Source organism: Malaclemys terrapin, chromosome 5 (genome assembly GCF_027887155.1).
Source record: "Malaclemys terrapin pileata isolate rMalTer1 chromosome 5, rMalTer1.hap1, whole genome shotgun sequence".
Classification (NCBI taxonomy): domain Eukaryota; kingdom Metazoa; phylum Chordata; order Testudines; family Emydidae; genus Malaclemys; species Malaclemys terrapin.
The window spans coordinates 52,286,388-52,358,476 of NC_071509.1; the positions used below are offsets into that span (position 1 = coordinate 52,286,388).

Consider the following 72,089-nt stretch of genomic DNA (forward strand, 5'->3'; position numbering starts at 1 on the left):
ACTTTCAGCCGACTGCTTGGTTGAGGAGCCTCAGTCTTTAAGGCAGGGAGACAGGGGGACCCAGATCATCTCTCTCCACAGGCTTCAAGCCCCTAGCCCTGGGTGCATCGACCCTTGAACAGGGTGCGGGGGAGCAGCCTCCCAGAAAAGAGTCGAAATCTACTGCCCTGGGCTTCTTCCTACCACTGTCTCTTCAGTTCGGAGTGTGGCCCCTCTAGTCCAATTCGCTGGGTGTCTTGCTTCTCATAGTGCCCGCTCATGGATCTTGCCATCACCTTGCCACGGTCCAAGGCTCCTTCAAGCAGAGCAACCATGAGTTGGTGAGGCCGAACCCCACAATGTCTCTGGGCTTCTCTCACCAGTTCCTTGGGTGCAGGAGGCTCCTAGGTCTCCTCCTTGGCTAGGGAGACAATACTTACTCCCAGGTGGCTGCGTTGGCTGGCAAGCTAGTGACCTTCCTCTTAGGTGTGGAGGCAGCTAGCTCTTGCCTCTTTGCCATTCAGCACTGAGCCAGGTATTCTCCTTTTCTTCCCCCCTCCAGACCTGGCATTGGCTGCAGGTATAATGGGGCTGGGCTAGCTGGGCCCTTTAACCCCTGCTGTGCTGGCAGGCAGTTTCTCTGTTTCATCACAGTTGCCATGCCCTTTCCCAAGGGATTGAGTGCTGATTCTATGTATATTCTAGTGCAGGGGTGGCCAACCTGAGCCTGAGAAGGAGCGAGAATTTACCAATGTACATTGCCTAAGAGCCACAGAAATATGTCAGCAGCCCCCCATCAGCTTCCCTCTCCCCCCCCCCACCCACTCTCAGCACCTCCTGCCCACCGGCAGCCTCACCGATCAGCACCTCCCCCTCCCTCCCCGCACCTCCCGATCAGCTGTTTTGTGGCATGCAGGAGGCTCGGGGGTGGGGGGAGGAGCAAGGGCACTGCAGGCTCAGGGGAGGGGTGGAGTAGGGGCAGAGCCTGTGGCAGAGCCAGGGGTTGAGCAGTGAGCACCCCCCGGCACACTGGAAAGTTGGCACCTGTAGCTCCAGCCCTGGAGTCGGTGCCTATACAAGGAGCCACATAGTAACTTCTGAAGAGCCGCATGTGGCTCCATAGCCACAGGTTAGCCAGCCCTGTTCTAGTGGCTAGGCAGCTCTCAAGCACATGCAGGAAGAGTGACTAGTAGAGAAGAAGGTCCTACATATTATGGGGTTCTGGTGTAGCTTCCATTATATGTACTCAATTCTCTCTCCTGGCTGCAGGACTAGTAGGGGCTCTGTGACAGCTCCTTGCTTGAGATGACCATTCCTCTGTTTATTTATCTGTAAAATAGATACAGTACTCACCTCAAAGGGCAAGATAAAAGCTTAACTACTATTTGATGTTTAAAGCCTTTCGTTATGGCTATTTGCACTAGCCCATAATAAGAATAATTCTTGGTCTATATTATAATGTATATTGTATAGCTGTAGACAGTATAAGTACAAGTTAAATATATAGCTAGTACTAACTTCTTTTAACTGCCTTCTGGAATTTAAAAAGGAAGTTCCCTGTGTTCCCTTTTTTTTAAAAGAAAAAAATTTTATTCACTGCTCTTTGACAGATCTCAAAAATCCATGAGCCCTTTGGCAATCCCAAAATAAACTATGTACATGGAATAAGCAGTACATAAGCACTCTGGTGCACTACAAGTGCAAGTTTTAAAAGAAAGAGAATCCAATTGTTTTCTTTATTTCCTTTTTGGTGCAACATACCGACAAGTGAGGCACCTGTGATCTGTAAAACTGTATATGAAATGCACACAACTTATATTGGAAAAATTCATATTTGTTAAGACTACACTGTTTTTAAGCCTCTTAGCTGGGTTTAGTTCAAATTAAGCAACAATTATTGGGCTAATAAAATAATTAGTAAGCTTAAAAACAGCAAAATAGCTCGTCTAAATTATTTTGGGAAGGAATTGATCTAGTGACTAGAATGTGGACTAAGATTCAGGAGAGCTGGGGTCTCCTTCCTGGCTCTGCTACTGATGTCCTGTGTGCCCACAACTCACTTAACATCACTTGGCTTCAGCTAACCCAACAGTATATTGGGCATAACGGAGTTGAAGTGAGGCTTTATTCACATTTGTTGATGTTGTGAAGGCCAGGACTATAACAGGGTTCAAAAAAGAACTAGATAAATTCATGGCTATTAGCCAGGATGGGCAGGGATGGTGTCCCTAGCCTCTGTTTGCCAGAAACTAGAAATGGATCACTTTATGATTACCTCTTCTGTTCATTCCCTCTGAAGCACTTGGCATGAGCCACTGTCAGAAGTCTGGATACTGGGCTAGATGGACCTTTGGTCTAACCTACTATGGCCGTTCTTATGTTGTTAAGTGTTTTGACTTTCTTAAATGAAATCGCAAAATATTGTTCAATTATTACTAATTGGGAGGAGGGGGGATCTGTAAAGGAATTATCACAGTGCTACTGCTATACAACCACTGCAATTTCCATTCTTGAAACTGGGCTTTTTTCTTTGAATTGTGCAGAAAGACAAATAATTTTAAAAGCTTCTTGTGCTATAAGAGGTAGGGAAGAAGAAAAATGCTGTAACATCTACATACAGAATGCTGTAACATCTACTACTAAGCTTGGCTACTGGATTTCTTGCCTGCGCCTATTAATTCAGGAATGAAATGTGCTTGTTCCAAAAATGTTTTCACGTCAATAGTTGAAGATCTGATGCGTTAGTACCAAATCTTCAAAAGGAGGGGAAGTTTTATTTTTAATCTTTTCTATGGCCTTCTGGAAAGGTAGAATGCATGGAAATGGTATGGACTAGAGCTAAATTACCCTCTCTTTAACTATAGACACTTAGACACCATCAGTGCCATGGCTATCATCTCCTTCATAAGGAAGTGAAAGGTAATGAAGTCACTCAGCCAGCACATTATTTACTGCTTTATTGCATTTATTATATCGATAACGAGACAGATTGATATTCCCGGTGAAAATGCTCATTTTTTCAGCTTGTAAGACATCTAACACAATGTAAACAATTGTACATCTGAAAAAACGAGGACATTTTTCTAGCCTAGCATGAGCTGTTTGGCTGTAGCTGCTCACAGGGTATTGACTCTGGTTCTCTGATCTGATTGTATCAAACACCTTTGGACAGGGGGGTTAGCAGAAACAAGCACGGCTCATTTTCTCGGAAAGCGGCGTTACATTTTGTATCCTTCATTTGAACCCCCCCCCCTCAAAAAAAACAATAAAATAAACCAAAACCTAACTCGGAGCTTGAGCCCTGCGGTTTCCGTAGCAGAACAAACAGTTCGCCTGGTGAATGTTTACAAACGGAATTGGCTAATTAATTGCATTTTTGTACGAATTTCTTGGCAGGAGCAAGGGCAGTGAGCTACTCACTGCTGATAGCCCATAGTCCCCAAAAGACGAGCAAGCCAACTGTGTATATGATGGTCAAATATTTTTTAAGGGTCACATCGCTCCTCAGCTGTGCACATATAGGAAGGAGAAAAACAAACAAGTTGATGTGACGAGGGAAAAGGAAGGAAGTGAGCGCAAATGCCTGGAGACTTTACTAAACATCTATTTTCAGTCCTCTGGTTGCATCGGGGTAGAAACTGAGCTGACGGCTTAGATCCTGACGACAAATCTCTAGTGCTTATCTACCAATGCAGTGTTTACTGTGTGTTAGTTTTCACACGTGCCTGGTCCGCCTTTAGCAGTGCTGCCTGGCAGCACCACCGCCCCAACCAACCTAAGCGCCACCTACTCCCGCTTCGCCCAGCAGCGCTTTTAAAAATAACGATAAAGCTGAAGGGGGGCGGGGGAGAACCACCCTCTGTCCCTGATCTGACCAGGTCCTACCTTTGCAGCAATCCCCTACACCGTGCACTGATCCTGCTCGAAAAGGAACGAGTTGCGACCACCGTTTCTTTTCCAAAACCGACTCTCCTGGGGTTTTGATGGTTTGGTGCAAACGTTAAAGATCCCAGATGAGCACTTGCCTTCAAATTGCTCAAGCCTGTGACAAACCTCCTCTTGGGAGGAATGGGAACTGGTGGGGCCCTTCCTCAGCTCCTGATTTTGCAGGAGTCAGAGTAGCTATTTCACACTGGAGCTACTCTGTAGCACGGCTGCTGCAGTATGAGCCCTAGCCAGACCTCCAAACACGACACCCAGGCTGGCAAGATTGTGTCTTTTTGGTTACTTTGCTCTATTGAGTCAGCTCACTTGTTTGTTAGGCCCAGGACAGCGGGGTCTGGCTGGCCAGGGGGATCGGACGCGAATCCGTTTTCTAAAGGAAAGCATCGGCACACAGCGGTGACCGCTCTCCCCGCTTGCCTCCTGCCCTGGTATTCACAACAGTGATCATAAGGCCACAGCCAATCCTTTGGCCCCCACCCGAGAGCGAATTGACGCTGCCTAGCAGCATGGGGGGGGGGGGGGGGCAGTTCGCTGGGCTCCAGAAGGTCCCCGCAGCCCTTAACACCGAGGGGTCCGATGGGGAGGTCACACGCCAAGACAAATGCCCGAAGGCAGCGCGAAGGGTGTTTCCAGGAAAAGCCCGGGAAGCGCCGGGGGAGTAGAGCGGCCTGGCTGTGGGACCCCTAAGGGAAGTTCCAGCGCTGAGCGGTGGCACAGCCCTAGAGCCAGCCTGCCCCGGCCGGCAGAGCAGCGCTTTGTGCGCAGTGAGGTAATCCCCGGAGAGCAGCGAGTGGGTGGTCTTTGCGGAGGGAGGCGCTCGCTCTTCTCCCTCTGCCTCTGGCCTGAGCCAGTTCCTGCAGCTGGGCCGAAGGCGGCCCGCAGACTGCACTCGGCACATTTCTTCATTTCTCACTTGAGTGCCCTTCTTTAGTTCCCTTTCAACTGCCCACTTTATATCGGCTTCATTACACCACCGCTCCATTTGTAATGTAAATCGGGAAACTCGGGGAAGTTTTTCTTTTGGCCTTGTCTACGGAAGAATACCGAGAGGTATTCAAAACGTATTAACACAAATCAATGGCACCAATAAAAGCAAAATCTCCTTAGCAACATAATCTTGATTGCAAAGGGAGAACTGAGAGCATTTAGCAGAACAGTGGCCCACATGGAATACGCATTTGTCTAGAAGAATGCAGCACAAAGCCTAAAAGAGAGATGCTGAAAAAATCCAAAATTAACTCACACTGAACAGTTACTCTTTTTTTCAAAAGTACACAATTGGCTACATTAAATCTATCGTGCGCTTTTCTGCTCAGCAACATTGTATCATACCGCTTTGCAAGCTGAAATTACAACACCCTGCATGCTTCAGAATAGTTCCAGGGCGTTTTTTTAAATATATCTAAAAAGAGGCTGTTAGGGATTTCCTAAGCAGAGTAACCGAAGAGGGTAAAATGTTTCATACATAAAGAAATAAGTTGGCTGATTAAATTCAATGCTCTCCTCAAAGCACTGGATAGAAGTAGAGTTAATATTGCTTATTGCTTATTAAGGTTCGGTTTAAGGAACATTACTAGGTTTTGTAAGACAGTCTGGGAGATTTGCCTAATATGAAGTAATGAAACAATAATGATTCTTATGGGAATAAGCTGGTGACTTTGTCAACTGGATGGAAATTATATATTAACTGTGTAAGTAATATATAAAACAAAGTTGAAACACAGCCTTAACTATGGTGTTATTTACTCCACCATAATGGTAATATATATACCAAGTAATACCAATAGCACTCTGGTATGAAATACTTAAGAACTTAACCATAGAGTTAAATAAAAGCTAGTTTGAAAAATTCAGTGTAAGCAAGTCTATCCAGTTTGAATACTGCAGTTCTAGAGAGTTTATGAACAGTAAATCACTCAAAATTGATTTTTCATTCTCTCTAAATCAGATTTAAAGTATTAACTGATTTAAAACAGACCTGAAGAGGAGCTCTGTGTAAGAAGGAAAGCTTGTCTTTCACTGTCAGAAGTTGGTCCAATAAAAGCTCTTACCTCGCTCACCTTGTCTCTCAAGACTTAAAATAAGCTATTATGCCATAAAACAGCTTTCACATATTTTATAAAAGAAAATAAGCCTGATTAGATAGTGTCACAATTATTTTATTAGTTTGTAATACCTACAACTTAACTGCTTTAAAAAGGTTTTGTATTTGAATCCATTCCAATCCTGGGTCAGGCCAGAAAAAACTAACAGAAGGTTATTTAATGCATCAAAGTTGTAAAATTCAACAAGAGATTAACTTCAGTAATAGTAGCAGACGTGGTTAAATACTGTTAAATATGCGTAATTACAATTGTGCAGTTTTAAAACTATCCTCTCCTCACTCATTTCCTTTCCCTCCCCTCATCATTAACATAGTACTGGCCTTTAAGCTTTCAGTCACTCACCCTGGATTTAAAATATCTGAAGAGTAATGCTAATATAGTCAAGTCACAGCAATCCAATCCTTCTAATATTCTCAACTGTTTATTACCAGGATATCCTTAAGTGACATGATTACTTTTGAATTTAAGTATTTGGGATACTGCTACTAAATCTTAATGTAAAGTACATTTATTGCCCCCCCCCCTTTTTTTTTTAAACATAGACTGATGCAGTGTGGTTACTTTAACAAGTTTGTTTATTTGGCCAGTTTGACAGATCTCTTATGTCAATTTTAGGATTACTGATTTATAATGTGTTTCACAGGATTTTACTAACCATATACAGCCAAAGGTAACTCTCTGGAACTTCACTTAATCAGCTGAGTTACAGAGGGATTAATTTAGCCCATACAATCTACAGTAAATTGTCTTTATTTTAGTTGAACCTAGGTCAGCATTTTCACTGCAAAATTTAGGTCTTTTAAGGAAACCGAATAAGTTACACATTTTAATGCTGAACTACTCAACTACTCAAATTTCCTTGAAACAATTTACTCTCTGAAAAAAACCTTCTATTTTAAAATATATACAAAGCATATTCTGATGGATTAGACAGTGTGTTGCAACCATAACATAAGAGATCATAAACTAACTTTTAAAGCTTGTTAAGAAAGTTCCTCCATACGCAGACCCACCTTAAAGTATTTTAGGATTACACTGCACCACCATATTTTGATTTATAAAAGGCTGCTAAAGCATGGTCTATAAAATAGATCAACCACCCCATTTTTACAAAATAAAAATGATTGAAACAACATTTTTAGATTACAATGACGAATCCTAGTTTTTGACATTCGAGGCAAAGTAATTTTCAATATTTGTTACAGAGAGAAAAATAAACTGCAGGGACCATTAAAAATGTAATATCTGCCTCTTAAAGGTGAACATTTAACAGTTCCTTTTCAATAAAGACAACCAGCTACAAAATCTACTTATTTTACCTGAATTTAAGCTATCCTCACTGGATCCTAACTCTTGGGTTTTATATATGTTGTCACATGACAGAAGCTGTATGCACAAGTTAAGATTTTTCTTTTAAAACAATTAACCATGCATTACAGGCTCTAGCTTTGGAAAAGACTGGTGTGTAATTAAGGCTGCCCCGCTTTTATCCATGATTCCTTTTTGAGCTAGATATCTTAGTTTTAAACTAAAGTTACCCAGTTAACAGAAAGGTAGAAGATGCTTTATCCTTAAGGTGGAAGTGTTTCTCATAAGTAGCATAGCTGGAGAAATCTCTATCAATTAGGGCACAGCCAAAAAGGTTAATGAGGCACTTGCTGGAGACCCAAAATGTAGTGGGAATTAGAACACTGTCTACAAAAGCTCAGGAAAGGGATTCAATTAGCCTTGACATAACCTTCATCCTTCAATACCGTTTGATACAGAAAGAAACCCATTTTGAAGTACACTCAGAGTTCTGTTACCAAGCTCTATGTTCAGCCTTTTGCACCTTGCCTTCCTAACTAAAATTTATTACAATTACCTTGATTGCACCATTGCCTCATTGTAACTTTCACAAATGCTTGACTCCTGAGGGTAAATGGGAGAGTGTAACTTCATTTTCTCCAAGACAAGCTGATTTTAATGAAGCAATATAAAAGGAAATAAGCCTGGATGAACTTTTAAAAGAGCGTCTTCCAATTAAACAAAACAATCTAGGTTACAAAAAATCCATTTCATCCAGCTGTGATGTGGTGGGGATATACACTGACAAAATTAAATTTAATACACAGAACTCAGAGGATTCTTTTTTTAACAACCAGTCTCAAAACATAGCAAATCACACTGACTCTCATTTTTCTAGGAGATTCCAGGGGCAAAGAATTATGCTATATCAGTGGACAATAACAAAGTCCAAAGTTAGACACGCTGTTACTAACAAAGCTGAATATATTAATCTGGCGGCAAACTAGAGCACTGCATTAACTAAGGATATGGCACACGAGTCACATCACACAGTAGCAAGAGCATTTGCTTCCACTGCACTTTTTTCCACTGGCACTCACTGATTAAGTCTCCCAGCAAAAAGAACATTTGCATTTATCAATACCAGAAAATCCTGGCTCACCCAGTTTACACACATAACTGTCATAGAAAAGGGAAGCATATGGAAAGCATTTCAACGTAGAACTAGTCTTCCTTGGAAACATTCAGGTTCTGCATTTACAGCAAGGGAATTCATCTATCCTTATCTAGTGATCTAAAATGCTCATGTGTTTAACATCCTCACACCACACAGTGAAGTGGGCTGCCTTGGCCACAGGCTGATTATATTTTAAATAGTCATGCATACTAAAATCCAAGTAACCTTCTGGGAAGCAATTTGTAAAATAAGCCTTCATGGAGACAGGCCTATTCAGCCTATTAACTCTGTTATCTTTCCTATTAATGCCTCAGGAATTATATTTTCATCTAAGTGTGGCCAACAAAATCATTATATAGTGTACACTTAACAGGATGGGAAGGATGCTTTTGGGGAAAGAATCACAGAAATTGGAGCAAATTAGTAATGATGATGAATACAGATTTCTCTTCTGAAACACTGTCCTTTCAATAGCAAATTATCTAAGCAAGAACTCGATTTTAGTCATGGATCCAAAGCCAGCCAGCTGAAGGCCACTACCCATACTACTGGGCTGCTACAATAAATCCAAGACATCTTTTGAGACTAGGATGCATCCTTGCTTTATTTTAAGTATCCTTCACATTCAAAATTTTGACCTCAGATAAGGGAGAAAGCCCTTATCTACAAAAATGCAGTGCTTTGAAGTGTAGACTAGAGCCACTAATATTTATTTATTTATTTAGCTAAAGTCCTTACCATCACTGTTTTTTCCTGCAGGCACAGGTTATCAGACTTAAGAGGTACATGTCCCATATATGTATCTCTTTAAATTGTTCAGTATTAAGCTTTCTGGATCAGCAATCTGCAGGATTACCAACCTCAAGTATTCAAAAATCATGAGTCACTCCCCCTCAAAGACAGATTTGTTTAAAGGTCTCTTGATTTAAAAAAATAAATAAATTTGAGGTTCTTTTCCTTTTCCTTCTAGTTTCTGAGCCTTTAGGGTTCATATATTCAAACTTTTACCTGCAAATAGGAGGGCTAGAAATTTACTTAAAAAAAAAAAAAAAAAAAAAAGCTGAGATTCTAACCTAATCACCTGCCTCCAGGAGCTTGTGATAAAAATCATGAGTTAGCAACACTGAAATTGGTAACTATCTGGGGGAAAACAGTTTTTAACCCTTTCCTATGATATTTAGAATTCTACTACTGCAAGTCCTCAGAATCCACAGCATATGGTAATGAAAAGTTCTGTTATTCTGATGGGTGTAACGGACTCTTGGATTTACTTGTAAAATTTATTAAAAAGTACCCTTACCAAAGGGATTTTCAAATGCTTAATAGCTTTATGTAACTTTTATCTATAAAGATTCCCTCCTCTGATTAACAGCCCACTGCAAACTCTGCAAATTGCACTGGAAGCTTCAAACCTTAACCAATGGCCAACTGTTAAGGGTTCTTGCAGATGTATTATACCATCAGGACTTCTCACGTAGGGCCTGATCCAAAGCCCTCTGGAGTGGGAACCTTTTCCCCAATAACTACAGTGCATCTTTTGATGATGGAGACAACTCATTTTCTTTGCTTATACTATGGAAAGAAAGAGAAATCCTGGCCAAACCATTAAAGGCAACTGCATTTACAATCAACTATCTAAAATAACTTTCAAATACAGTCACTGATGCCCTTAGCACCAGTTTTTCACGCTAAAGGTTAAATAGGTATAACTAGATACTGTGTTAATTAAAAAGAATACAAATGAGAAATCTTAAGTGCATATCCAGCCTTCACAGTTCAAGCAAAGATAACTAGTTCAAGGGAATCAGAAAGGTTACTTTCTTTTGTAGGATATTTTCAGGCTATCCTTTATAATTGTAAAGCAGTTAACACACAGAGTAGTCTAGTGTGTTAATTGCTTTTCAATTATAAAAGGGCAGCCTGAAAATATCCTGCAAAAGAAAGTAGCATTTTGATTCCCTTTTCTCCTTACCATTGTCTTGTGGCCTGCCCAAACTATAAATTGTTTAATTTTGGTAGTTGGACTCATAGGAAATGAAATTATTGCTAGAGACACGTAAACCTACTGCAGGTTGGACAAAACACTAGAAATTATGTTAAAAAAAATCCCTATTGGCCGCTACGGAGATTAAATTGATGACTTTTTAAGGTCTTTACCATCTCCAATTTCTATTATTTTTTTTCAGGGGTTAAGGGTTTCGTGTAAAGAAGTTTTATAACTACTACTGGATGAATGGTCTACTTTGACAGGAGAAACCACGAAGATTTAAAAATCTTGGTCAGCCATAACTGCCTCAATGATCCCAAACTCCTGAGTCTCTCTGGAGGCCAACCCAAGTCAGAGACATCGAGTGTGATGAGAACTGCTTCTTAGAGCATTTCATATATTTTGACTTGTCCTTCATATCAAGGAATTTCCAAAGTTTTTGATCTCCAAAAGCTCTAATTTGGATTTCTACAACAGATATTCAAAGGGTGATACAGAAGTTTCAAAAATGAGCTGCAAAGTCTGATAAAATTAGACAGACATCCATTTGGTTAATACAAATTTGACACCTTGAGCAGTCATGGCTCTTGTGTTAACACAGGGTAGTACCACATATAAACTTTACAAGAGATATACCTCAAGTGAAAATCTTTCAGCCACTTCTTCATTAATGAAATACCAATGGAGAACTGGAAGGGATAACAGATACTCAACAATACGTCTATGAAAGAGCTATTTTATACAGTCCATTGAGAACTTTGATAACAGTAAAGCATACCTGCAGCTTACACAAAAAACATAAGAGCTCCTTTCTTCAATAGATAAAAGCTGAGTAATGGAAGATCTCTATTCTGGGGCATATATAGAGAACACAGATTAAGATAATTCAGAGAAAACCCTTGACCTTTCTAGACAGCTCCCAATATCAAACAATGAATACGACATTCGCTAGTGAAGATTTATAGAGAATAACTATTTTGAAGACGTATACAAAAATAGTTCATAACATCCAGGTACTTGTATATATTAATGAGAAATGAAACTTGTATTTAAAAGAGTAAAAAGAGAAAGGTATTCATGTAGTGATATCAACTTTTCATTCATATGAATATTATGCAGAGTATATTTGTTTGTCATAGTAATTCACATTATTGCTTGCTACCACAGATGTATGAGGAACAGTTTCTTAGCATACATTAATGTTCATGTATGGTAATTCCAGACATATAAAGAACAAACTAAAAAATAAGATTTCTGAGTAGCTATTAAAAACAAACATATATGAAGATATGTACAACCAAGTGAGATAAGTAACAGAATGAAACAGAACTGGCCTGACCCAAGCATACATCACATATCCAGTTTTTTTTTAAATCGTATTTGTGTAGAAAATAAACCTTGTAAACCTAAATGAGAAGAAATCAGGGTGCAATAAATATTTATCCAATACATTTCTTAAGTTCTCACTATTGTCCAGTGTACCCTGCTTTGACTAATTTTGTGATACATGGCATCCATCTGCATTTGTGTCTGGAACTGTATTTTTCAAGATTTCTCTCAAACAACTGCCTGTGTGAGGTTATAAATGCATTTTAAAAAAACCCTAAAAAACCCGAAAAATATTTTCTTGGGACAATAAATTTACTGAAACAAATATTTTTGCACCCATGTGTACAAGATCTGGTAAACAATAAGAAGTAAAGAGTAAAGCTGTTACATGGCATTAACCTGAATTAAGATATATACATTATAAGTTGCAATACTAATGTATTTTTGTGATCCTGAGCTCTAGTAATCATTAGATGCATGCAAACCTTTCCATTATTTTTCTAGTCTAAGTAAAATACTTTGAATTCTGGTTTATTAACCTTTAAGGTACAATTTCTTCAGAACCAGCTGATATATTTCTTCACAAAAGAGCACAGAGACTTCTAATGGTGCATTGACATTTGGGTTCCAAAATGGACAGTTTCAAACACGCATAGCTTATTATTCCAGTGGAGGTGGCTGGCTGATATTACCTTCGTTCCCCTACCCACCGCAAAAAAAGGGAAAATAAAAATATACAACTAGAATGTCACAGGCAAAATCTGGAGAGGGTCATAGAAGTTACTTAGGTATACAGGTTAAAGATTAAAAGAACTTGAACAATTTACAGTCAATTCATTATGCGTATTATGGGTTAAAAAAAGTCTGCTCGCTTGTAGGCTATTTTCATCTGTATATTTATGTTATGTATATATACACACACACACACATATAAAAGACTCTCTGAAAATCAAGATACATTAACAAACATAATAAGTACAAATAATAACTTAAGTAGTACTTAACATTTGCATGAAATGACTTTTGCAAATTTTGACAAAATGCACTTAGAACATGCTGTTATTAAAAAACAAAAAGAACAAAAAACACCACAATAATTTGTAGAACCAATGCTATATCACCACCAGGAGAGCACCAAGCAAGGCACCATTGGAAAGACAACATACTTGGATAAGTCTCTATAAATAAAGCAAATGCTAATCTGGTCGAAAAATCGGTGTCTTTGGTAAAAATTCTATCAGAATGACCTGTATAAAAAGAAAAACAAATTTAATGAAACTTGGCATCAGTCTTATCCATTAACTGAAATTCATCACAGCAACCACTCAAAAAATTTGTTTACAATTATCTAAAAATGTGGGGAGAGAGGGAGGAATGAACAATCAAGGGCCATGGTACCCTTTTTAGGTAAGGGACCACTAGGAAATGACATACACATCATGTGCCTATCTAAGGGCAGTAAACCTTAACAGCCAGAGTATCAGATGGGATAGAGAAAAGTATGGCTCACAGGTCATGTTAAAATAAGCCACCAGCTAATTATTCATTGACAAACTCAGCTAACTGGCTCAATTTTTTTCTAACAAAATGTAAAGTCATGAATGTTAAAAAGAGAAGATAACTACATGCAAGAATAACTTTATAACCAAACTATCAACAGTTGTTCTCAGTTCAGATCAGTTTTGCAACAACTGAAAATTAAAAAAAAATGTTTACAGTTTCAATGATTTTCCATAAAAAGTACTAATTACTATTCCACTAATCTTCTGTCTTACATATTTCAAGGCCATCTCCATATCAAACAAATTCTCAGGTAGGTAAAAAGAAACTTGACTTATGTTTCAACATGAATATTCAGACCTAGATTCTAATGTGTGAGTCATTTTGCTATAGGAGGCCATCAATATAACATATCTGAATATAATCTATCCCTTAGTGTGTGTTGAAGGGCATCTTAAGAAAAACTACCCTTTCAAAACTTTCCTCCTCCATAAAATTGTCCATAAAATTACTGACACATCAGTAAGATTGGGACTCCTAACACTCTACTCTGTTCAACAAAGGAATGTAATTGAATTTTATTGGTTTCTAACTGTGCAATTCAAAGCACACTGGTAAAAGGAGGTAGCCTTTCTTCTAATCAATTAAAATTGCATTCCTAAACGTTTCTGAACTAATACAATGTTTCATCATCAAAAACCTATCATATAAAAAGCCTATTACCTGAAACAGACAAAAAGTTGACACTCAGTAGGTACATTTGGGTGTATAGGAGAAAACTAGCTGGCTGTTTAAAGGATAAATGCCTCATCTGTCTTTTATAAAAAGGTGTGTATGAGTGTGTGGGGGGAGGGGGAGCGGATGTTTAATCCACGGATTTGATCACTGAGGCCAAGATTTTCAAAACCTTAAAGTTAGGCTTCTAAATATAAATGTAGGCACCTAAGTAAATAGTTTGATTTTCAAAAATGCTGAGCACCACTGCCCTCAATTGGGCTGCTGAGTGCTTTTGAAATTCAGGCCATGTTTCAAACTAGAATAAGCTGAAGCGGTGCAAGTCATTTTTTATACTGGTGGAGTGAAACAACTTGTACACTCTTTAGCATCAAAACCAACAGATAAAACCTTCTTGTAGACAAGCCCTATTTAGATACCTAAATATGGATATACCCTGTTTCCCCGAAAATAAGACAGTGTCTTATATTAATTTTTGCTCCCAAAGATGCGCTAGGTCTTATTTTCAGGGGATGTCTTATTTTTCAGAAATGAAAAATGCCTTATTATCGGTGGATGCCTTATTATCGGGGAGGTCTTATTATCGGGGGGATGCCTTATATTACAACGAGAGGCAAAACTGTAAGTAGGCCTTATTTTCGGAGGATGTCTTATTTTCGGGGAAACAGGGTAGGAGCCTCACTTTTGGCATTCATTTGTTAAAGTCTTAGCTTAATTTTTCCCCCCCAATTCTTTTTAAAGTTAACTTATAAATGGAAAATTCAAAACAGCTTTAATACGACCAGCATCTTAACTAGTTACAGATGAAAGAATAGAACACAAGTTCTGTGGAAAATCAATGTTGGATTAAAATAACGATATTAAATATTTCTACAGCTAACTTGTTAGAAGCTTTTAAAAATATTTCTCACTCTTAGATCTTGATCCTGCAAACACTTATGCACAAGCTTAACTTTACTCCTGTAAGTAGACCAATTGATTTAAAATCTTTAGTTAACAGAATGTCCACTATATAAAAAGTGACTATAATTTCATACAAGTTCACCTAATAAAAGGTGAACATTTGTTTAAACTCTAATAAGCCACCTTCCAAAATTAATAAAAAAGACCTGTAGCCTCTTATGCTTAGTTTCAGTTTAGTCTGTAAAGGATTTGAGGTGACAATGCTAACTACTTCTGTAGAAAAACAGAAGCATTCAGTGATGAAAAAGCAGGACATCGTCATATAGGTCAGCTCAAAACAGCTTACTGAAATTTTCTTTTTATAGTGAAATATCATGCATCTCATCATAAATTAACATGTTTTATATAATAGATAATGATACAAAAATCTACTTATTCAGTTTAGTGAATAGAGCTATTCTGTGAAAAGAGACATTAAAAATCTTTTATGTTTCAGGCTAGAAATAGGATTTAGTGTGAAAATGGAAAAAAGGGGAATGCTAGCAGTGAAAAGATGATTTTAAGATAATTTCTAATTATTTAAACACTATTTTATATGCTGTCTATGATGGCTTTATTGTTTCAAAGAATAGACAAAATATCACATAACAAAAGGCCATGCATATTTAAGAAGTGCTACCCTAAGTATTTCTCCCAGGTTAGTCTTTATTTTCAATAGTTAACCCCTTCCTGGCCCACTTGCTTCTCCTATTAAGGAAATCCTACATATTTCAATGATTTAATCAATTTAACAGACTCATCTCACCACACTCATTCGCCCTTGACTGCACTCAAAAGCTTTTGAAAACAGTAATAAAACAGAAAACAAATAAAAGAGCAAGAAAACAGCTAGGTGAGCAAACTGAAATCCCATACTGACTGACTGTAGAAGGCATGCAACTTTTCAGCATATATATTTCTATAACTTGAGAACTTTTTAGGGAATAAAAACCAAACCCAAGTGTCTTTTGTAGCTTACTTATAAGACTGATTTTAAAAATATTTTAGTAACCCTATTAAAGATAAAGATACTTTCAAGACAGTTGAGATATGGGACAGTTAATATCTATAAAGGCTAAAGGTTTCTTAAGCTCCAACAGCTTAGCTGAAAGGTCTTCTTCCATACTTTTAGACTTGATTAGCATTATATAAAACAGCCATATCTGACTTGCTGCGTAACCAAAGTTGTGGTTATTCTTTATACAGCATCTAAAATTTCACACTCCATCAACACACGTTCAAGCTATTTTATCTTGGCAATTAATTTATTATTTTTCAGAACACAGTGAAGCCTTGTTTTCAAGTCATTCATAACTTTATAAATCAGTCCTGCACATGAAACCATGCATCTGTGAACCGTAGAAAATCCTTGCAGTCAGGCGATTAAGCTCCTGACACCTTTACTGATTAATAATCATGAAAAGAATAAGATCAGAAGCAAAATAAATGATCATTTAATAGAGAAACTCACAAAACAGCCCTTTAACTTACATATTCCATCATGTTATTCGTTTCACATTTCCTTTTGCTCAGTCTCCAATGCAAGCACAGCTAGACAAGGAGGAAAGAAAAAGAAGAAAAATGAGCTGTATTTTATTGCAGCACACAGACTAGCCCATTTGTCCACCTTTCATATTTTTCGTTCAACAAAAGCATCTGTTTCCATACTGTGCAATTCAGACTCCAACAGTACGAAGCTGCTCCCTGCGGCACTCACCTTGTGGTATAACCTATTGTTTTCCCATTCTAATAACTTCTCAATCGATCTTCGTGTCTGGAAGACAAATGAGAAAGAATTTTACTCTTGACTGGTTTTAGAAAAACTTTGTTTTGCAGCTGCTTTTGTGTGAAAAGGGGAGAGGTATAGGACAGTGACTGAGTACAGGGTGGTCTGCAATACTATCAAAACTTCTGTAGTATTAAACAGTAACTAGAGCAGAAATGACCCTTTTTAAAAAGTAAAAAGACAATGTGAAAAAAGCATTACAACTTTTGAGCACAATGGTTCATACGTATGTTTTAATTGCTTGGACTTAAAAATGTCTTCTAAGAGTACTCAACAGCAATTTTCAGACAATGTTTAAGTCTCAGTAAGAATGTGAATATACTCCTTCCAAAACATCACTATTTGAACAGCTGAAAGATGCTGTAAACTTTATTTTGTAATGCAAGAGATCAAAATATAAATATCTAATATTCTATCTAACCAACACCTTAAAGAAAATCTTTTATATCTTTAGCTCTGAAAACTAGCCAGGAAAATCCAAATACAGAAAGTTAAGATGGTAACTTGCACAAATGCTAAGTGGTTAAAAAAAAACTATGATTTACACAAAAATGCAGTGCAATACCAATATTTCAGATTCTGAAAATGTGGATATCTGTGCTTTTACATTTGACATTTCATGCAAAGAATTCTGATATTTTGAAATCTAAACCTTGATAAATCTTTACAACTGAAATTTTGCATCTATGCAATTCTAATAACTTCTCAATCAATCTTCATGTATGCAAAATGTAATGAAAAACAGAGATCTTTTTGAAGTACAGCTTCACGCCTACAGATATTTTGAGTATCTGAGTATAATAATTTAGTTATACTTACATTTTAGAAATGTACTCTGACATTTATGGTCATTTGACTGCCGCAATGTATACTGCTCAGCCCTTAATGGGATTTGCTAGCAAGTACGAATAAAAGAGGATAATTCATGATGCCAGGTGTTAAGATGAGACCAACAGAGCTGCAGGTGCAAAAGGACGCAGTACTGACAAGGATCAACTGCAACTTAGTGCAGCTGCAGCTTCCTTACAAAGCAATGGGGATGAAGTGGGAAGCATCTTGCTGTTATTATTGCAAAATAACAGAGGTAGTATAAACAAACACTAACAATCACAAACTAGAAATCTGTGTGTCAAGCAAGTATGAGCTGAATAAAATAAAAATTAAACAACTGTTTTCAAATGATTGGCTTGGCATTTCAAATGCAAAATGTTAATATTTATTTAAAGTCAGCTACTTGCTCCCTAGTTACCATACAATCTTTCAACATCAAACATGTTTAAGCCTGAGCTATGGTCATATGATTACAAATAAATTAATTATAATCTATGAATAATCATCATTGGGTTGTGTTTCTACTACATTATATTTTAAAAGCAGACATTACAAGAAGAGGTGACTTTGTCAGTGACTAAATTTATTTAATCAGTTTTTGGAATTCAGGGTTTCTTTTTGTTTATTATTAATTATTATTATTATTATAACTAGTACTATTTTTTAAGACAGTGTCCTTTAACTATGATCAGCAGACCTAACTTGTTTCTTTGTAAAGATAGCCTTTTAGAGTCTGCTCTCCTTTTAAATGAAAATAGGGCAGCAGTTATGGTCACACTTTTGTTAATTTAGTTGCCAGTCAGCTCCAAATCAAAAGAAAATAAGGCTGCAGAGTGTAATTAACATTCAGTTCAGTCGTTTTGTCCCTTGTCTAGCCCCCAAGCTTTGTTAAAATTGCCATCTGAATGCTGAAGGCTGTAGGGAAATCGATTTGATTCTAATCGCACCATGAAAAGAACATGATCTAACTGCTTTCAGCCCTCCGTAAATCTGTACTAGGTCTTTAGCACAATGCAACTTCCAATTTAAAAAGCACTGAATGTCTCGTCAATGACTTTGTGAAGAAAAAAGAACAAGGAGCAGACATAAAAATTCCAATAGTTGTTTAAGCATTAAAGTTCATTTGCATCACAGCAAACCTGAAAAGGGCTGACCTCTCAAACCGCCTCTCAGGTCTATGAAGTTGTAGCCTTGACAAGCTCACATTGACAGAGCTCATTGACTCTGAAAGGCTACTCTATCAATGGTGAAAAATGGCAATAGGTTCTACTCTGAGCAGGCATCTGCCTGCCCACCCGCTGCTAAACCAATGGCAAAACTGATTCAAAACCTGAATCTACCTTGTAATCTTCCTTTCCCGGACCTTTTAATAATAGATTAAGATCACAATACAATTTAATTTTACTACTTGCCTGAAAAAGAGTGGAACAAACATTCAAGCTTTCCAAATTCCAATAAAATTGTACACATACACATGTGCGCATACACACACACACATATAGATAGATAGTGTACTATACAAGGCATATAATACATACACACAAGAAACTGAGCATAGAATATTAAAATCTTGCACACAGAATGGATCAAAAGTACTTTCCATAAAATATTTTAAAATCCTTCATTACAGTAAAAATATCACCACAAATATTAAACCTGTTAGACTAGTGGCATAGGTTTAATCAATTTATTTAAAAACTAATCTATTGTCTCCAATTAGAACTACTCTAACTAATACACTTTTGACTATATAACATTTGATAACACTATAATATACAGTTGGTCTTGCTCACTTATGTAAAACTGCTACTATAATACTTTATATCCTCCTGTAAATATGCCTTGTGAGATTTAAAATTCGTAAACCAACACTGAATTACAGCTATAAAAATGTGAATGAAAATTTAAATGTAAAACATTACTGCAAACTCCACAGCTCAGGGAACAAGAAGTGAATTAAACAGCATCACACAATTGTCTATAGCAAGTCTTCTTTCCTACTTGACAGGTGAAAAAAAGCACTTGCACGTGCAGCTTAATTAATCACTACACTTGACATCTCAATGATTTACAGTGAGGAGCAGGTGAGGACATACAAAACCAGAAAGGAACCCTTGATTTGAGTGTAACATTTCCAGCATACTGGGATGACAAGCACATAGATCCTATCAATGGTGTACAGAAAACCCATACTGCAAATTATTTGTTAGTAGCAACAAAAGCACAAATTAAGTGGAAGAAGGCTTTAGTTATTAGGAAGATTTCATACTGTCCCCATTAAAAAAAAATTAAAATCAATATTGCAACAAAACTAAACTACCAATTCATGTTGATTTTAATTTTTTTTTAAAAATTGTTGAAGGACAGACAGATGATGTGACAAATCAGAAGACCTTTACCCTCCATTAAAAAAAAAAAGTGGCATAACAAATTCATCTTCAAATAACTGGCTGGATGTAGAATTTAAGGAGACATTTCAGTAAAATGAAACCATAGCATCTTAAATTCTTACATGCAGTTAGAGTTGACTCAGCTTCTAAAATGTGCATGTTTAATGGCCTCCTTTGAAAAATTATTCCGCCAACCACCAGGAAATCCAAATCCAAAATAAATACTTTCAGCCTGATATTGCTCTCATTTAAGTCAATGGGAGTTTTGTCATTGTCTGCAAAGGGAGCAAAGTTGAGTCCTTTAGCTAAAATGCTACGTTTCTTTAGTTATTTAATTTGTGAGGTTTTTCAGGTGCGATATGAGTGTGACAAGTCATTATCAGCCACCAATTAAGTGTTATCTATCAAAATTACATAGACTGTAAGATCTTTCTGTTATATGAGGCGACAACCTGCTTCTTCCTGGGCATGTACCTTATTCAACACTGGTGTTTCTGGATCATCAGAATAGCCCTTTTACCCTCTAATCTTCCTCTTGTCAGTGATTCTGGCTGCTTTTCATAATTCTATGTTACTGAAGATCTCTTCAAAACCCACCGATTGACTATGCCTCCAACTACTGGGTTTGAAAAACCACTAAACTTATTTAACCAGAGCAAACATAACATACATAACAGTTGGATTCAGTAACCCTTCAACTTCTTACTCCACTAGGGAAAGCAATCTTGTAAAACCTCCGCAGTGTTTCCCTTGCTGATCACAATCTAGATCCCCCTCTCCTCAGGAGCCAAACAATGATCTTTCAAATTCAAACCCCTTAAATTCCAAATGATCAGTCTGGGTGGAGCTTCCATCCACGAGTCCAAGCCTCTGTGTCTCTGTGGAATAAAGACAGAAAAGAACACAACATACCCCATTCTACAATTTTGCTTAACACTTATCCTATAACCTCTCGTATCATTCAATTTGAAGTTAACCTACTCCCTTCTCCACACGTTTACAGCATCTAGCTGAATGTGGACCCAATTCCTGATGGAGGCCTCTAGGTGTTACTGCAATGCAAATATTAAATTATAATAACCTGGCACCCATCATGTTATTTGAGTACCTCCCTATACTTTAAGGTGTGGATTCCTAAGGATCAGTCATATTACATTTTTGTAAATATTTAGAGGACTGTATTGTTCATAAATGGTAACAGTGACAGTCCTTGAGAATGAAGTCCTCTATTCAACAAACAGAACAGGGACAAGGCCAGTAGTAATGCAGTTTTCTCACGCTACCCATTAATTTTGTTCACATTCCTCTGGGGTTGATCGGGAGGTTCATTTTTCATGTCCATTCAATCTTTGGCTTCTTTCCTGAAATTGCCAACAAGGGTGCTAACATGTCCAAAAAGAATTGCACCAAGACCACCATTTATTTTACATAAGCCTTTACACAATCAAATGATAATGGTTTTTGCCTGATCCTGCAAAGACTTATGCGTGTGCTTGACTTCTTAGTTGGGACTTTGCAACACTGGGGCCTTACAGGAGTTGTACTAAATACCTAGACAGAAAGGCTCCTTATCTTATCTGTACCCTGACCTAGGCTCCTTTCGTCCTAAAAAGGAAATTTTACACACAACTTCTTGTTTATCTCCATACAAATATGTGTTAGCCTCCAGTTAAAGTTGCTCAGGTACACATCCTACCAACACAATGAAAGCCAAGGAAGTCACAAGTTAAATACATTTCACCCTCACTTTTCAACATACCTCACCATCCCAGATTACAAAAAAACCACATAGACCTCCCTCTTACAACCAAATGCTTACCTCAGTTCTTACCAAATTAGTTAGAGAAATGTGTTTAGGTTGAGTCTGTGGGAACAGTTAAACATGTGGTTGTTATATCTGAACTATGGTATGGTGGTAATACAGTGAGAGAAGTAAAACAACTGAGGGATGATATCTGTGCAGGAAATTTGCGAGAAAGTAATGCAGTTAAGAGTTATGAAAAGAGAATTTTGTAATCATGTGAAAATATCATTGTAGAGAGCTAACTGTTAGCGTTTAGCATTGTAGTATATCAACACAGTGTCATTCCTTTGAATCTAGGGAGGTCTGTGTAGTTGTGGGGTGATATAGGTGGCATGACAGGTAAGTTGAACGCGCAACTGAAGTGTGCAGTTGGATTATGTACTTGTGATTTCCTTTGGTTTTATGGTTTGTGTTGAGAGGCTGTGCACTTGAGCAACCTTAACTGTAAGCTAAGCAAGTGTGTCTCTGGAGAAATCTTACAGATTTTCTAATATCTTTCCTATGCCGGACCCCCCCCCTGTTCCACGTCTCCTACTGGCGTTGCACAGAGCTGACTCCTCCCATAATCTCCCATAGCCCTGTTCCTCAACACACTTCTGCCAATGAGTGTCACCATCAACCACAACCCTCATCTACCATCAAGATATATGTGAATACCTAAAAGCTGGATTGGTAAGGGCATAGGGCGCATTGGGCTTGCTTGGGATGAAACAAGTAGAATACAGAGGATTCTCCCATTCGTCAAAGTGCAGCCCCCCTCCGCTCTGCTTATTCCACCACAGGTTCCCCGTTCAGCTCAAGCACTACTACTCCATGCACTCTTTACAAAACTGTGGTCTCCCTACAACTTCACATCCCTGCTCCACCAATCCAAACGTCCCAGGGGCTACAGCCTGGTGCCCTGGTAGGAGTGAGACGGGTTGTGTGGAGTTAGGGAGAAGAAGCAGGGATGCATATGGGACCATGGGACGTGGCTAGTACGGAAGGGAGCCTGCTGCCTACCAAGGCAGTTGTGCTGTCCCATGGAAGGTGCACAGGTGGGAGACATTTGGGATGTACATGCAAAGATGGGGACAAAAAAGCCATTTATGATCTTCCTCTCCCTAAGCAACATGAAAGGTTTTAATCCTCTGCAACTCTGGCCTGTTAGACCACAACTCCCCTCTGGTGAACCACAGTCACTGGGCCAGAGTGAGACTGAATGACTCTATAGCCTGGTGGCTAGGACACTGAGCTGGCAGGGTTCCAGTCCCTGCGCCAATGACTATTTAACAATTTCATACAAAGTGGAACAATTTCCACAGCGGAGATTAAGCGAGACCTACCAATGAATACCCTATAGTTGGGTACTCATCTGGGAGGGGGGAAATTTGGGTTCAAGTCCCTGCTCCCAAGGGTGCCACACATCCCAGGTGAGTGCCATCATAAAGGAGGGGAACAGGGGCTGTACCAGCACCACAGGTTTTGTCAATCTAGTCTTTTTTTTTTTTTCCTGTAAAGAAAATAAAGTTAAAAGTGCTCCCAAAACAAAACATTTAATTCAACCAGAAACAAATTGTTCCCAACTTTTTCAATTTGCCAAAAATGCTAAGAACTGTCATTTTCAGTTCGGGCCAAACTAATTTTACCCTTCCTGCCCAATTTTTCAGAACTGATAATAAACCAAAAAAAACAAATCAGGTTATTTTCACAGCTCTAGCTACAATGTCTCTAGGATGGGTCAAGTTTTTTTCTTTTCTGCTTTCACCAATATATTCTTTTTTGCTTCCTTGTCATTAGGGCCAAAAGAGGACATTTCCTTTCATGCCAGACTTATATCATTCAAACATAAATCATTCCAGTGAAATTTATTAGTCTTATGTTTTTACAATCTCTGCTTCTCTGTATTACCGTATATTTGCTCTCCCTTTCTTTTCTGTACTTTCAGATTGGTTAATTGTACTTTGCTGGGATTATAGCCATCACCATAATTAGTGACTATAAACTACTAGGTCCACATCACTATTTAAACATTTATTGATTTTATTTTTTTAAGCTAATGTTAGAATCAATAAAACTTGTTTGGTTTATTTTTTTATGTACTACATATTGTAGTTTGTTTATATCTAAAACATTTCAAATATTGCCATGGTATGTAGACATATATATCCTTTATGGATTACTGTTAAAAGTGTTCAAAGGCATAATTCCAACATCCAAATGCAATTAATTCAGAAAGATCAGTAAGTCGGCATTCAAAGTATTCACTATAACATTTTCAAAAAATGATTGCTCTTACATTTAAAAGGCATATCCTGCACCTAAATAGAATCATAAATCTAAACTTTATTCAGAATACATGAATGATCTAATGTTCACATAAGTAGCATTCCTTATAGACTTTCTATTATGTTGAATTTTGAATCAACTTTAGAAGATTATTTTTGAAATATGAGAAAAAATGAACTTTAATACACAAAAAGTTATATATCACTAAATATCTTGCAATTTACTTCATATTCGTATAGATGTTCTCTCATGCCAAAAATAATATTTAACAAAAAAAGGTTGCAAAATAAAAAGACAGTCCCTCAGACATTTACTCCAAAACCTCACTCACTTTTCTACTTCCCAAAAAAGTCTGGTAAAAAACTGACAGGTCTTCGCAGAGTGCCCTGCAGTTTATCAAAACTGGGCTTTGATACTACAGAAGTGGAGTAGTGATTTCCTGAGCCAAGGACCCACTACTAAAAATGCACTGCCAGCTTTACATTATTTTTAAAAGTCAGAGGATTGTCAGTTCAAGTCACTGTTGATGGCAGCTACCATGAAATCAAAAGAACAGAGACTCAATAAGACCCAAAAACATTTAGGGTTTTATAGGACATTAAAGAAAAATACAATATACAATTGAGAATATGGAAAAACCTAGAGATGCCTTAAGATAGTTGTAGACAGACCAAGCAGATAGTGATGAATCTATATTCTGATAAATATCAGCTGTATTGTAAGACAATGAAAACCAGTAAAACCATACAAGTGTGTTTATCTGGCTGAGATAAAGCTGGAGAAATCCAAAACACTGTTTTCCAAGCTTCTTCCACTATTCTTACTGTTTTACCTCTGGGGAATTATGAAAAAACAGATCAAGATAAAATACCGAAACAAAGTCACTAGAAGTTGACACGAATCACATTAGTTTATAGATCATACATACTGGCATATTGCATCATTTTTCCAAATGATTCATGCAAATATCAATGCATCTCCAATTGTAAACTTTAGGAACATATGGACAATTGAAAATACACCTTCCTTCATTAACTTTTGACAAGTGAAATGTGTCAGTAATCTCCAGAAGGTGCCCACATAATATTTTAACATTCATGGAGAGAGACACAATAAGAACGGCCATACTGGTCAGACCAATTGTCTATCTAGCCCAATATCCTGCTTTTCAACAGTGGCCAGTGCTAGATGCTTCAGGGAGAATCAAAAAAACAGAGCAATTATCAAATGATCCAGCTCCTGTCGTCCAGTCCCAGCTTCTGGCAGTCAGAGGTTTAGGGACACCTGGAGCATGGGATTGAGTCCCTGACCATCTTGGCTAATGGCTGTTGATGGACCTATCCTCCAGGAACTTATATAATTCTTTTTAGAACCCTTATTCACTTTCTCCACACCATTCCTGACTTTACAGACCTCTATTATAACCCCCCTTTAGTCATCTCTTTTCTAAGCTGAACACTCCCATTCTTTTTAATTTCTCCTAATATGGAAGCTGTTCCATACCCCTAATCATTTTTGTTGCCCTTCTCTGTACTTTTTCCAATTCTCATACATCTTTTTTGAGATGGGGTGACCAGAACTGCATGCAGTAAAAAGGTGGGGTGTACCATGTATTTATATAGTGGCATTATATTATTTTATTATCTATCCGTTTTGTAATGGTTCCTAATATTCTGTTAGTTTTTTTGACTGCCACAGTGAATAGATGTTTTCAGAGAACTGTCCACGAGGACTCGATCTCTTTCTTGAGTGGTAAAAAATGATTACTTACCTTTCCGTAACTGTTGTTCTTCGAGATACGTAGCACATACCATTCCACTGTAGGTGTATGTGTGCACCTTATGCACAGTGGTTGGAGATTTTTCCCTCAGCAGTACCAGTCAGGGCAGTGCAAGCACCCTCTGGTGCCTCACGCCACTGCACACACACCTACAGAGGAATGGACATGTGCAGTCACTTGACTCCATCATTTTGCATGCATAGTTGAGATTATGTTTTCCAACGTGCATTACTTTGCATTTATCAACACTGAATTTCATCGCCATTTTGTTGCCCAGTCGCCCACTTTTGTGAGATCCCTTTGTGCTAGGTGCTGTACAAATACATAAGTAGAAAGTCCGTGCTCCAAAGAATTTACAATCTAACGCATCTTGATTACTACTACTATGATGAGCAGTTGAACTAGCAAGGCTAGTCTACAACCAGTCCCCAGCACAGAAGGGCTAGTGGAATCCAGTCCATACTCCCATTTTTAACATGTTTTAAGGTAAATTTAGTACTCCAGAATTCTGGGGGATTGAGAGCCCTGAAAATTGAAGTCCTCTGCAGGTTTAATTCCTAAGTTTGTGTAAGTGGAAACATACGCCTCCAAAGACAAAATGTGAAAAGTAGTGAACACATTTTAGAAATAAAGGTCATATTTAACAAACAAACAAAAACAAAAAGTTAACAAGCTTGCCTTCCAACAGGTAAATTAGCAAACCCCTATTGTTCCTGCTATTTCTTGGTGGTTGAACTGGCTTTTCTTAAAGCTGGATTTTTTTGTCGACTGACAAGAGAGGTGCTATCTCTGGCAAAGGATACATTTATCTTCTGTTTTTCCTCTGCTATCTTTTACTGTGCATCTTAGTGCCTTCCTTCTTACGACCACCTCCCTCTTGCAATGCTCCCATCTTCTATCCCTTTCCCTCAAATTTTCCCTGCCAAACTTCCTCCAAATTTTAACAGCATTAATTGGTAACTATTTTAGCATCTAATGGACCAGTGGGACCACCCAAAACAACCAGCTAGGGTAATGAGCAGGATACCTCACTCTGAAGCCCATTTATTTTACTCTTTGTAGGGGGATTACACAATGAGAAATGGGTATACAAGTTCCGATGGACAAAGATGACCTGAATGGGTTGTGCTGCTCAGTTCTGACCAAACCCTCCCTCACTAATGTTTGGACACAGTCCACATCTACTAGGAGAACATCCCTCACACCTAGCTGCATTGCTACATTACATACAAGCGAAAAGCTATTACCACAGCAAGATTACATTTCCTCATACTCATCCTCCATCAATGCTCAGAATATATACTTATACGTGTCTCTGTTGATCGCAAGTGAAACAGAAAAGGAGGGACTTGGTGATTTTCTTCTAGAGTCTGGGGACAAGATACTGTGTTGAACTGCTAAAAGGTGCAACACTCACAACCTAGGGGAAAAGGGGGAACCCAAAGTGCACCTTCCAGATTCAGGGCTGCTCAGGGGGTCAGAGTGGCCCAGCACATCTTCATCTTGGAGGGCTGCCTAAGCTATAATAGTCTGTTACCAGACATCTATGGGAAGCAGCACTGCCCAGAATCTCTACACACTGTGGCTCCAGCCCCTCACGCCCCCAACATGCCCCACCCATCACCTTTCTTTCACGCAACTTACACCAGGGTTTGCAAGGCAGTTGTGGGAGGACAGCCTGTGGTTGTCTTCCTCAATTCCTGAATTCTCCCCCAGCCAGATCTGGGATTAAGGATCTCAGTTTGGAGGAGCATCCTTGTTCTTTCCAGTTTCTCTCAGAGGCCCTAAGCCATTTTATTCTTCCCCATGACAGTCATTTGGACAAACAATGAAGCTCTCTCAGTTCTACATTGCGTCTGCGGTCTCTCTGATGGATCAGCCTCCAAGATGCTCTCCGTTTACTGCACAGCCTCTGCCAGTGTGAACACATTGTTCTGCCACATCTGCACTCTTGCAGACAGACTTTGTAAGTAAACATCCATTATTAGATCCATCTATGTCCCTATTTTCTGGGTTTCAACCCTGAGCTAATGAGTTACTTAGCTTGTCAGGTGTAAGACAGAGATACCTGGCTGAACCCTCTTCATGTAACCAGGTATGTTTCTGGGTTATCTTCTGGTTCCAGTTTTGCTAAGAAAGAGACTGGATTTCCTGGCAGCATGAGTGGTGCATGTGGGCCAACCCTGGAACTGCAGTTGCCATGCCTGTGGGCGCTGCAACCCAGGTTTGCTGTCATTGTTTCTATTAAATATCCATGTAACAAAGCTGCTCATTTTCCCTCCTTGTGCAAATTTATCCTACGACTGACACCATCATTAAATGCATAGCTTCCATTCTGCTCTGAACAGAATATATTAAAGAGAGAGAGAGATACACACACCCCAAACTTAGCCCCTTGGTATGCCTTGCCTTTATTGGTAACTCAAACAACAACAAACACAACAAACCAGAGGTGCAACTTTCCTCAAACTTGTTAGTTTCTAGGATTTCCCTGCAGGACTCCTTTTCCTCCCAAACCCTACTTCCCTCAGTCTCATATACTCCAACCTCTTATATCCTGATTAGAGATAAGATGCATCTGTCAGTGTAACTCAGCTATAATTTTCTGCCTCTTTATGCAGGGCGGAAGTACTTCACATTAGGATAATTACAAGGAAACCTGCATCCTTATTCAGAATCTTAGAGCCTACCACCCTATTACATGTTGCTAATGACTTCCTGCTGCAACAGCACACTAAGGTTGATCCAGTATGGAGAAGAAATGGGTCAGAGCAAGACTGCAGGATCAACATGCCATGCATATGTTTATCCACAGAACAAGTTCAGCCTCAGTAGTAGCAGTGCAAGTTTCCCTTCCATTGCACCACAGGCCTGACTGTAAAAGGACATTTTGGGCTGAGACGATAGATCAAGCACATTCAGTCCATGGCATCTCTACTGAGACTGCCATCCAAGTGGTTAATCGCTGTCAACTGTAATAGTGTTTTGGGGCTTGGACATATGACCATCTTGAACTAGTCTAACAGAAAGGAGCCATGGGAGCTGGTGACAGTTTCAAGCCCTGACAAAAGCCAAAGGTTTGACCCTTTTCCCACTGAAGTCAACTGGAGTTTTCAATTGACTCCAACAGAAGCAGGATCAGCTCTAATGATGGTTAATGTATCTTAATTTTATTTTGCATATAGTAAGTCCTAAGCAATCACTTAGGGGACTGACAAAAAGTCACTGCTTAACTAATAAAAGAGCAAAAATGGAGAAACTTAAGACAGAAAGTTGCCTAATACAGAGAGTCTCTTCTCCAGGCTTCATTACATACACCAACATGTATTCTAAGAATACTAGTAAGAGAAGCTGTTTTAAAAATGTTTTTTACCTACCAATACATGTGGGTTTTAAGTGCCTGCATAGCTTCTGCAATATTTGAGGATATCACTAACATCTAATCCCAAGCAAGCTCCTTTAACTGTTTTAGGTTTTAGTGATGTCATCAACCATAGCACAGAAAAAAATAGAACCTCAGAACCCTGAACTATTTTAAGAGATAAGTGGAAGAACTAATTTAAAATTATTTTGGTTTTAATCTTAAATCACAAACAAAAAACAGGCGTACTGTAATTTAAGAGCTCAGTCTTGATTTACCAACTGAGAGAAGTGACGTCTTACACTCAGCTCGAAGGCATTTTTCCATTTGTCTGTCTGTAATATTAAAACCTTTGCATGCTGTGGGTATTAGGGGACCCAGGTATGGAGGTCCAAAGGACCTGGGCGGGGAGGGACAGAGCAACTGGCATGGGGGAGTAGAATGGGGGCAAAGGGACATGGGGGCTATGCAGAGTCCCTGGCATGGGAAAGGGGGTTTGCATGGAGTCCCTGAAATAGAAGGGGATGGGAGGGTGACACACAGAGCGCTAGTTGGGAAGGAATACAAGGAGCCCCTGAGGTATGCAATGTACACAGCCTACAGAAGCAATGAAGCGTGGACCCCAGCACAAAGTCTAGATATTAACAGACTAAAGTATTTTCGTCATTTAGAATCTGGAAAGAAGATCCAAAATTCTGATCACAGATGACTTCATTTGACTTATATATTTTAAAAAGGTCTTTTGAAATGAGATTAAAAAATCTGTAATCATTAGGAGTGTAATCAGTTTGTCAGCATAATCAATAGCTCTTCAAAACTTAAAACTCATTTCAACCAATATCTCTAAATAACTAATATTCTGACAAGTACAAACAGGATATTATGGAAAAGCTGAAGGAACAGAAGTTCTTGTATTTATTTGTATTGTTGAAAGTTATTTTCTGATGTAAAATTGTTATTCATGTATGTATAAAAATTAGGGCCGTCAAGCAATTAAAAAAATTAATCGCGATTAATCACGCTGTTAAACAACAATAGAATGCCATTTATTTTAAATAATTTTGGATGTTTACTACATTTTCAAATAATTTAATTTCAATTACAACACAGAATACAAAGTGTAAAGTGCTCACTTTATATTTATTTTTTATTACAAATATTTGCACTGTAAAAAAACAAAAAAATTATGTTTTTCAATTCACCTCATACAAGTACTGTAGTGCAATCTCTTTATCATGAAAGTTGAACTTACAAATGTAGAATTATGTACAAAAAAAACCTGAATTCAAAAATAAAACAATGTAAAACTTTAGAGCCTACAAGTCCACTCAGTCCTACTTCTTGGTCAGCCAATCACTCAGACAAACAAGGCTGGTTACAATTTGCAGGAGATAATGCTGCCTGCTTCTTGTTTACAATATCACCTGAAAGTGAGAACAGGCATTCTCATGGCACTGTTGTAGCTGGTGTTGCAAGATATTTACATGCCAGATGCGCTAAAGATTCATATGTCCCTTCATGCTTCAACCACCATTCCAGAGGACATGCTTCCATGCTGATGATGGGTTCTGCTTGATAACGTTCCAAAGCAGTGTGGACTGACGCATGTTCATTTTCATCATCAGAGTCGGATGCCACCAGTAGAAGGTTAATTTTTTTTTTGGTGGTTCTGTAGTTTCCGCATGGGAGTGTTGCTCTTTTAAGACTTCTAAAAGCATACTACACACCTCGTCCCTCTCAGATTTTGGAAGGCACTTCAGATTTTTAAACCTTGGGTCGAGTGCTGTAGCTATTTTTAGAAATCTCACATCGGTACCTTCTTTGCATTTTGTCAAATCTGCTGTGAAAGTGTTCTTAAAACAAACATGTGCTGAGTCATCATCCAAGACTGCTATAACATGAAATATATGCAGAATGCGGGTAAAACAGAGCTGGAGATATACAATTCTCCCCCCCAAGGAATACAGTCACAAATTTAATTGACCAATTATTTTTTTAACGAGCATCATCAGCATGGAAGCATGTCCTCTGGAAGGGGTCATATGAATGTTTAGCATATCCAGCTACAAAAGTGCCATGCAAACATCTGTTCTCACTTTCAGGTGACATTGTAAATAAGAAGAGGGCAGCATTATCTCCCATCAATGTAAACAAACTTGTTTGTCTTAGTGATTGTCAGAATAAGAAGTAGGACTAAGTGGACTTGTAGGCTCTAAAGTGTTACACTGTTTTGTTTTTGAGTGCAGTTATGTAACCAAAAAAATCTGCATTTGTAAGTTACACTTTCACAATAAAGAGATTGCACTTCAGTACTTGTATGAGGTGAATTGAAAAATACTATTTCTTTTGTTTATCATTTTACAGTGCATATATTTATAATAAAAAATAATAATATAAAGTGAGTACTGTGCACTCTGTATTCTGTGTTGTAATTGAAATCAATACTGAAAATGTAGAAAAACATCCAAAAATATTTAATAAATTTCAACTGGTATTCTATTGTTATAAGTGCGATGAATAGCGATTCTTTTTTTTTTAGTTAATCACATGAGTTAACTGCAATTGACAGCCCTAATAAAAATGTATACATATAGCCGTGCTACCTGAAAAACATTCAAAATAGCATATACTTGCTTAAGTACACTAAACTGGTTCTGTACAGTTTCCACTGTAATATTAAGGACTGGTCACAACTTGCACTGAATAACTAAATAAGCTTAATTCACACCTTTTGTCATTTTGCTGCTGCATGGACCAGACCTAATGTACAGAGTTTTGAAAATGAACAAAAAACTAATACACAAATGAACCCAATCACAATTTCCAGATTTACAACAGATAATGCCAAATGAGAATATAGTCCAACTTACTCTTTTACTGAGGCAAATAACTGGCCACATACTACAACCTAATGTACAGCAGCAACAAAGGCAACCACAAAGTAGCCATCGAACATTAACTGGAAGGTTCTTCTTAAGACAACTGTTAACTCTGCTGATGCTGGCTTTAAATTCCTCAGGTGCGACCTGTGAAGAAAGAAAAATAATCCAGTACTACTGCAATATACAGGTCTGTCGCATCTTACGCGCATTTAACATGCGCGATGTCAACTGTACGCGGTCGGCAAAAACAAAAAGCAAAAAAAAAAAAAAAAGAGAAAAACAACAAACAGTTTTAATACTATACCTGTAGCCCGCCATTGAACTCAATGGGGTTTTGGCTATACGCGCTAACCGCGGAACGGAACCCCCGCATAAGATGAGACAGACCTGTAATTTAAATGATGAGTATTCCTGCAAAGCTCAACTATATGTAGAAACCCAAATACCATGCTTTTCTAGTAGCAAAATCTTGTTACCCAAATTCTAAGTTTTAGAGGCTATTATAGTAAATTTCTAATTGAGACTTATCCATAGATACTCACCTTTCCCGTTAAAGAAGAAGGGAATTCTGCTTCAAATTTGTTGCTCAGTCCAAATCTGGGGGAGCGGGGAAGGGGGAAAAAAGGTAGATCATATCAGAAACACAATCATTCAATGAAGAGATTAATGAATACCTCATCACGAAGGTTCTTTTGCAAAAGCAAACAAAAACTTAAAAAAAAAATCACATTTCCATCTGAAGGGTTAGGTGGGAGGGGGCAGTGGGGTGGGAAGAGGGGGTGGGGGGAATTTGGGACATGCAGGGCTCCGGTGGCCAGAGAAAGAGGCGACTTTCCCCAGCTCCAGGGCTGTGGCTGCCGATGAGAGACGGCCCTCCATCCCAGCCCTAGCTTGGGGGCTGCTGCGGCAGGGAAGAGAGGGCACACTGCATTAGAAAGATAAGACTACTGATATTAAAATACAAGTTGTGTGTTTTTATTTGTAGAACAAAAAAAGCATTAATTATTATTAAGGGTTTTTTTTATATAGTGCTTTTATCCAAAGAGCTTTACAATAGTTAGCTAACAGTACAAACAACATTTGGAAAGATCATTAAGTGGTCTGCCGAGATCCTCAGCAATTTTCAAGTGGTCCGCAAAAAAAAAGTTTGAGAACCACTGCTTAATGTAATGTACTTTTGGCTATGTCTACACTAAAAAGCCTATATCAGCATAACCTTTCAGTGTAGACACAGCATACACCTACAGGAGTTTTTCTGCTGGTGTAGAAACACTACCTTCCTGAACCATATTAGTTATGCCGACAGAAGCACTCTTACATAGTCATCGACTCCGTGGGTGCTCCAGGGCTGGAGTACTCATGGAAAAAATAGTCGGTGCTCAGCACCCACCAGTCCCCTGCCGATCAGTTGTTCAGCAGCCCCCACCCAGCGCCTCCCGCCTGACACCAATTAGCTGTTTGGTGGTGGGTGGGAAGCGGTGGGGGGGGAGAGGAGGAGTGGAGGCAGAAAGAGGCAGGGCAGAGCGGAGCCTTGGGGAGTGGTGGGGCAGGGTTGGGAAGAGGAGGGTGGGGTGGAGCCTGGGGGGAGTGGCGGAGTGGGAGTGGGGCCTCAGGGCGGAGTGGAGTGGAGCACCCCCGGGGAAAACTGAAAGTCAGTGCCTGTGCACTCTTACGTCGGCACAGCTGCATCTACACTAGGGTTTTGTTGCCACAGCTATGTTATGTCAGGGGTGTGGGATTTTTCACACTCCCGACCGACAGATTTGCTGGTATAGGTTTTAAATGCAGACAAGGCCTTACTGTTTGTTGATGGTGCCAGCCCTTCCCCAAACCCTGCAAGAGGGTGATTACCAGTGGAAGTGATGGCAAAGCTGATGCTGAACAGGCTGTTGTATGCACTGAAGCTTTGTCTTCACTAGGAAAAAAGATGTATTTTCATACCAAGTGGTAAAAACACCTTTTTTCCCTAGTGTGGATGCACCTTGAAAAGAAAGGAAGGGGAGCATGTTCAGGGTTTTTACATTCAGGCCCAGCTACATCACTGTTCTATGCATAAGCAAGGGAGCAAAACCAGAGTTAATTTTTCAAAGAATTATTTTAGGTCATAATTAAAGGACACTATCAGAAACTTTTTTTTTTAAGTTAATTTGAAAGAAATTAAAGTTGACAGCACCCATTTAACAGTCAACATTTAAATTTAAAAACCCCCGCAAAATATGTAAAGTCAAGCTAAGTCCACAAATATTACAGCCAAAGCTGCATGAATCACGTCAGTAATACATCTTATGAGCAACTATGCAATGGCAATAGAATTAGATTACACAGCAATACATAAATATGACAATTATATATTAATTCAATTTGTCCTACTGGGTATGCACTGCTGTGCTATATTTTAGGAAAATATATTGCATTGGTGTTTCTTAGAAAGCTCTGTCATTCTAGAAATGAAAAAAACAACACCACATAGCTAGAGTACATAAAGTTCAAGTTTGGCAACTTATTTCATGGGGGGGAAGCCCTGTGCCATATGGAGCCCTACAGATTTCATTTGGCTCTTTGAAGTGTTCACCCACATGGACAAGTTGCAGGACTGAGGCCTAACAGCCTTCCCTCTTGACTTGATTATTAATCCTCATTGAGTTCTACAAAGCCAACCAACTCCAAAGAAATCTGACTGGATAGTTTTTAAGTTATTAATGTTTAATGCTTGAGGTGAGGTGGTCTAACACTGTAAACTATTCTAGCTATGAACAGATCTTAAGAACTAGATGAGAAAAGTTTCAACTTGCCAGCTTTAAACTACTAAACAGATTTCCTGTAAATTTGAGGCAAATCTGAAGACTGTACATACTGTAATCTTGTAGAAGAAATTCCAGAATATAATATACAAAACCTGACAAATCCACTCACCAATATCCTGTAGGAAACTTTACTTGGCAAATGGTGGCCTTTCCCAGAAGCCTGTGTAGCATTTAAGCTTTTATTTTTTATAAAGTTACATTTCTAGCCCTTATAATTATGATAGCCTTCCAAACTACATAGTATTATTGAACTGAATCTACAGTCAGCCTTAGGTTAAATCTACAGACAGACAGAGGTTAAATTGTCCAGCACACAAATATTGACCCCAAAGAAAAGCTTGAGCAGTTGGACTGTGTGCAGAAAAGTTCCCCTGAGGTTTGAGAGTAAGGAAAGGTGTTAAAGAAATCATTCCCCCGTGCAGGTCACTTTGTGACAGTACATCTGCTCAATGGCTGCTACTTCACATGATTAACATCCCTACTAAGTGGGCTGAAATGGCCAGAGGATTACACAAATAATATGGAAAAAATAAATGTTACGAAGAGATACAGAATAGAACAAGGTGCTTAAAAATAGGTCTGTACCTTGATCCAGAAGTCTTACTATACATAACCCAACTGGAAATCCATAGTCAAAAACTCCTTTGGTCTGCTGTTCTGTAACCTAGGCTCTTGTTCTACAGTGGTATTGGTTGGGATCAGGGTGGATAAAAATCAATGATTTCTTTAAATTGGATTTTAAAATGCTTTTTGAGGAAAAAACCTATCTAAGGATAGTTTTAATTAAGATACCTCATTGTGGAATAGGGATTATAAATTCTAATTCTATAGTATGAGACAATATATTCTTACAATGTTTACGGAAAGTTTTGTAAATGAGTTCCAATAGTTCATGGATTATAGACTGTGGCAGGGTGGTGACCTACTCCAGCCCTGATAGGGTTGGAACCAGCCCTGGAAGAGGGCTGGCAGGCTGTGAAAGAAAGACCTGGGCTGATTGGGGAAGCAGCCACAGCTGGGCCATGCCCCAATCAGGGCCCATCTGGTCCTATAAAGGCTGGGAGCCAGGACACAGTCTCTCTTTGTGTTCAGAGAGAGAAAGGCCTGGCTGCAGGGAGCTAGAGACAGGGTACCTAAGCTGGAATGAGCTAATTTCCAGAAGTCACCAGCAGGAGGCGCCGCAGGGGTGAGTCCGCTCGTCTACAGGGACCCAATCTTAGGGGACTTCTGTATAGCTTATTTAGGTTAATCTTTCTTTTGCCTGCCAGACAAAAAAGGTTGTGGACCACTGGTCTAGAAGATACCATCAGAGATGCTTAGTTTGCAGTTCTCAAACTGTGGCTTTGTGTCTCCAGAGATAACATGCTTGTTAACTGCAAAAATGGTTTTAAATGAATAAATAATACACAGAGGTGAGAAATAACAGACCACAACCCTATTGTCCCTCTGCAAATTTGTGTACATAGTCAATCCCTTACCTCTCTCTAAAAGTGCAAAGTTTCAAAAAGTTTAATGAATAGAAGATTGTTGGGGGCAGAATAGATCTGGACAAGGAGAAGAAGTCTGGAGAGAAATGTGAGAAAGGAGGGACAGTCAGTAGTAGAAACAAAAGTCAAACTGTTTGAGCAGCATATTCCAGAAGTCTTGATCTTTCTGAGTGTAGCCTTCATTGATACCATTCTCTCACTAGAAGGGAAAACCTATAATGGCAGCAGGCCGTAAGAAAGACCCAATTTGGGAATATTTTAACGAAGTTCCTTTACCTGTGGGTAAGACAGGCATGCGTGCAAAATGCAAACAGCGCAACAAAGAAATGCAAGGCCTGGTTGCCCGAATGAAACATCATGAGACGTGTTCCTTCTAAGGAGGAAGTTGTGTTGAAGATGATGAAAGGAACATGTCCGAACATGCAGGATCTTCAAGTTGGTAAACTTTTTTATTTCAAACTTCTTTCTTAAGGACTGCCTGTCTTCCTTCTGGACTATTCTTGAATTCTCATGCTTGAGCAAAAAATATAGTTGTTACTCTATGGTACTATCATTTTAGATGCAGTTGTGATAAGAAATAAATAGCTGAAATAGGCAGATCTTCCTTTTACAATTTCACCTTTAAAGTAGTACTGAGTGTCAGTGAATGCAATGAGTAATACTAAATGAGCAGTATGGTAATAAAAATTAAATAACTGCATTGACTTATTTTGTTTAGGAGAATCCATCCTCAACATACAGGATTCTCAAGACTATCCAGCTTCAAGATCACCATCATTTTCTATAGTTTCAGAGTTATCTGCCAATGATAGTGTTTCAGTCACATCATGTATGTCACATAGCCGCAGTAGATCACCTGTAGCAAAAAGAAAAATAATTGCCATCATCCAGAAACAACCATAGATAAGTTTGTGATAAGAACCAGCAGATTACAAAAAGAGGTAACTGATGAAAAATTTCCTGGTTTGTTTATGCAACAAACTCTCCTTTCCATATGATTGAGAACCCACACTTCATTAACATGGTTCAGTCATTAAGACCAGGATACAGTCCACCCAACAGAGCAGATGTCGCAGGCAAACTGCTGGATAAAGTGTATGAAAGAGAAATCGAGCAGTGTGCAAAAGGTCTAGAGGGTAAAATTATTAACCTGAGTCTTGATGGGTGGAGCAATGTCCACAATGATCCTGTTGTATGTGCTTGTGTGACAACAGAAGAAGGGAATGTCTTCCTTACAGAAACAATTGATATATCAGGAAACGCTCACACACAGCAGAATACTTACAAGAAGTAGCAATAAAAGCTATAACAAACTGAAAAAAAATTCAAATGTCTAGTACGCAGGTTGGTCACAGACAATGCTGCAAATGTATCCAAGATGAGAAGAAATTATTTAGACGAGAGTGAAGAGTCCCAAGCAAACATATGGTTGCAGTGCTCATTTGATGCTCCCCCTAGCCAAAGACTTCAGTGTTCCAGAAATAAAGGTTAATGTTGTTGAAATTGCAAAATACTTCCGTAACAACCACTTTGCAGCAGCTGCTCTGAAAAAAGAGGAAGGAACCAACTCTCCCACAAGATGTGCAATGGAACTCCGAGGTGGACTGTTTTGAGCCCTCTAGCAAGAACTGGCCTAATCTGATGACAGTTTGTGAACAAAATTGTGAAAAAATAGATGGGACAAGCACTATCTCCAGCTCATTTTCTTGCAAATATTCTCAATACTCAGTACCAGGGTCAAACCTTAACTGCTGAAGAAGAGGAGTTGGCTATGACATGGACATCCAGCAATCATCCCTCCATAATGCAAACTATAATAAACTGCAGAGCTAAAGGTGAACCATTCAAGAAATATGTTTGCTGATGATGTTTTAAAGAAAGTCACACCAGCAAGCTGGTGGAAGTCACTTAAGCACTTGGATTCGGAGACTGTTGAAGTAATAATCTCACTTTTAACAGCAGTAACTCCTTCTGCCAGCGTAGAAAGAATATTTTCTTCCTTTGGACTAATTCATTCCAAATTGAGAAATCGTTTGGGACCTGAAAAAGCAGGAAAGCTTGTTTTTCTTTTCCAGATTATGAACAAACAGGAAAATGAAGATGAAGACGACTGAGTTAGCTGCAGAAGCCAATATTTTAAGTTGACCTGGCTGACATAGTCAATTTAATTTTTGTTTGTTTTTTAATATTTCATTTAACTTTTGTAGTTAAAAACAATTTAAACAAAAACAAACGATGTTAAACTTGAATGTTTAACTAAATTAAAAAAATTCATATGCTTGTTTTGTTAAAATATTATGTTTGCTGTTGAAGAAAAAAATTCAGAATACATAACGTTGTTGTTTTAGTTAAATAAAACAATTTAAATGTCTGTCTGGTGATGTTCTCCTCCTAATACAGCATGGCAAGAAAATCTTCCAAATGTTAATCATTAACCTGTTGAACTGGAGATAGTTCACCTCCCAGTGCCTTCATAAATATCTGCTTCAATTGTGGGGATGTATCATCCCTACACCAACCTAATGAAAAGTTCCATGAGGAGGTAAGGGTCACGATGGGACACTTGCCAGGTAAACAAATCATGGCCTTATGTAAGGCCCCCTGGTGGTCTAGGATTATATAAAATGATCATGGCCTTATGTAAGACCCCCTGGTGGTCTAGGATTATATAAGATGATCATGGCCTTATGTAAGGCCCCCCTGGTGGTCTAGGATTATATAAGATGATCATGGCCTTATGTAAGACCCCCTGGTGGTCTAGGATTATATAAGATGATCATGGCCTTATGTAAGACCCCCTGGTGGTCTAGGATTATATAAAAAGATCATGGCCTTATGTAAGGCCCCCTGGTGGTCTAGTATTATATAAGATGAGGTAAACAAATCATGGCCTTATGTAAGGAATGGTTGAACCAATCGGAGTGGGGCTATACATGTGATAAACACATGATTCTCCTTGTCCAATCCGTAGATGTGTTATTATAGCCTAATTGTGTTATGTAATGTTGAGAAAAACTATAAAAGAAAGCTTGCAATAAACAGGATTCGGATTCAGCTTGCAACCACATTGGTCGTGTGCTTTATCCGCTCCGCCTGGGACGCCACAAATGGTGACCCCGACGTGATTCGGCTTGGACATCAAGGCAGCCAGGACTTTGCCCAGAGTGAGCTAGCAGAGATCATACTAGACACAGCCGCCAGTGGAGCAGGGATCAATGTTCTCAGACAGTAGACCCAACAGGTGTTGTCTCAAAAGCTGAGCAAAGAGAAAGCAGATCCAACCAAAAAAAAGGATCTGAGTGGTCAGACTCTATGTCATCTCTCATGAAGAAACTGGAACAATTGAATTTAGATATTGAAGAGGCTCTCAGTGCTGGCTCTTCTCCTTCCAGCACTCCTTCTACCAAAAAGCGCAAACAGCCGTGCCCTGTTAAGGTGGAAACAGGCCTTCTTCACAAAGATCATCAGAGAAAGGGAATCTGTGGGAATAAGAGGGCAGGCTACCAAAATTTAAATGGTTTGCCAAGCTCAGTGTCAACTGGAGCATGACCAAAGACTGAAGCGTTCGGTAAGAAAAGGCGGAGGTGGCAGCCGCAGCAGGAGGTACCGGAGAATACCGGCTCCTGGTCGTCCGAGAGAGACGTTCGTGAGCTCACAGCCGACTAAAGCGTTCGGTGAGAAAAGGCGGAGGTGGCAGCCGCAGCAGGAGGTACCGGAGGATACCGGCTCCTGGTCGTCCGAGAGAGACGTTCGTGAGCTCACAGCCGACGGAAGCGTTCGGTGAGGAAAGGCGGAGATGGTAGCCGCAGCAGGAGGTACCGGAGGATACCGGCTCCTGGTCGTCCGAGAGAGACGTTTGTGAGCTCACAGCCGACTGAAGCGTTCGGTGAGGAAAGGCGGAGATGGCAGCCGCGACAGGAGGTACCGGAGGATACCGGCTCCTGGTCGTCCGAGAGAGACGTTCGTGAGCTCACAGCCGACTGAAGCGTTCGGTAAGAAAAGGCGGAGGTGGCAGCCGCGGCAGGAGGTACCGGAGGATACCGGCTCCTGGTCGTCCGAGAGAGACGTTCGTGAGCTCACAGCCGACTGAAGCGTTCGGTAAGAAAAGGCGGAGGTGGCAGCCGCGGCAGGAGGTACCGGAGGATACCGGCTCCTGGTCGTCCGAGAGAGACGTTCGTGAGCTCACAGCCGACGGAAGCGTTCGGTGAGGAAAGGCGGAGATGGTAGCCACGGCAGGAGGTACCGGAGGATACCGGCTCCTGGTCGTCCGAGAGAGACGTTCGTGAGCTCACAGCCGACTGAAGCGTTCGGTAAGAAAAGGCGGAGGTGGCAGCCGCGGCAGGAGGTACCGGAGGATACCGGCTCCTGGTCGTCCGAGAGAGACGTTCGTGAGCTCACAGCCGACGGAAGCGTTCGGTGAGGAAAGGCGGAGATGGTAGCCGCGGCAGGAGGTACCGGAGGATACCGGCTCCTGGTCGTCCGAGAGAGACGTTCGTGAGCTCACAGCCGACTGAAGCGTTCGGTGAGAAAAGGCGGAGGTGGCAGCCGCGGCAGGAGGTACCGGAAGATACCGGCTCCTGGTCGTCCGAGAGAGACGTTCGTGAGCTCACAGCCGACTAAAGCGTTCGGTGAGAAAAGGCGGAGGTGGCAGCCGCGGCAGGAGGTACCGGAGGATACCGGCTCCTGGTCGTCCGAGAGAGACGTTCGTGAGCTCACAGGTAAGCGGCTGCATTTAATAAAATGGACTCTGCTTTTTCTGCAGAGGAGGAGACGGTGCATGATTTTTTATTATGCATCGCTAAAAAGCGGGGAGAAAAGCTTCCCTCTGACGCGTTGTCCCGTTTGTTGAAATGGGGGCAGAAACACGGGAATGTACAAACAGGGCCTTCAGCTACAGGACATGCTGAATCAGTTCTCCCATTTGGCCAGTGAGAGCCATCCCCCGCAGTCCCACACATTGCGAGCCCTGAACCAGCCCGGCTTTCCTGTCACCAATGATGTTTGTACCCCAGAGTTCCGGGCGGAGTTCCCGGGGCAGGGTGAGCAGTTGCGGAATAGGTTGGAAAGAATGGCGGAGCCAGGCTTATCTAACTTTGAAAGGACATATAGGAAAAAACCACCGGATAAGATCCCTCCGGCAGATGATATTGCTACCCGAACACCATGCCGCCACACAGAAGCCAAACAACGTCCCCGCAACACCGGACCTGCACTTGTTGTTTGCTACAACCTAGACACCTAATAATGCTGTACTTCTGTTTGTTCGGACTCCTTATTATAGGAGCAGGGGTCTTTGTATGTCCAAACTCTGTACCTTTTGTTAACCCACGACAAAATGTTTGAATCACCTGGGCGAACCAAACTGGCCAAAAAGCCCTTTTTGCTTGTTCATGGCCACCCCATCGGATCCCCAATGGTTTTCGTATTTATGTAATATTATGTTTTATAATAGTTCTCTATATATTTCCCAGTTGTTAAATGTCACCTGTCGTCAGTTTTATAGGTTCAAAAAAAGTAGTCAGGTGGCTAGTAATTGTCCTAATGTTAGTTGAACCCTCCTATAGGCCTTATTTAAGAAAAAGGGGGGAGGTGTGGGGATGTATCATCCCTACACCAACCTAATGAAAAGTTCCATGAGGAGGTAAGGGTCACGATGGGACACTTGCCAGGTAAACAAATCATGGCCTTATGTAAGGCCCCCTGGTGGTCTAGGATTATATAAAATGATCATGGCCTTATGTAAGACCCCCTGGTGGTCTAGGATTATATAAGATGATCATGGCCTTATGTAAGGCCCCCCTGGTGGTCTAGGATTATATAAGATGATCATGGCCTTATGTAAGACCCCCTGGTGGTCTAGGATTATATAAGATGATCATGGCCTTATGTAAGACCCCCTGGTGGTCTAGGATTATATAAAAAGATCATGGCCTTATGTAAGGCCCCCTGGTGGTCTAGTATTATATAAGATGAGGTAAACAAATCATGGCCTTATGTAAGGAATGGTTGAACCAATCGGAGTGGGGCTATACATGTGATAAACACATGATTCTCCTTGTCCAATCCGTAGATGTGTTATTATAGCCTAATTGTGTTATGTAATGTTGAGAAAAACTATAAAAGAAAGCTTGCAATAAACAGGATTCGGATTCAGCTTGCAACCACATTGGTCGTGCGCTTTATCTGCTCTGCATGGAACCCCACATTCAATTACCTTTGGTAAATGAAAAACCAAACAATCATTCATTTTCTGATATAGCTGTAAAACTAATCTGAAAAGTTTTCAAAATAAATTACTTTAAAAATGTATAATGTGTACCTTCTAAAAATGAAACCTACATCTATCTGAGTTGTGACGAATATGTATTAAGGTTATAACAACCAACAAGAATGCACTTTTATGTAGAAATCAATGATTAAATCAAGTCTTCCTGACTAGTGATTTAAATCATGATTTAAATCAAAGCCACCCTGCTTTGCACATTTAATAGAATGGTCTCCAAAGATACTTAAATGTAATTCAATAAGGTTTTTCAAAGATCTTGCAGAAATTGCCATCTCTCTCACACCCACAATTAGTGACCACCTGTAAAAAGTTTGGTTTCAGTGACTTTCCTAGCATCATATAGGGCACTTTCAGAAGTGGTATGCCAAGTCTTCATTTATTGACTCTAATTTAAGGTTTCGTGTGCCAGTAATACATTTTAACATTTTTAGAAGGTCTCTTTCAATAAGTTTATAATATATAACTAAACTATTGTTGTATGTAAAGTAAATAAGGTTTTTAAAATGTTTAAGAAGCTTCATTTAAAATTAAATTAAAATGCAGAGCCCCCCGGACTGGTGGCCAGGACCCGAACAGTGTGAGTGCCACTGAAAATCAGCTCGCGTGCCGCCTTTGCCATGCATGCCATAGGTTGCCTACCCCATAGGGTGTGTCTACACTGCAGCTGGATGACTAACCTGAGACTCTGCTGGAGTAGCAACATCCACACTGCTATTTTTAAGTGTGCTCAACCCCCACTATCCCAACTCTATCTACCTGGGCATGGAGACTTACTCCCAGGGGTAGTGTAGACATACCCATAGGGACTCTGTGACCGAGGCAAGGATAGAATCCAGTTATCCAGGGAAGCATTCAACTGTTTTAATCATGAGTTCATCCTCTCTCTTCCTGCAGTCCCAGCTTATTCACTAAACACTTTCCAACTTCTGCAACAAAGGAGGCAAATAAGTCTCTTAATCTACATAACCCTGATTCATCCCAAAAGCAGGTCCATTACGTACACAGAACTAGATAGGAGTCCTGTGGAAAAAGTAGTATTTGATCATGTAATTAAAGACTCTCATAATGCATACACACAAGGGGGCTGAATCAAGGTTGCACAAGCAACCTTAATTTTGGCTTTTCATAACTTTTGAGCAGTGACTTTGCAACCTTATTGCTCTTTTAATGTAGAGCATTTTGTGTGTGTAATTATTATATCTAAATAGATATAATCATAACAATTAGATACAACAACCATTAGTAATTTACCATAGTAGCTAACAGACTGGATTGATTTAAATCAGAGTGATTTAAATCACCTATTTTTATCTCGTTTTGCATTTTTTATTTTTTTAGTTATTTTCCTAAAGAAAGGTTGATTCCCTTTGGTTGGTAACCATCAAAACATGTTGAATTGCCATTAAACATAGCCTTTACACTACATTTGGTATTTTGCTAACCAGGAGGATACACCATATACACATTTGAGTAATTACAGTAAAAGCTTTGTTATCTGGCATGTTTGGGGAGTGGGGGGTGCCAGTAAGTAAAAAATTCCAGTTAACTAAGAGGGAGGGAGTTGGGCGCAGAAGGGGATGCGGGGCGTGGGCTTGGGAGGGAGTTTGGATGTGGGAGGGGTTTTGGGGTGCCGGATATGGGGGGGCGCTCACCTCGGGCCGCTCCCTGCAAGTGGCAACCTGTCCCTTCTGCTCCTAGGCAGAGGCATGGCAGGCGGCTCTGCGTGCTGTCCCTGCCCTGCCCCAAGCGCTGGCTCCACAGCTCCCATTGGCTGGGAATTGCGGCCCGTGGGAGCTGAGGGGGCGGCACCTGTGGTTGGAAGCCGTGTGCAGAGCCGCCTGCCACGCCTCCGCCTAGGAGCAGCAGGGACATGTCGCTGCTTCTGGGAAGCCACCCGAGGTAAGCACTGCCCGGATCCAGCACCCCAAAACCCCTCCCACAACCCAACCCCCTACCCCGAGTCCCCTCCTGCACCCAAACTACCTCTCAGAACCCGCGACCCGTGCCCCAACCCTGAGTCCCGCACCCCCTCCCGCACTCCGAACTCCTCCACCTAGGAGCAGCAGGGACATGTCGCTACTTCCGGGGAGCCCCGCGGAGCCAGGTAGGGAGCCTGTCGGCCTCACACCAACCAGACTATAAACCGGATTTTCTATGAAGATTAGAAATGCTGGTTTATAGAGCTTTCCGGTTGGCACACGGCCAGATAACACAGCTTTTACTGTATATAACAAACATTTATTCAAATTCTTGATTTTTACACTTTTTGGTGTTAGAAAATGATTAATTACACTTCTTATTTACTAAAAAATGTTTTACTTGTGATGTGTCAAGCTGCATTTGGATGGAAATTTGAATTCAGTTAAATTCACAAAACAACACTTTAAAACTGCTTTTTGTTAATGAAATCTCCTTTAAATGTGCTGAACAAGAAAAAAAGTAAATTTATCAGAACAGGTTTTGTACTTAAAACGAACTGATTTATTAAACAAAGGTAGCATTAGCTGTAGTTAGAGTATTGAACTGATTGTTTCTGGTCACCATGACCTACAAGATTATAGATCTAGTAGACCCCATCCTCTCACACGTCATTTTTATTCATAGATTGGTAGAAGAAATCAACCTTTCCTTTTTCATTCCCAATCAGTTTTTCAAGTTTGAATGAACTTGTCATTGAACTGAACTAGCTACAGAAACAGAAATGGGTTAGCCCTTCAACAAACTCTGGTTTCAAGTTCTTAGCCACTGACTTTGACTTTCTTTAGTTCAGTGGTTTGACTTTGTTTAAAACATTGGCAGAAAATGTACTGTTTGAATATTTTTTAAATTTAAGTGATTACAGTAGATTATAGTGAACTGATGCCTTAATAGAGATTGTCATAAATTCATATTTAAATTAAATAGGTTTATTTAAAAAAATAATAATTTAATTTTAAAAATCTGATTTCAAAATTGGATTTTTATTTTTTTAATTGATTTTTCTTTAATCTACTTTGATTGGTATCTAATTTAATCAACTGTAGTCTATGCACAAGTGTTTGAGTTTTAACTATATAAGTTTGAAGAGTCTTTCTTCTGTTAAAGTATTTGGGACAAAAACAGTTTAATACAGAATGTTAAATTTCCTAAAGGACCCATTTTTAATTAATTTTAACTCAAATAAATTGATGTACTTGAAAATGTATTTGGTATTTGAAGAGTAAGTGCTGTGATTTTAAGGAGGATATCCTGTATTCATCCGAAAGGTATGAATACATCCTTTAAGTGCAAAACTAAATTCAACCTTAACTAGAGCCACGACTGGTACTCTGTAACATAAGCTTTATTATAATTAAATAAGAAAGGTACAACTATCATTAACAATTTCTTGCTTTGATTAGAGTTAAATTATTGAACAAGATACTCCACACTCTTGCATTGTCACATGCCTGTGGTTTGTTTGTTTGTTTTTAACTGGTTAATACTTTTCATCTATAACAAAATAACTATAACTAAACTGCATTCATGTCAGTACAGATTACTAGTTGACTTTGCCTTCCTCAGAATATTGTTTTCATTAGCTGCAGTTGAAAACAAAACACTTCATTGTACTCAAACTTTCTGATGTAGTAGATCATAAAAACCAAACAAAAGAAAAACCAAGTTTCAGTAAACTGATTATATAAACAGAGAAACTGGCATTGAGAGATCTGTTTTTTGTGCATTGATTGGCAAGGAAAAACTAGTTTTCCTGCTTTCTCCATACTGATCAGCTTCTCAATTAAAATAAACATCATACAAATTTTGAAAATGGTCTTTTTACATCTACCGTAGATACTACAAAATATCAATCCACTTCAACTTGCTAAGCTATCATTCTCAATTTATTTAAATATTATAAATTAGTGAGTTTAACCTTAAAGTTAATTTTACAACAAATTTAATGTATTTTTAAAAATTAAAATATCCCATTTAAACTGACTTCTTCTTTTTTTAAATAATCCATCCTGAAAGGGGCTGCATGGTGATTCCTTTTTAGCACCTATGTTAAACATATAAAAGGAAAAGATCCTCTAAACTACGTTTTCAGTCTCAAAGATTAAAAATAAAACTCTGAAACAGTATTCTGAATTACATCAATCTGTTCTCAATTTATTTATTTGTATTACTATAGTACGTAGGAGCCCTAGTCATGGATCGAGACCTTATTGTGCAAGGTGCTGTACAAACACAAAACAACAAGATGGTACCTATCATTACTAAGCAGTGAAATACTTGACATTCTACAAGAAGGAAGAACTTTCTGAATCTCAGATGTAATCTTGATTCTCTCCCCTACCATAATCTAACTACATAATGAAATCCAAAGCCTCCTGTATGATATGCTCCCCTAGAAGTAGGGATCTTAGCTTGTAGCCTTAGAACCACTGGCAGTAAAACTGTTAGGCTGTGTTCCTACATTGACCTCAATACAACAATGGCCACACACTGAACAATGGGAAAACAAAATATGGAATAGCAGCTCATTTGATGAGCACCTTCCATCATCTGCACTGAGTGAGGCTGGGTTCTGTGGAAAAAATGGTATGTGATCATGTAATTAGAGACCGTATCATAGTGCATATGCACAAGGGGGAGGGAATTAACATTAGAAGGGCAACACTAATTCTGCATTTCCTAACTTCTGAGCACTCGACATTGCAACCTTAATGTTCTTTAAATGTAGTTATTTTTCTGTGTAATTTCCTAAGTTTTTAAAAAGCAAACTGTAAGACCAGAAATTCCATCATGTGGCATCATATTGCCTTCAACAGGTTTGGAACCTTTACTCCACTGTACAGATCTCTGCTACTTGAGCAGACTGAGTAAATGATAGCATAATAAGTTATCCTCTAAATTCCCAACACTAAAGGTAGATAAGACACCCACTTTGCTAGTGGGATTTACAGTTGTTGACAGCAGAGGAACGGCGAAACTCGGGAATCTTGCATTCCATTCCAGGCTCTAGTGGTCGCATACTCTTTGGCCAATTTCTCCTAAGCTTGATCCTTTCGACTCCATCCTCTCCAACCTGTCCCTGTCCCAGTCCTGTCTCTTTTCCACCTTTATCTCTTTGTCCCAGTCTAATTCTCTGCGCCAGTCTCAATCCCGACTCTTCATCTCAGTTGCAGTCTCCTTGCCCAGCTATTCCACATCCCCTCCGCCTGCCACTCCTTATCCCCAGACTCTTTTCCCACCCAACCCCAATTTTCCTTGTCCAAATTGTATGTTCAGCCTCCATATTCTCCATCCCAACTGGCTCCAGTCTCAATCTCCCTCCCCAGGTTCCTCATCCAATCTCAGTGTTCCCCCACCTCCAGGCTCATTGTCCCTGTTTCCTTGTGCAGCAATCTCATTTCTCCCCAGCACTGTAGCTCAGATCAGCATCCCCTCAGCCCACCCCACTGAGTCCTAGTTCCAATATCCTTGCCAGGCCAGTTTCAGTCTTCTACTCTGATCTTCAATCAATCTCAGTCTCCTCCTCCTTACTTGCTGCCAGTCCCCACTCCCTATTTCCCTCCTTGACTCCCAGTCCGTCTCCTTGCCGACCCAGTCCCATTCTCCCATCCCCCAATTCCATGTCCCTGTTTCCCTTCCCTTGTTTTCCAGTCTCCAGTCCCACCTCCAGGTTCCTTGTCCCAATATACTCCTCCACCCAGGTACAGTTCTTGTCCTCTTGACATTCAAATAAGGCAACTTCCTCACGTGCACTGTCTGGTTCCAGCAGGGAGAGCATTGAGAGCACAGGAGGGACAGTTTCCCTGCTCTCAGTTCAGATGCCCAAATGCACCATGGCCCAGAGCAGCTCAGAACTGCAAATGCAGTGAAGTCCTGCTCAGCCCCATGAAAATGTAATCTTCAGGAGAGTTTAGCTGTGATCTATAACAAGTCTCTACTGTGACTATGTGAATTAAGATTAATTAAAAATTTAGACACTGGCCAATTTTTTACAGGGATGGTACAAAGCACATCCCTGACACAAAGGTCACCTGCCTTCCAAATTTCAAGCCCCTGCTCCAAATTACAGCAGGGGGACTAGAGCTTTTAAAAGAAAAGGTTGGCAGAATTTTAACATTGGCAACACAGTGTATTTTCCCCCAGCCCTCATTCTTGGAAAGGCAGAAGCATTTTGGCTGAACTTTTCAAAAAAAAAAAAAAAAAAAAAAATTTGACCTAAGGCAAACATCCAGTATGGAAAAATTCATCCCAAACGGTTAAAGCCTGGAAAACTTATGAGCAACTGAGAACAGGGTCTTAAAATGAGACATGCCTAGTAACCTTATCAACAGGTGGTGCTCCGTCCTGCCTAAATAGACACAACCTACATCCCTGCACATCCCTGTTTCCCCCTCTGCTCCCACCCATGCTCTGTTCCCCTAACCACCTCACATTCTGATAATGGTGGAAGTACCCTCCGGATTCAATGGGTGCCCCTTACTAAACTCTAGTGTAATCACAGGATGAAATAAAACAAAAAATAAATACAAAGAGCATGAAACGACAGCGCACCGGGAGGTGGCCCAAGGGGCTGGTCCAGTGATGGGGCCCTGGCCCTGCCTCAGCACAAGACTCACTTTACCCTAGGGTCAGTGCTGGTTACTCACAGTAATGAGGAAGAACCTGCCTGGGATGCGGTGGGGAAGAGGCCCCACCATGAGCATGTACATACCTGGCTAGTCCTCACTACTCTCAACGTTGCCCCTGAATCCCTGTGTCCTGCTCCTCTGCTGAAACCCCACACTGAATGCTTCCTCCCTTCAATTTCCTCATAATCCCCCATCACAATCCCTCTATAATTCACACACAGTCTTGCTCTCTTCCCACCTCATGCCCCCTTGCTACCCAGTGTGCTTCCATGTTTTCACTACTTAATTTTTTTCAAGTAAATATTTATTTCTTTCCAACCCCTATAGTCACATTCAACAGTTTCATATCCTGTAAATTTACCTGTTAAATTCTCACTTTTTTTTTTTAAAGTTACCCTGAATCCCAGAAGATAAACCAAGAAGACAATAGAATAAGGAGCACATTCACCTGTACACACCAGTTGCTTTGCAAAGCGGCTGTAAACCCAATTTAACTGGCTAGTAAACTTTGAATGCTGTTGCGCTGCTTCAGAGCAGTGCAAAGCTGACTGAATGTACTGCTGAATCTGGCCCTCGTTAAAAAAAATTTAACTTTTATTGAAGGTGAAAACTACACATCTTTCAAATTGTTAGAAATATCACCTTGTAGCAAAATTTTAAGGGTTTTTTTGGTTCATGTGTAAAAATATTAAAAAAAAATCATAAAACATTTCCAGAGGGAAAAATAAACCTACTTTAAAACTAAGTTGAAGTGGCGCATATGTATCAGTAACTTAAGGTTAAATGCAACAAGGATATTGTATTTATCTAAAAAACAAGCATTAAATACCCAGGAAATTCAGAATTAAAGTTAAACTTAAAAGAAACCCAAACGTATTAGGGTATGGAAATATGAAAATAAGGAACTTAAGTAGTCTTAACAGTACCCTGTAGTGATATGGTGGGGGGAAATATGAACCCCCACTTTTGCAACAATCTTAAGGTGTCTTTTTAAATAAATTCCAGTTAATCTGGGACCACAACATTAAACTGCATTAATTATTGCTGAATGGTTATTGCCTGGCATCACAGGGCAGAGTTAAGGTTGTTTGGGTGTATTCCCAAATATGTTATGGGATGGAAATATGCAATAGTTTGATGAATAAGTTACTCCCAAGAAAATGAGAAATACACCTCTACCCAGAAATAACGATGTCCTCGGGAGCCAAAAAATGTTACTGCGTTATAGGTGAAACCGCGTTATATTGAATTTGCTTTGATCCGCCGGAGTGCTCAGCCGCCCCCCCGGAGCGCTGCTTTACCGCGTTATATCCAAATTCGTGTTATATCGGGTCGCATTGTATCAGGGGAGAGGAGTATATAATTCCCCTTTTTTTACTAACAGTCTATGAAGAAATATAATTTATTGATTAAAACAAGACACTGTTTGTACAAGGCATGTATGCATTATCAGACAAACTCTCACCTTTTAGGTCCCAGTCTTGCCAAGAGAAGCATGCAGGTGACCCCTGAGACCAATGTAGAGACTCACAGAAAATAAATTAGGTTCTGCAATTCTCTTGGCAGGACTGGGGCCTTGGGGGAAATAAGCCTACACTTCCAATACATCTTCAAATCACCAGGGCCTGATGAAATGCATCCTAGAATACTCAGGGAGCTGACTGAGGAGATATCTGAGCCATTAGCAATTATCTCTGAAAAGCCATGGAAGACGCGAGACATTCCAGAAGACTGGAAAAGGGCAAATATAGTGCCCATCTATAAAAAGGGAAATAAGGGCAACCCGGGGAATTATAGACCAGTCATCTTAACTTCTGTGCCCGAAAAGATAATGGAACAAATAATTAAGCAATTTGCAAACACCTAGAAGATAATAAGGTTATGAATAACAGTCAGCATGGATTTGTCAAGAACAAATCACATCAAACCAACCTGAGAGCCTTCTTTGACAGGGTAACAAGCCTTGTAGATGGGGGGGAAGCGATAGATGTGGTATATCTTGACTTTAGTAAGGCTTTTGATACTGTCTCCCATGACCGTCTCATAAACAAAATAGGAAAATACAACCTAGATGGAGCTACTATAAGGTGGGTGCATAAATGGTTGGAAAATCGTTCCCAGAGAGTAGTTATCAGTGGTTCACAGTCATGCTGGAAGGGCATAACGAGTGGGGTCCCACAGGGATCAGTTCTGGGTCCAGTTCTGTTCAATATCTTCATCACTGATTTAGATAATGGCATAGAGAGTACACTTATAAAGTTGGCAGACGATACCAAGCTGGGAGGGGTGGCAAGTGCTTTGGAGGATAGGATTAAAATTCAAAATGATCTGGACAAACTGGAGAAATGGTCTGAAGTAAACAGAATGAAATTCAATAAGGACAAATGCAAAGTACTCCACTTAGGTCGGAACAATCAGTTGCACACATACAAAATGGGAAATGACTGCCTAGGTAGGAGTACTGCGGAAAGGGATTTGGGGGGTCATAGTGGATCACAAGCTAAATATGTGTCAACTGTATAACACCGTTGCAAAAAAAGCAAACATCATTCTGGGATATATTAGCAGGAGTATTGTAAGCAAGACACGAGAAATAATTCTTCGGCTCTACTCCGCGTTGATTAGGCCTCAACTGGAGTACTGTGTCCAGTTCTGGGCGTCACATTTCAGGAAAGATGTGGACAAATTGGAGAAAGTCCAGAGAACAACAACAAAAACGATTAAAGGTCTAGAAAACATGACCGATGAGGGAAGATTGAAAAAATTGGGTTTGTTTAGCCTGGAGAAGAGAAGACTGAGAGGGGAAATGATAACAGTTTTAAAGTACATAAAAGGTTGTTACAAGGAGGAGGGAGAAAAATGGTTGTTCTTAACCTCTGAGGATAGGCCAAGAAGCAATGGGCTTAAATTGCAGCAAGGGCGGTTTAGGTTGGACATTAGGAAAAATTTCCTGTCAGAGTGGTTAAGCACTGGAATAAAGTGCCTAGGGAGGTTGTGGAACCTCCATCACTGGGGATTTTTAAGAGCAGGTTGGACAAATATCTGTCAGGGATGGTCTAGATAATACTTAGTCCTGCCTTGAGTGCAGGGGACTGGACTAGAAGACCTCTCAAGGTCCCTTCCAGTTCTATGAAATAGATAATGAAAATGTTTTGACTCTTGTCAACAGATGAAAACCAACCTCTCTTTTGGAAACACAAAAGTAAGTTTAAAAATCAAGCTTTTTCACTGATTTAAATCACATTTTTAATTAATACATCTGACCTTCTATACTTTGTTACTGATATATACATCAATTTCAAATACACTGTATAATAGGCAAATAATCTGAAATCCATTAATTGAAAGACAACCTGAAAACACCTATTTTACAAAAAGTCAAACAATTTTATAACGTATAAGCTTTGAGCTTTATAAATGCCTCAAATTATCAAAGAATAGGAACACTGAGCAAATTTGTCAATGAAAACATAACTTTTTCTCCTCTTTTTTCCAGGTACGTAGTTTTCATACCCAACAGAGAACACCAGCTGTTAGTTGGTGAGACACTCTAGCATGCATATTTTGCTAGCAATGTCATCCCTATCACCCACTAAAAACTGGAGCTGACCTACCGATATAAAAATAAGTACTTTAATAGTTGACTCCCTGATTTAAATCACTTTTTATGGTTTGTCAAGTTTAAAGATATTAGAACTTTAGAGAAACGTGTAATATTTAAAAATGAGGGACGCTTAGTAGTAGGATGAAATAATAGGAGTGTTACCAGCAACGCACTTACTATGGTACCATACCAACTAGAATCTGGTGGTCTGAAAGTTGTAGATCTGAAATAAATGGGGGCGGGAGGGGAGAGAAGTTTTTAAATAACAAGAGACTTTAACCTCTTACTTTATTTGGGCCATTCTGCATATAGTTCTAGTTTGTTTTAAAGGAGAACTCTGTTCAGAAAGCAAACTTGGAAAATGGTCTTTAGACATTAAACCAGGGATAGTCAATAGGTGAACCGCGGGCCAAAGCTGGACCACCAGACACACTTTTGACGACAAAATCTTTTTATTGATTTAATACAAAAATAACAACATTTCCTCTGGAGTCTGGACCTTGACTATATTTTGACCAAGAAATTTGGATCTTGACAAAAACTAAATTGATTACTGTGCAAATAAAAAGTTTAATGCAGGGGTATTCACCTGCATTCCCTTTGTTATTTTTTAAAACAGTTTTAATTAAGGACTCTCTCACACATAACCCATTTTCTCCTCCTGGTGGATGATGGTCAAGTAATAATTCTGTCTTTGTGACATTAATCTGTAGTCATGAAAATGACTGATAATACAAATTCAACATTATGACTCCAATGCAAGATCAGAAAGGATAAGACAATAGACTATGAAGGAGGAAGCCTTTATTTAAATACAAACACAATCAGCAACTGTTTTAAACTGCAGAATCAGTGAGAAGACCATAAATATTCCTTCTGCTTGCTAGATCTGTGATAAAATTTTCCAGATCTCTAAAATGCATGTTTCTGTAAATCAAGGAAGAATGCTTTGCATAACAAAAATCTAAATGAAAAATAGCTTTTATATCTTATCCCAAATATGTTTGAAATGTCTCTCTAGTGTCAAAGTCCTCATTTAAGGAAACACAATGATACAGAAGTAGGAATTACAAACGGGTTGCAATTTCATTAGAAGGAAAGAGGTGAAAGACTCCAATAAGAATTTTCAGTCTTCTCTGATGTCACGGAATTACATTAAATAGATGTCATTTAGGGTGAAGAGAGGGAAAATGGGCAACTGAGGACATTCAGAGCATATTTAATACTGGGTGGGATATACAAACCAGATGAAGACCACTCAAAATAGGCACTCTTTTGGCCACCCAAAAGATCAAGTACACTCTACCCCAATATAACGCGACCCGATATAAAGATCAAGTACACTCTACCCCAATATAACGCGACCACATATTCGGATATAACGCGATAAAGCAGTGCTCGGGGGGTGGGGGGGGGGGCTGCGCACTCTGGTGGATCAAAGCAAGTTCGATATAACACGGTTTCACCTATAACGCGGTAAGATTTTTTTGGCTCCCGAGGACAGCGTTATATCGAGGTAGAGCTGTATTAGAGATTAGGAGGTTTTTTTTTATTAAAACAATTCACATGAATAGTTGGCAGGACTGGCAGCCCAGAGCCAAATCCCTTCTATGAGCCACAAGTGTGAAGGCTTTTCCATGCTTTCCCACCAATGTGCCTTGATCTTGGACCACAGGACCCACAATCAAGGAACTGAAAAGAGAAGTGTCTTAATTTCCTTTAGTTCTTTGCCTTTTTAATAAGAACAGTGAAAAGGTTGCCAACTAGTGAGCAATGACAGTTATGATTTTAATATAGTATATGATCAGCTGTCCACTAGAAATGGACTATTTCACATATGCTATTGGATGGTAACAAGTACAAACCAGAGCTGTATTCAAACTGACCTACAAACAAATCATTCCCTTCCTTTCAACATCTTCTCACCCCTAACATCTCTCCCAAAGAACACCTAGGCCTTATGTATGCTTTCTGATTTCTCACCAGCAAATCAATGTATTTCTGCATTGATACTTTCCCTGACATTAACAACAATATTAGTGAAAAGTTAACCCCAATATCTTGAATAGCTTTGCATCACATCTGATAATAGGATACAGGGCCTTTAACTTCTATGCTGTTGCCCCAAATCCAGTCCAGTTCAGTAGTGAATACAACATGAAGAAGCTTGTGCTTCCCCTATTCTATCTTTTGCAGATTTTTTTTTAAGTTTTCAAGAATATGCAGTACCATTCATAAGCACTAAGTGATTTGTTTTAAATAGAGTTCCTAATAGAATAGATCACAGAAAACAACCTAGCCTGTGAAATTATTGAAAACTTAAATACACTTTTATTTTAGTCACCACCAGATCCCCACTGATACCCGGCCAAAAAAAAAAAAAAAGGAAGCCACAGCAACAGTGGGTCGGTCACCCTCATCACATGCCAAAAAGCTAATGACATTGTTTTGCGTGTGCTTGTCAGACTGGATGGCTGCTCTTACTGTATTTACTAAGACTTTTCAGACCACAAGAGAACGTTGACGCTTGATAAAGGAGGAGGCTGAGACAGTGACTAACAGCAGCATAAACAACTACAGGTCATGTACTTGTAAAACAAAATAGCAACCAAATGTCCCACTTCCTGACAGCTCATCATTGGATTTCATACTTTACATACCTCTGTTAATCACAACCCAGGTCAGCTTTGTTTCCTTAATGTCTCAATAAACGATCTGCCTGTGAAGGTTTCTAGCCAACAGTACTGAGGGCTTTACAACGTGACAAAATGCAAGATGCGGCACCGGGGAAACGCCACAGGTGCCCCCACGGTTCGCTACGAAGAGGCAACAGGGAGGGAGGAGCTACACTCCCCCGACCCGGGCTGGAAGTTCAAAGCCAGACTCGCAGCCTGGCTCCTTGCAGCAGCGGAGCTTTCCGCCAGGCCCTTTCCAACGAGCTGGCAGACAGCAGGCATCGCCAATCGCATCACACCCCACGGGGCACCGCCAGGGCCGATCCAGCTCCCAGAGCAGGGGATGGACGGGGCACAACTCTGCCCGCTCCCCCATGGAGCCCAGGCTCGCACATTCCCCCCGCGCCCCGGCCCCGGCCCCATCGCGTGCCCGCGGCCTACCGCCCTCCCTTCCCCCCGGCGCGGCCCTTACACGGTGACATGGCCAGAGCCGCGCACCACCACCGGGTCGGGCGAGTATTTCAGCAGCTGCTCCTCCAGCGCCCGCTCCTCGTCCTCCTCCTCCTCGTAGATCTCGTCGAAATCCGCCATCGCCGGGCCGCGCTGTGTGTCCGGATAAGGAGCGGGCAGGCGGCCGGGGTCCACCGGCGAGGCTGAGCCGGCGTCGTTGCGGCTCAGGGGCAGGAAGCGCCCTTCATTATCCGGGGAGGGGGAGAAACAACAACATCCGGGCCGGGCCGCGGCGCCAACGCTAGCGCCGCCCCAGCCGAGGGAACCACAGCAACAGCGCCAGCGCCGCCGCGGCCTCGCGAGAGCTTGCGGGTGCGGGCTGCTGCGCGCGGCCCTGGCTCTCTCGGGGGCGGCGAGCGCGCGGCTGGGGGCGGGGGCGGCTGGGTGGCGAGAGGGAAGAGTGGCGCGGGCGTGACTCCTGGCTGGGATAGTTCGGGCAGGTGTGGAGGGGGCACTAGGGCTGGGAGGAGGCTGGGGCGGTAATTAGGGGAGATGGGCCAATGTTGCCTTTGCCCAGTGGTGGGTTAATGCCCGGGCCCGGCCAATTTGGGGCCCCCTCAGGAGCGTTAAGAAGAACAGGAGTACTTGTGGCACCTTAGAGACTAACAAATTTATTAGAGCATAAATTAGAGCTCCCCCTCAGGAGCGTTGTCACTCTGGCCACGCCCTCTGCTGCTCCTTCCGCCTGCGGCCCCGCCCCCAGCCAGGTTGGAAGGTGATGGAGCCTGTGGTAGAGTGGGTAGGTTTGCGTCCCCCGTATGGAGCTGGAACAAGCCTCTTCTCCCTTTCACTGCCACCCCCTGGAGCTGGCCTGAGCCACTCGCCCAAGCCCCGTTGTCCCACACACAGGGCTGAACTGAGCCCCGCCTCTCACCCCTCCCCTACCCCTTTTTGGTAAAAATGGGCATTTGTATAATTTGCCCTTGCAAACTGGTGATCTGTTGGCAAGAGCAAATGAGACAAATGCCCAGTTTTACCAAACCGGTTGGATATCTAGAGCCAAAATGGAAGGTATGATTAACCCTCAGCCAGGGATCCCCAAACTTTTGATTGTGTGTCCCCCTTACCTGGTCTGTGCCCTTTCCCCCCATCCTCCCAGAAGCCAGGGGCTGCAGTGGAGCTGGGAGTGGAGTTGTGGCCGGGAGCGGGGCCAGAGGTGTGGCTGGAGTGTGGCCAGGAGCAAAACTATGGCTGGGGGTGGGGCTGGGGGCAGAGCAGGACTGGCTAGTGCTCCCTCCCCAGCCCCCTTGTGGGGGCTGACTCGGGCCCTGCCACACACACCTGAACATTCCTCTCTGCCCCCCTAGGGGGCACACCCCACACTTTGGGGACCACTGCTGTTGGCTGTGGTAAGAGCCACCTAGGGAGCCTGGGCAACTGGGGAGCCAGGCCCTCCACCTGCCCTGGGCGAGGGACTGGGGAGCTCAAGAGCAGCCCGTGCCCCTGCCCCAGGGCAGGTGGAGGGTCCAGGGTCCTCTCTTAATCCACCTCTGGAGGTGGGTAACAGTGCCGAGGGAAGGTGGGAGGAATTCTGTCCACCCTGCTGTTGCCTGATTTCCCATCCCAAGCCCCTCGCTCCACAGACAGCTGCCCTGCTGTGCCCTGATTTGAGGAAGGTGCAATTATGGGGTTCCCAAGTGGGGGCAACAGTTGGAGGTTGACTCATGCCCCAAACCATGAAGGTTCATACCTTTTTAGATATTCCCTCCACCAGGCTCTCAGAAATGTACAGATTTTTGGCACTGCACCAAGATGAATAGGGTAAAATTGTCTCTCATCTCCAACATGGCCAGGTCCCCACATGATGCAGGAGAGTGGAGCATGCTTTGAAGATGTAATTGAGGATGTCATTACATCAATAAACCTAAGAAAATAAAAAATCCAAGAAACCCCCCCCCACCATCCCTTTCTTTCACTAATTATATCAGAAACATTTAACAGAAATGTGTCTTCAAACAGTATTCCTGGCCCGGGGCCTGGCTCCAGCAATGTTTGAGGCCGGGTCTCTCCCTCGGCTCTGCCTTCCGCCCCCAGGCACACCCCCCACCCCCATGCATACCCTGGGAGATTTAAAACAGCCCAGGGCCCCCACCGACAGTGCAGCGGAGCGGCTTCCTGCCTGCTCGCTCCACGTGGCTGCCGGCCCCTCCCTGCGGCCCCAGGGCAGGGTGGGTCTGTGTCTACGTGCGCTGCTCCTGCCCCAAGCACCCCTGTGGCCAATAGGAAGCTGCGGGGGCAGTGCCTGGGGGTAGCAGTGCACGGAGGCCCCCCAGTCTGCCCTGCCTGGGAACCCCAGGTAAGCACTGCACCCCTCCCAGAGCCTGCACCCCCACCCCTTTCCCACACCCCCTCCTGCTCCCAAACTCCCTCCCTCTGCACCTCCTCCTGTTCCCAAACTCCCTTCCAGAGCCTGCACCCCCTCCCATCCCCAAACTCCATCCCAGAGCCTGCACTCCCTCGGCACCTCCTCCCATCCCAAACTCCCTCCCAGAGCCTGCACCCCTCACCCCCACCCCTTGCCCCAACTCAGAGCCTACACCCAAACTCCATCCCAGAGCCTGCACCCCTCACCCCCACCCCTTGCCCCAGCCAGGAGCTTACACCCAAACTCCATCCCAGAGCCTGCACCCCTCACCTCCTCCTACACGTCTGCCCCAGTCCGGAGCCTTCACCCAGCACCCAAATTCCTTCCCAGAGCCTGCACCCTCACCCCCTCCTGCACCCTCTGCCCCAGCCTGGAGCCTGCACCCCCGACCTTCTGCCCCACCCAAACTCTCTCCCAGAGCCCAACCTCTCACCCCTTCTGCATCCAAACTCCCTCCCAGAGCCTTACTCCCCAACCCCCCTGCCCCAGCCCAAGGCCTGTACCCCAGACCTCCTCCCCCCACCCAAACTCCCTTCCAGAGCCTTAGGCTGTTAGGTTCACCACATAATGGTAATTATTTGGGGATTTTGGTGTTAGTTGCTCAATTTGATCCATTTTTGGATCCAATTGGATCGCTAAATTGGGATAGAAGGGAAAAGGCAGTACCTCTTATCTGTCATTGACTACTTGTGAAGAATTCATTGATTTGGTGGGCCAGAAAGTTAACACAAAATAGTTGCAGAACTTCAACAAGCCAAATATTTTTCAGGTATTGTGGATTCAACACAGTTGATGTTGCATGTTGATCAGCTCACTTTTGTATGCAGATTCGTCAAGTCAGAGGGACAAATTGTAGAATAATTCATTGGATTTGAGCCGCTAGAGACTTATACAGGTACAAGCCTTGCTGATTGTGTACTTGCAATGACAAACAGCTTGGGTTTGGACACACCTAATTGCCATGGACAAACATGACAATGTCAGCAATATGTTGGGATGATATAATGATCTGCAGGCATATTTAAATCCACTAAACCCTCTTATTGTCTACATTCCTTGTGCTGCTCATTCTTTAAATTTAGTGGGAGTCAACAGTATTAATAACCGTTGTTCAAATGTAGTTAATTTTTACTGGTTTCTGCAGTCACTTTATATTTTCTGTTCAACATCTACATATCAATGGAAACAGGTTTTTCCATGATGATAGGAGCCACTCATTCTTGACAGTCAAAAGTCCTGACACATGATGGAGCAGTTGGACAGATTCTACAAGGGCCCCATGTCAGAACTATAATACAATTCAGCATGCCCTAGAAAGCAAGTCAAAAGATATGAACCAGTAACTTGACACCCAACTGGAAGCGGCTTCCCTTCAGAGAAAAATGGAACATTTGAAAACAGCCTTTATGGCACAATTTTGGGACATCGTTCTTCAACGGTTTAAAATGACCAGCTTGCAGTTACAGAAAAGTGACATCAACCTGAATACGGCAGTTCACTTACTGCAATCACTACAATTATTTGTGGCTTCTCTACGAGATTAATTCAAGATTTTTGAAAATGTTGCTACAAACCCATGCAAGACTCTTTCACAGAATTATCAAACTGATCTGAATTGTTACTGAAAATGAAAACAGTTAGCAGATGAATTAGGAGGACCTGAGGTTTTACTTGAGGAAAGTCAAAAGTTTCGCACTGAGACTTTTTATGTAGCTTATCTTCATCACTGACAGGATGCCTATAAGTTGCTGAATGACCACTTTGAAGTACCATTTGTCCAACTTGCTGGACATTTCTGACATTCACAAGCATGCTGCTGAACTTGCTGCAGTTTACCCTGATGACTTGGAACAAAATTTTCCTGATGGACTCATACAATTCAAATTCTTTGTACAGGATGAGCCTGACAAATCTCCAGCCCCTTTGCTGCAAGTTTTAAAGCAAAGCGGCCTTCAATCAACATTCCCTAATATGTACATTGCTCTCAGAATTTTTATGACCCTACCAGTTACAAATTGTGAAGGAGAATGTACGGTTTCCAAGCTGGCAAGGATAAAAAATGAACTGAGATCAACAGTGCATCAAAGGCATCTGAATGCCTTGTCTCTAATGGCAGTTGAGTCAGAACTGGCTCGACAAATGGATTTTGATGATATTATACAAGATTTTTTTCCTCCCTCAAAACCCAGAAGCAAACAGTCATTTAAGAGGAAAGACATACATTCTTATGACATGTTTTGTATTTTTATTTTTGGGTACACAGTGTGATAGATGGTATTATTAAAATGTAAGTGTAATGGGTACATTAAAGAGAGACATTTATAATATATTACTTGTAGCACATTTTTTCCATTACTATGTACTGATGTTACTGGGAATGATACGCAAAATCTGGCTGTAATTAGTTTCCTAAACTACTCTCAGTTCAGTAGATATCACAGAATCAAAATAACACCAACATGTAATCTCTTTAAAAGAAATGTGAAATTTTAAGGGCATGCATGGAGTCTTTGTATTAATGCATTTTGATACATTTGTGTTTTTAATGGGGTGGAGGGATCCCAGGTGTTTTGTGCCCAGGGCCCCAATAAATCTTAATCTGCCTCTGCCTGTGCCCTTTAGCTATCTATAGCAACCTTTGGACCACATGGCAACGTTGATGAGAGGGCCTTTTTTAGGCACCATTTTTTCTTTTAAAGGTGAATGGCCCAGTTTGCACCCTTCTTTTTCTTCTTTATGAAGCAGGGCAGGGGTTTTCCTGTTTGTTTTTTACCTTAAAATATCAAGTTTTTTGCCTTCGCTGGTTTTGCTGGATTTCTTGTTGAAGGAGCAGAGAAATGGAACTGGAGCTTAGTTAGTCCTCGTTCAGCACCCTTCTGCTTCAACTCTAAACAATGAGAACTTTTCTCCCAACTTTTTAATCAGGTTTTGGACTAAATAGTTGCCTTAAAAAAAGCAAACAAAATACAATTTGACAGAAAATCTCTTCCACGCTCAGTTATTTAGATTTCACTTTCTTGGTACTGGTGATGTCATAATCTTACTAGTTCTTCAATAATACATAGTGTCTTCCAGGAAGAACACTAGTGACAAGACTTGCATTTATAATGTGCTTAGAAAAGCCCCAAAACAATTAGAAGACCTTCTCCACTCCCCACAACATTTAGGACTCGATACATTTGTTGGTTTTTTGTTTTTAAAAAAAGCTTTTGGTTTTTCCTTTGCACCATTAACACTTGTCAAAACTGGAAGTTAATGTAAAGGGTGCAAAATTCTAGCAATATAATAAGGCTTTTAGTAACAGAATATTGGCTGATGTGCTGGTGTGGGATTTAGTGGTAACAGGATGACATTTTAGAAAGGGAGAATTATCTTTGGTTTGGACAGAGTAAACTAATAAACTATGAAGTGGGCAGAAATGTTTAGATCCTGTGCTTAGTGATGAGTCTGTAGCCTTTGTGTAATAGGCTGCCATGAATTGATTGAGAATATTGATTGCCAATTTGCTGCCTGTATCTCACAGAAATGGATTTCACCTACAATTTTCAACAGGCATTTATGATAGTCACTGATAGAAATGTTCTTTATGTGTTGGCTGCTGTCCAAAGGCTACACTGGGGTGTGACATAAGTTCCATTGTAAAACCTGATCATATTGTTGTTCTGGGGGTTGCACGAAACCTTGGTAAAATGGTAGGTGTAACACAGCTGCGTTTCATTCAGGATAAATATATTAAGCTTCTTTACAGAATAGATAGCTTTGATAGGAGGAGGTACTGCTCAAAACACAGGCCACATGCAAGACCAGCTAGGAATCTAAGGCTTGGTCTACACTTATAAAGTTAGGTTGACATAGTATGTTGGTCAGGGGTGTGAAAAAACCCCACCCCTGACTGACACAGTTATGCTGACCTAACCCAGAGTATAGATGCAGCTGTGTCAATGAAGAATGTTTGTCTATGTAGCTAACTTAATTTGGGGCGGTGGTGGTCTTCCACTGACAGAAAAAATGCTTTTCTTGCCGTAGGCTGCATCTGCACTAGTGGGTTATGGAAGCACCTTTCAACTTCTGGAGCAAATGAGGCAAGTCTTTCAATGGTTCCCCAGCTGTTCCCCAGGTTTTTCAGCTCGGCTTCCACAGCTCTTCACCATGTTGTTTTGGGGCAGCCTCATTTTCGCTTGCCTTCAGGTATCCAGCTTATTCCTACTCTGGTGATGAAATCAGTTTCCATCCGAAGCACATGACCAATCCATCTCCAACGCCTCCTGGTAATGATGGTACTCAGATCCTCTTGGCTGCACTGTGTCAATAGATCTTGGTTTGAGATTGTTCTGGGCCAAAAGATAAGGACGATTTTTCTGAGGCAGGTTGTATGGAATGAAGACAATTTGGACATGTCATACTTTCTCATTCCCCAGCATTCTGCACTATAAAGTAGTGTTGAAAGCACATAGCTCTGATAAATCTTGAGTTTGGGTTTGGTGTTGTATTTTGATGATTTCTAGACTGTATTTAAGTTCCTGAAGGTGTTCCTGGCTTTACTGATTTTGTTCCGGATGTCCTGGCTTGTTCCATCGTCCTGGCTGATGGTGCTGCCCAAGTATGTGAATGTTTCTACATTGGTGAGAACATAATCCTCTATCTGTACTAATGATAGTGAGGCAATATTAAAGGTCATGATATCTATCTTATCGCGCATGATTTTCTGTCCAATTTACTGGCTGAATGCGTTGAGTCGAGTTGTTTTTTCTTGTATATGGTGTTGGGTATGTGATAGGAAAGCGACATCATCTGCGAAGTTTAGGTCTTCAAGGAATGAGAAGAGTGTCCATTTAATGCCTCTTGGCTTGTCTTCTGTTGTACGCCACATTACCCTGTCATTGGCAATGTTGAAGAGGATTGCAGACATGACACACCCCTGACATACTCCTGTTTTGACTTCCAGACTGAGCTCACTGTGATCAACACTGCATGTAAAGTTGAAATAGAAGCTTTTGATTACGTTGATTATACAGAAAGGAATTCCATATGCCTGCATAATGCGCCATAGGCTGGTCCTGTGAATGCTATCAAAAGCCTTCTCAAAGTCTGTGAAATGTATGTAGAGTTGCCGTTGCCATTCTAAGTACTGTTCTATTATGTTTCATAGAGCGAAGATCTGGTCTGTGCATCCACGCCCTTTCTGAAAACCAGCTTGCTCTTTTCTGAGAATGCTATCAGCTGCCTCTGATCTACACTGGACTATGATCTTATATAGTACTTAGCTTGGCACAGATAAAAGTGGGATACCTCACCAGTTATTACAGTCACTGAGAGTTCCTTTCTTTGGTATCTTCACTATAACCCCATTGGTCCACTCATCTGGCACTTTTTCCCTTTCCCAGACTGCTGTAAATAGAGGGGCCAGGATAGATACTCTAGTTTAGGATTTACCTTGAACAATTCTGTATTTGACAGGTTTCAGAGTAACAGCCATGTTAGTCTGTATCCGCAAAAAGAAGAACAGGAGTACTTGTGGCACCTTAGAGACTAACAAATTTATTAGAGCATAAGCTTTCGTGGACTACAGCTGTAGTCCACGAAAGCTTATGCTCTAATAAATTTGTTAGTCTCTAAGGTGCCACAAGTACTCCTGTTCTTTTTTCTGTATTTGAGTTATCCTTGCCAGGAGCTTTCCCATTTTTTAAGGATTTGATGGCTTGAATGATCTCTTCCTTAGTTGGGGTGCCTGTGGTGATATCAAGATCTTCTGCGTCCTGGATGTTTGCTTCCTCCTTAGGTGGCTTCCTGTTCAGCAATTCTTTGAAATGCTCTGTCCAGAGCATTTCTTGTTCTTTTTCGGTTGTTAGTAGGTGTCCTTGTTTGTTCCTGATGAGAGTGTTTGTTGGTGTCTGCCGTTTACCACTGATAAGCTGCGTCATTTTGTAGATGGTTCCTTGTTCACTACAAGCAGCTGCATCCTCTGCTTGTGTTGCCAGATTATCAATATAATGCCGTTTGTCTGCTCTAACAAGGCGTTTGACCTCCCGGTGTGCCTTGCTATACTGCTCGTGGTATTCGTCCTTTAGCTTCTGGGATTTTGTGTCTAAAACTTTTTTCTTCAGGGCTCGTCTGGTTTCTATGGCGATCCATGTACTGGGTGTAATCCACTCCTTCCTTCTCTTCTGCCTGTAGCCTAGACAGGCTTCACTGCTCTGTTTATAAATTGCTGTTACTTTGTCCCACTTCTTGTTGATCTCCTCATCTGCATTCCCCTCCTCTGCATCAAGGTCTGCAAGTGCTTGAATCCTGTTCTTTAACTGCAGAATGAAGGCTTTCTGTATTTCAAGGGACTTTAGCTTGTCAATATCATAATGTCTATGTCCCTTGTTTGGTGGACCCACACTTCTCAGTTTTAGCTTGATGGAGGCAGTCACAAGGTGGTGTTCGCTGCCAACATCTGCACCCCTTCTCACTTTCACATCTGTCAATGAGCATCGTCATTTGCCATTGATCATGATATGGTCAATCTGGTTCTTATCTGTGCCATTTGGAGAACACCATGTCAGCTTGTGAATTTCATGATGTTCAAATAGGGTTCCGCCAATGACTGGGTCATTCATATTACCGTAATCAACAAGCCTTTCTCCGTTTTCATTCATGGTGCCACACCCATGTCTTCCCATTGCACTGTCGTTGTTTTGTGTTGTCCTTACCGACCTTAGCATTCAGGTCTCCCATGACAATAGTTAGGTCATGGTTTGGTACTCTCTCTAACGCCGCCTGTAATGTAAGGTAGAATTTGTCCTTTACTTCTTCATCACTGTCATTTGTCAGTGTATAACCCTGAATCAGGGTGATATTATTATGTTTCCCTTTCCATCTGGCTCTCATAAGTCTGCTGCTGATGGATTTCCATTCAAGCAGGGAATGCTCCACTCCCTTCTTCAAAAGGATGGCAACACCCTCATGGTGTTGTCCATCATCCCGTCCAGAAAACAGCAAAGTTTCTCCCGAGGCTGTTGTTAATCTTCCTGATCCCGTCCATCTGCTCTCGCCGACACCCGGGATGTGTAAGCTGTAGCGTCTCATCTCTGCTGTGACCTGAGCTAGCTTCCCTGCTTCATTCATTGTCCGTACGTTCCAAAAAACAAGTTTGGTTTTTGTCTTGGTGTTGAGAACTTCAGTTTTCATGCCAGTGGCTTCTTTTCGGCTTTCACTACTGGCAGTTATACAGGTCATTGACTCCTGAAGGCCATCACACACAATAATGGTCGATTTCTCCGTCACTGTTTCCGTAACATACTTTGTTTTTTTATGGGACAGGGTTGTTAGCCCTCTTCCTAACACCCAACCTGGAGGAACAGGGTGTCTGTTTTGTCTGGCCTCTCCCCACAGACCAATCCGGCATGGTTGAACCTACCAGGAGCAAAAAGTCCCCGCCGATACAGACTCTGGGGATCGTTAGAGCATGCAAGCTGTCCCACCACAACAAGGCACGGACACTAGAGGACAGAAGTGTGGGGGATAGGAGCTAGAAAATCTACAAGAAGAAAAGTTTGTGTCACAGAGGCAGAGAAAGAAAAGGCGGCTTCTGTTGCCTAGTCAAAACATAGCAAGTATCTGAGGGTATGTCTACACTACGGGATTAATCCGAATTTACAGAATTCGAATTTTGGAAACAGATTGTATAAGGTCGAATGTATGCGGCCATACTAAGCACATTAATTCGGCGGTGTACGTCCATGTACCAGGGCTAGTGTCGATTTCCGGAGCGTTGCACTGTGGGTAGTTATCCCATAGCTATCCCATAGTTCCCACAGTCTCCCCTGCCCATTGGAATTCTGGGTTGAGATCCCAGTGCCTGATGGGGCAAAAAACATTGTCGCAGGTGGTTCTGGGTACAGCCTCACCCCTCCCTCCATGAAAACAACGGCAGACAACCGTTTCTCACCTTTTTCCTGGGTGAACACAGCAGACACCATACCACAGCAAGCATGGAGCCTGCTCAGCTCAAGACAGCAGTCATGAACATTGTAAACACCTCGCGCATTATCGTGCAGTGTATGCTGAACCAGGACCAGAAAAACGAGGCAAGGAGGTGGTGGTGACGGCAGCGTGGTGACGAGAGTGATGAGGACATGGACATGGACACAGAATTCTCTCAAACCATGGGTCCCGGCGCTTTGGAGATCATGTTGTTGATGGGGCAGGTTTTATCCATGGAACGCCAATTCTGGGCCCGGGAAAAAAGCACAGACTGGTGGGACCGCATAGTGTTGCAGGTGTGGGATGATTCCCAGTGGCTGCGAAACTTTCGCATGCGTAAGGGCACTTTCATGGAACTTCGTGACTTGCTTTCCCCTGCCCTGAAGCGCCAGAATACCAGGATGACAGCAGCCCTCACAGTTGAGAAGCGAGTGGCAATAGCCCTGTGGAAGCTTGCAACGCCGGACAGCTACCGGTCAGTCGGGAATCAATCTGGAGTGGGCAAATCTACTCTGGGGGCTGCTGTCATGCAAGTAGTCAAAGCAATCATTGAGCTGCTGCTACGAAAGGTAGTGACTCTAGGAAATGTGCAGGCCATAGTGGAGCCTTTGCTGCAATGGGATTCCCTAACTGTGGTGGGGCGATAGATGGAACCCATATCCCTATCTTGGCACCGGAGCACCAGGGTACCCAGTACATAAACCGCAAGGGTTACTTTTCAATGGTGCTGCAAGCACTGGTGGATCACAGGGAACGTTTCATCAACATCAATGTGGGCTGGCCGGGAAGGGTTCATGACGCTCATGTCTTCAGGAACACTACTCTGTTTAAACAGCTGCAGCAAGGGACTTACTTCCCGGACCAGAAAATAACCGTTGGGGATGTTGAAATGCCTATAGTTATCTTTGGGGACCCAGCCTACCCCTTAATGCCATGGCTCATGAAGCCATACACAGGCAGCCTGGACAGGAGTCAGGAGCTGTTCAACTACAGGCTGAGCAAGTGCAGAATGGTGGTGGAATGTGCATTTGGCTGTTTAAAAGGTCGCTGGTGCACTTTACTGACTCGCTCAGACCTCAGCCAAACCAATATCCCTATTGTTATTGCTGCTTGCTGTGTGCTCCACAATCTGTTAGAGTAAGGGGGAGACCTTTATGGCGGGGTGGGAGGCTGAGGCAAATCGCCTGGCTGCTGATTACGTGCAGCCAGACAGCAGGGCGATTAGAAGAGCACACCAGGAAGCGCGGCGCATCAGAGAAGCTTTGAAAATCAGTTTCATGACTGGCCAGGCTACCGTGTGAAAGTTCTGTTTGTTTCTCCTTGATGAAAACCCACCCCCTTTATTGACTCATTCTCTGTAGGCAACCCACCCTCCCCCTTCGATCACAGTTTGCTTTCAAAGGAAATAAAGTCACTATCATTTAAAAATCATGTATTCTTGATAAAAAGAGGGAGAGAACTGACAAGGTAGCCCGGGTGGGGTTTGGGAGGAGGATCGGAGGGAAGGAAAAGGCCACTAAAAAGAAGGTTAAAATAATGACAGCCTTTCGCTTGGGCTGTCCACTGGGGTGGAATGGGAGGGTGCACGGAGCCTTCCCTCCCCCCCCCCGCATTCTTACACGTCTGGGTGAGGAGGCTATGGAACATGGTGAGGGGGGAGGGGGTTATACAGGGGCTGTAGCGCCAGTCTGTGATCCTGCTGCCGTTCCTGAAGCCCCACCAGACGCCAGAGCATGTCTGTTTGCTCATGCAGCAGCCCCAGCATTGCATCCTGCCTCCTCTGATCTTCCTGCCGCCACCTCTCATCTCGAGCGTCTCTCCTCTCCTCACGTTGGTCCCTCATGTCCTCACGTTCACTGGCATCTTTCCTATACTTTGAAAACTTGTCCTTCCACTCATTCAGATGAGCTCTTTCATTGTGGGTGGATTCCATGATTTCCACGAACATCTCGTCTCCTGTCCTCTTTTTCCGACACCTTATCTGAGATAGCCTTCAGGACGGAGGAGGGAGGCTTGAAAAATTTGCAGCTGCTGGAGGGAGGGAAAAAAGGAGAGAATTTTTTTAAAAGATACATTTTACAGAACAATGCTTATACTCTTTCACGGTGAACACCACTATTCACATTACATAGCACATGTGATTTCAGTACAAGGTCGCATTTTGCCTCTTAATATTGAGTGCCTGTGGCTTTGCTGCTAGCGATCACAGACGCAGATCCGGGCAACAGAACTCGGCTTGCATGCGGCCATGGTAAGCCATTGTCTTTCAGCTTCTGCGTCCTCCTTTCCCATACCAAGCAAAGCCTGTTGAGTGCTGCGGTTTTCCTGTTAACCTTCAGCAGCAGAAAACAAACTAACCCCCCCCCATCCAATTCTCTGGGATGATCGCTTTATCCCTCTCCCCACCGCTTGGCTGGTATCAGGGAAGATCCCTGCTAGCCACACGTGAAAAGCTTAGCGCCAACCCCCCCACACACACACCCCACGCTTGGCTTACTACAGAGAAGGATTTCTTTTCAGCCACAGGCAAACAGCCCAGTAGGAAGGGCCACCTCTGTCCCCTTAATTAAATTCCCGTATTTCAACCAGGTTACCATGAGTGATATCACTCTCCTGAGGATTACACAGCGAGATAAAGAACGGATGTTGTTTGAATGCCAGCAAACACCGGGACCATACGCTGCCAGGCTTTGTCATGCAATGATACCAGATTACTTGCTACTAGCATGGCGTGGTCAAGTGTCCTACCATGGAGGACAGAATAAGGCTGCACTGCCCAGAAACCTTCTGCAAAGGCTTTTGGAGTACCTTCAGGAGAGCTTCATGGAGATGTCCCTGGAGAATCTCCGCTCCATCCCCAGACACGTTAACCGACTTTTCCAGTAGCTGTACTGGCCGCGAATGCATCCCAAGTCCTCAGGGCAAATTAATCATTAAAAAACACTTGCTTTTAAACCATGTCTTATATTTTAAAAGGTAAACTCACCTGAGGTCCCTTCCATGGGGTCATGGTCTTGGGTACTGGCTTGGGAGGGTACTTCAGTCAGGCTGAGAAGAAGATCCTGGCTATTGGGGAGAACGGAGTGCTGTGTGCTCTCCGGAAGCTCCTCCTCCTCCTCCTCTTCCCCGTCCGCAGAATCTTCAGGTGTGGCTGATGAACGTACCCCCGCCTCAGAATCTACGGTCAGAGGTGGGGTAGTGGTGGCGGCCTCCCCTAGAATTGTATGCAGCTCAGCGTAGAAGCGGCATGTCTGCGGCTCCGACCCAGAGTGACTGTTTGCCTCCTTTGTTTTCTGATAGGCTTGTCTGAGCTCTTTGACTTTCATGCGGCACTGCTCTGAGTCCCTATTGTGGCCTCTCTCCATCATGCCCTTGGAGATTTTTTCAAAAGTTTTGGCATTTCGTCTTTTCGAACGAAGTTCTGCTAGCACTGAATCCTCTCCCCATATAGCGATCAGATCCAGTACCTCCCGTACAGTCCATGCTGGTGCTCTTTTTCGATTATTGGCCTGCATGGTTACCTGGGCTGATGAGCTCTCTGTGGTCACCTGTGCTCTCCTGTGCTGGGCAAACAGGAAATGAAATTCAAATGTTCGCGGGGCTTTTCCTGTCTACCTGGCCAGTGCATTCGAGTTCAGATTGCTGTCCAGAGCGGTCACAATGGTGCACTGTGGGATAGCTCCCGGAGGCCAATACCATCAAATTGCAGCCACACTAACCCTAATTCAAAATGACAATATCAATTTCGGCACTACTCCGCTCGTCAGGGAGGAGTACAGAAATCGATTTTAAGAGCCCTTTATTTCGAAATAAATGGCTTCGTTGTGTGGACGGGTGCAGGGTTAGTTCGATTTAACGCTGCTAAATTCAAATTAAACTCATAGTGTAGACCAGGCCTGAGTTAAGATAAGGAATGGAAGGGAATTCGGTAAGGGGGTAAGGGAAGTCAACAAATCAGAAAAAAGAGGTGGACAAAGTATGTCTAGGGAGAAAGATAAACAGTGCCCACAACCCAAGAAATGATAGTGATGTTGGAAGAGAGACTTTACTTACCTAGCTATCTGAATTGAAAAGTAGGATAGCAAAATTCAAGGCCTGCAATACATCTCAAATGGTATCAACATCATTTTGTTTGAAAGGATAGAAGGAGAAAGTAGACACTACTTTAGATCAGATACAAATTAACATGAATTAACTGGTTGGGATCTTGGAAAGTGTAGGTAATAGCTGGGCATCAGTGCTCACAAAATGTCAGAGTGATAACACTAAGCGTGGGGAAGGATGAAAGCAGCAGGATAGAAGAATAGACTTGAAAAAGGCAGACTAATAAAAAATAAGAAAACTTAATGTGTAAGAAATTGGAGAAAGAAATTGATCATCAAAGGGATCTGATGGTTTTCTTCTCAAGGTACCAACAAAAACAATCCAAAATAGGGAAAACAGGAAAAGGAGCTAAAGGTCAATGTAGTTTAATTATATAACATTAAACAAACAAAGAATCCAAACCGTGAGCAGAAAAGTAGAAAGGGTTGAGTTTAAGGTATTAATAAAGACATGGAGGGGCACAGTCAAGAAAGGGAAAGTAGATACAATTCACTATTAGCCTAGTAAAAAGAAACCATGTCATGTAATCAGAGAATTGATGTAATTTCCCTGTTTAGGTTTGCTGATCTGTTTATGTTGATGCATCCTTTAGTTTGCAATCTCCTTATGAATCTACAGTTATGTGTATAAAAATGCTCTTTGTAAACAAAAAAGGGAAGAGATGCTCTCAACTGAGGCTTGATTTTGAACCAGTGAAGTTTACAGGTGTTTTGTCACTCACTTTAATGGTGCGGAACTGGACCCTTATAGCAAAGAGATATGAGAGTAGATTCAATTTTCTTCATATTTTTCTCTGTCCTTTTTGCTCCGGTCAAGTCATTTATTCTGTTTTTCCTTTATAATATAAGAAGCTAGACCTTATATGTCACGCTAATGAGAAGAGGGTTCAAAAGGTATTTATGTAGCTGTGTCGTCTCTTCTTGAAAGAGACTCTTTATAAGCCCCATGTAAAGTACAGTAAAGAACAGATCCCTTACAAAGAAAAAAAGCAGATGATATCCTCCTTTTCAATGCCCTTAAAACAGGGGTAGGCAACCTATGGCATGTGTGCTGAAGGTGGCACACGAGCTGATTTTCAGTGGCACTCACACTGCCCAGGTCCTGGCCACCGGTCCAGGGGCCTCTGCATTTTAATTCAATTTTAAATGAAGCTTCTTAAACATACAACAATAGTTTAGTTATATATTATAGACTTATAGAAAGAGACCTTCTAAAAATGTTAAAGTATATTACTGGCACGCAAAACCTTAAATTAGAGAGTGAATAAATGAAGACTCGGCACACCACTTCTGAAAGGTTGCTGACCCCTGCCTTAAAATATAGTAAAGTATAGTGAAGAATAGATCCCTTGTAACTTCAGATCTGTGGACTGGTGCAGTTGGATGCTGCCGCTCTTAAGGACCACATGACACAACACATTATTGAGGGTAGAATCCCCTAATCCAGAAAGAATGTGTAATATGCCCGACTTAAAGAACTACTTGTGTTCCACGTTATATGCTGCCAAGATAAACTCTCAGATGCTTTTAAGCATTCCACTGATTTTTTTCCCTGTTCTTAGTAGTTAGAATCACTGAAGTACGGAATGTGTGT

General features: G+C 41.4%; 1 protein-coding gene across 1 annotated transcript; it reads right to left on the bottom strand.

The window, feature by feature from the left end:
- Positions 1-6,544: 6,544 nt before the first annotated feature.
- On the bottom strand, positions 6,545-56,333 carry CHIC2 (cysteine rich hydrophobic domain 2). Its single transcript, XM_054029118.1, has 6 exons — positions 56,022-56,333; positions 32,631-32,685; positions 32,077-32,232; positions 16,704-16,760; positions 16,478-16,537; positions 6,545-13,056 (listed from the first exon to the last, which is right to left on the bottom strand). Exons 1-6 carry the CDS (start codon positions 56,138-56,140, stop codon positions 13,006-13,008), a joined length of 498 nt encoding a protein of 165 aa, XP_053885093.1. The 5' UTR covers positions 56,141-56,333; the 3' UTR covers positions 6,545-13,005.
- Between the last annotated feature and the right edge of the window lie 15,756 nt (positions 56,334-72,089).

Coding starts and splice junctions, on each gene's coding strand:
- CHIC2 (XM_054029118.1), bottom strand. CDS start 56,140: ATGGCGGATTTCGACGAGATCTACGAGGAGGAGGAGGACGAGGAGCGG. Junction 32,686..56,021: donor GGCTCTGGCCATGTCACCGT/GTAAGGGCCGCG, acceptor CCGCTCCCCCAG/ATTTGGACTGAGCAACAAAT. Junction 16,538..16,703: donor ACAATAGGTTATACCACAAG/GTGAGTGCCGCA, acceptor CTCCTTGTCTAG/CTGTGCTTGCATTGGAGACT.